Here is a 72,089-nt window from a genome sequence, read left to right on the forward strand (position 1 = left end):
CGGAGGAGGGAACTTCAAACTAGAAGAAGAAAGCAGAACCCTGGGAGAGTTTGGATTTAGTTTTGGGAATGAAGGTCCTAAGACATGTTGGAATGGGACTAGAGGCACCATCTATGGAAAGGCTTACTCAGAGGTTTGTCAAAACAAAGAAAAAAATTAAAAAACAGAGAGATGGGGAGAACAGAGGAGTTCAGATATTTTTCATTTGGGCAGAACCTGCCTTAAATTAGAAGCAGAATTGAAGAGATCCATTTCATTGGCTTCCTCACACCAGAATAGGTGCTGATCCTTCTCCATCCCTCTGTTCCCTGCTACCTAAGTTTTGGGTATGGTGTCACCAGCCTGTCAAGCTGTCTGGCTTTGGGCCCAGGCTGAGCAAACCCAGTGAAGCCACGTCCAGATTCTCACAGCACCTCAAACACATGCTCTTCTCTCCTTAGCCTCGCCCAGTGTGCTCTCACATGGCCACAAAGGAACACACTAATGACAAAGGCTCTGCTCACTGTCACTGTGGAAACATGAGTGATCTCAAATCCAATGGCAGATAAGAAAACAGGCTTAGATAGGACAAGTTGCCTCAAGTCACAGACTGCGACAGACCTAACATTTGAACTCACTTTTGAAAAACTCTAACTTCTGTGTTTGTCCTTGTTACTTTCATCTTCCTACCACTTTGCCAGAGGCATCTTCTTTAATTAAGCCCAATAGCAATACTCTTTTTGTACCGTGCCATTTTTGTTAACACATCCCTATGAAGTCAAGCTGAAAAATAAAGTTGATTTTGACACCCCTAAAAAAAGAGAGATAAATGATTAACTCAAGGCCACATAGTAAAAAAGCAAGTGCAGTGCTTCAACCCACAGCTCTCTGACACGCAATTCCATGCTCCCCACCACTAATGTATGCCACCTTCTTCCAGACTTTCAAAAATGTTCATCCAACTATAATACTATGCAGTGCCCAGCAAAAAAAAAAAAAAAAAAAAAAAAAAAAAAAAAAAAAAAAAGTCTTTCATATAGATTTTATTAATCTCTCATGAATTCAAATGTGTTATGAACCTCTATATATTATTTGGATTATTTTCCTGGATTTATTGTCTTTCAGGAAGACAGTCTCTGTGAAGTCTGAGTTTAATTTAAATTCAACCCAAGTTGGAAAAAAAATGGCAGCAGAATAGACAGACATGTCCCAAGTCTTGTCCCGAAGCAGATAGAAAGAGCAGCTGAGGGTTGCATGGGGAGTGTTTGTTGGTGAGGTAAGGGACAGCTATACTCCAGGAGAAGGTGGGGGACTGCTGGACAGGGATCCCCTAACTGGGCAGCCCCCACTGCTGCTGGGTCCCCTCCCAGAACCACCGGCTCAGACATGGACACCGCACCATCTTGAAGGGGAAAGTGGATGTTATCAGAAGCCTGAAAATCTGCAACTATGGCACCCACTGAAGAGCTGCAAACCCCAGAACACCAGTCCCCAATTGGCGCAAACACGAGGATTCAGAAGAGCTCTACACTCCACCACAGAGGGGTCAGATTTTGCCTGGGATAAAGAGAGAGAGAACTACATAACCAGACACCCTGAGAAGAGAGACCATGGGTAGACAAAGAAACAGCCCGAATATGAAAGAAAAGTAGGCATCACCAGAAAAGGAAGTAAATGAAATGGAGGCAAGCAACCTTCCAGAGAACAAATTCAGAGAAATGGTCCTAAGGTGGCTGAAAAGAATGGAAGACAATTTCGACAATATGAGTAAGAACCAAGAGGAAATGAAGAAGAACCAAGAAGAAATGAAAAATGACATCGCTACTGTAAAAAACTCAATAGAAAGCATTAAGAGTAGACTGGAAGAAGCAGAGGACCGCATCAGTGAGCTAGAAGACAAGGTAGGAAAAAATACCCAAGTAGAGCAGCTTCTAGAAAAAAAATTAAAAAGCAGGAAGAGAGCCTAAGGGAACTTTGGGACAACACAAAACAAAACAACATCCGCATAATAGTGGTTCCAGAAGGAGAGGAAACGGAGCAAGGAATAGAAAACCTGGTTGAAGAAATGACAGAAAACTTGCCTGATATAGGGAAGAAAAAACCCACACAAATCCAAGAAGCTCACAGAGTCCCAAGCAAAATGAACCCCAAAAGACTGGCGCCAAGGCACACAATAATTAAATTGGCAAACACCAACGACAAAGTAAGAATCTTAAAAGCAGCCAGAGAGAGACAAAAAGTTACCTACAAAAGAACCCCCATCAGACTAGCAACTGATTTCTCAACAGAAACTCATCAGGCCAGAAGGGAATGGAATGAAATATATAAAGTCATGCAAAGGAAGGGTCTGAATCCAAGAATACTGTACCTAGCAAGGCTATCAATCAAAATTGAAGGTGAAATCAGGAGCTTCACAGACAAAAAAGGAATAAGGGAATTTATTACCACCAAACCAGCAATGAAAGAAATGCTAAAGGGTCTGCTGTAAAAAAAAAAAAAAAAAAAAAAAAAAAAAAAAAAAAAAGAAACAGGAAGCGAAGAAGGAACACAGGGGTAAAGAATAAAAATGGCGACAAATAAGCACCTATCAATAATAACTTTAAATGTAAATGGATTGAATGCCCCAATCAAAAGACATAGGGTAATGGATTGGATAAGAAAACACGACCCATATATCTGCTATCTACAAGAAACCCACCTCAGAAAAAAAGACACACACAGACTGAGGGTGAAGGGATGGAAAAAGGTTTTTCAGGCGAATGGAAGTGAAAAAAAAAAGCTGGGGTAGCAATACTTATATCTGACAAATTAGTTCTCAAAGTGAAGGACATAGCAAGAGATAAGGAAGGCCACTTCATAATACTAAAGGGAGCAATCCAACAGAAAGAAATAACTCTGGTAAACAAATACGCACCCAATACAGAAGCACACAAATACATAAAAAAACTCCTGGTGGATATCAAGGGAGAGATTGACAGCAATACAATCATAGTAGGAGACTTTAATACCCCACTATCAACATTGGACAAATCCTCTAAACAAAAAATCAGCAAAGAAACATCAATCTTAAATGACTCACTAGGCCAGAAGGAATTAATTGACATCTTCAGAACATTTCACCCCAAAGCCACAGAATATACATTCTTCTCAAGTGCACATGGGTCATTTTCAAAGATAGACCATATGTTGGGACATAGGCAAAGTCTCTTCAAATTCAAGAAGATAGAAATCATATCAAGCATCTTCTCAGATCACAGTGGCATAAAACTGGAAATGAACTATAATAAAAACAATCCAAAAAAATCAAACACATGGAGACTAAACAGCATGGTATTAAACAATGACTGGGTTACCAGAGAGATCAAGGAAGAAATAAAAAAACATCATGGCAACAAATGACAATGGAAACACAACAATCCAAAATCTATGAGACACAGCGAAAGCAGTCTTGAGAGGGAAGTTTATAGCTCTACAAGCCTACTGCAAAAAAACAAGAAACAATGGTAATAAATTACCTAACCCTACAACTCAAAGAGTTAGAAAGAGAGAAACAGGAAAATCCCAGTGTAAGCAGAAGGAAGGGAATAATAAAGATCAGAGTGGAGATAAACGACATTGAGACCAAAAGAACAATACAAAAGATCAACAAAACCAAGAGCTGGTTCTTTAAAAGGATAAACAAGATTGATGAACCTCTAGCCAGGCTCACCAAGAGGCAAAGAGAGAGGACTCAAATAAACAAAATCAGAAATGAAAGAGGTGAAATAACAACAGACCCCACCGAAATACAAAGGATTGTTAAAAAAATACTATGAACAACTCTATTCCAACAAATTGGACCACCTGGAGGAAATGCACATATTCCTAGAAAAATATAACCTTCCAAAACTCAATCAGGAAGAATCTAAACAGCTCAATAGGCCAATAACTATAGAAGAAATTGAAGCAGTCATGAAAAAGCTTCCAGCAAACAAAAGCCCAGAACCAGACGGCTTCACAGGGGAGTTTTACCAAACATTCAAGGAAGAACTAAAACCTATCCTCCTCAGACTATTCCAAAAAAATTCAAGAGGAAGGAACACTTCCAAGCTCCTTCTATGAAGCCAGCATCACCCTAATACCAAAACCAGATAAAGACAACACAATGAAAGAGAATTACAGGCCAATATCCCTCATGAACATAGATGCCAAAATCCTCAACAAAATTCTAACAAATCGGATCCAGCAGTACATCAGAAAGATCATACACTATGAGCAAGTAGGATTTATCCCAGGAATGCAAGGATGGTACAATATCCACAAATCAATAAATGTGATACATCACATAAACAAATTGAGAGATAAAAATCACATAGTCATATCAATTGATGCAGAAAAAGCATTTGACAAAATCCAACATTCTTTCTTGATAAAAACTCTCAATAAGGTAGTAATGAAGGATCATACCTCAACATAATAAAAGCCATATATGATAAACCCACAGTTAACATCATACTCAATGGGCAAAAACTAAAACCAATTTCCCTAAGAACAGAAACAAGACAGGGATGCCCACTCTCACCACTCCTGTTCGACATAGTACTGGAAGTATTAGCCATTACAGTTAGACAAGAAGACGAAATAAAAGGCATCCAAATTGGAAAAGAAGAAGTAAAGCTGTCCTTATTTGCAGATGACATGATATTGTACATAAAAAACCTGAAAGACTCCATCAAAAAACTAATAGACTTAATAAATGAATTTGGCAATGTAGCAGGATACAAAATTAACGCCAAGAAATCTATGGCATTTCTATACACCAATAGTGAACTTACAGAAAGAGAGACTAAAAAAGCAATCCCATTTACCATCACACCAAAATATTAAGATACCTAGGAATAAACTTAACTAAGGAGGTAAAAGACCTATACGCGGAAAACTACACGACACTGAAAAAAGAGATAGAGGACGATGTAAACAGATGGAAGAACATACCATGTTTATGGATTGGGAGAATCAACATCATTAAAATGTCCATACTACCCAAAGCAATCTATAGATTCAATGCACTCCCCATTAAAATACCAATGGCATATTTCACAGACCTAGAAAGAACTCTCCAAAAATTCATCTGGAATAAAAAAAGACCCCGAATAGCCACAACAATCCTGAGAAAGAAGAACAAAGTAGGTGGGATCTCAATACCAGATTTCAAGCTGTATTACAAAGCCACTGTTCTCAAAACAGCCTGGTACTGGCACAAGAACAGACATATAGACCAATGGAATAGAATAGAAAACCCAGATATCGACCCAAACCACTATGTTCAATTAATATTTGACAAAGGAGGCATGAACATACAATGGAGTCAAAACAGTATCATTAAATAAATGGTGTTGGGAAAATTGGACAGATACATGCAAAAAAATGAAACTAGACCACCAACTTACACCATGCACAAAAATAAACTCAAAATGGATACAGGACTTAAACATAAGACAGGAAACCATAAAAATACTAGAGGAATCCACAGGCAGCAAAATCTCAGACATATGCCGAAGCAATTTCTTCACCGATACTGCTCCTAGGGTAATGGAAGCTAAAGAGAAAATAAACAAATGGGACTACATCAAAATAAAAAGCTTTTCATGTAAAAGAAACTATCAACAAAACAACAAGAAAGCCCACTGTATGGGAGAACATATTTGCAAATGTTATCACTGATAAAGTTTTAATCTCCAACATCTACTGGCAACTTATACAACTTAATAAAAGGAAGATAAATGATCCAATAAAAAAAAATGGGCAACGGACCTAAATAGAATCTTTTCGAAAGAAGACAGAAGGAAGGCCAAGAGACACATGAAAACATGCTCAAAGTCACTAATTATCCGAGAGATGCAAATCAAAACGACAATGCGGTACCATCTCACTCCTGTCAGAATGGCTATCATCAACAAATCAACAAACGACAAGTGCTGGCGAGGATGTGGAAAAAAAGGAACCCTCGTGCACTGCTGGTGGGAATGCAGACTGGTGCATCCACTGTGGAGAACAGTATGGAGTTTCCTCAAAAAACTAAACTGGAGCTCCCATTTGACCCAGTAATCCCACTTCTAGGAATATATCCCAATAAACTAGAAACACCAATCAGAAAGGATATATGCACCCCTATGTTCATAGCAGCACAATTCACCATAGCTAAGATTTAGAAACAGCCTAAATGCCCATGAGCACATGAGTGGATTAGAAAACTGTGGTACATCTACACAATGGAATACTACGCTGCTATAAAAAAGAAGGAATTCCTACCATTTGCAGCAGCATGGATCGACCTGGAGAGCATTATGTTAAGTGAAATAAGCCAGGCAATGAAAGAAAAATACCACATGATCTCACTCATTTATGGAAAATAAAGAACATTATAACCTGATGAATAAAAAGATAGATACAGAGGCAGGAAAGCACCAAACAGACTGTCAAATTACAGCAGGAAGGCTGGGGAGTGTTGGGGAGGGAGGGAAATAGATCAACCAAAGGACTTGTATGCATGCATGTAAGCACACCAATGGACACAAGACACTGGGGGGTGGGGTGGGATGAGGGCATGTGACAGGGGGGGAGGAGGCTGGGGGAAGGTCAATGGGGGAAAAAGGAGATATATGTACTAATATAAGTAATACTTTAGACAATAAAAAAAATCTCAAAATAAAATAAAATAAAAAATAAATAAATAAATTCAACCCAAGTTGAAAAGGTTTACCACTCTCCTGAGTACTACCAATTTCTGGTATAGAATTGTTGACCTAGTTCTAAGTAAGGCATAAATTCACATAGCTTAAGTGTAATCTTTAGGCTAAGAGTTGAGATAGTGTTTATTCCCACTTATATAGAATGCTGCCCTTTCAAATAATCCATTTCTTATTGTAAATGTTTAAGGGATAAAAATAATTGTGCTTATAATTTAGCAAAAATAAATGATGCTACTTTGACCTTGATTTTTAGATCTTATAGTCTGAATATCCCACTTAGGTTCAGTCTTAGGAAATATAGCACTATTTTATGTTACGTAAGACAAAAATCACATACTAAACTCTATATATCTTTAAGCTGGAAGGTAAAATAGGTGGGTACAAAACAGCTGTCTGTACTTACACTAAGTCTGATAAAGAAGAGGGGAAAGTTCATAATTATCTAACTATAGGAGGTTAAACAGACAGTTTTTACTAACTATTGCACTGGTGGCATATGGATTGATTTTGGCTCATATAATAAAATGTAAGCAACACTAAAAAGTCTACTGATTAGAGATATCAAAATTATAACCTGTGACACAAGCTTCAGAATCAGCAAACACCTCCAAGCTTCTCATTGTTTTATAGTATTTATAAAGACAAATTATTTAAAGGAATATTATAAAATTTGGAAATTGTTACAAACTACAGCATAAAACTCCAAATGATAAACACTAAATGGTAAAGAGAACAATCAGAGCTGTAGTTGTAGTCATCTTAATTAGGTATAAATTAAAGAAAAAATAACTACATCCAATGTGATTAAGAGCTATAGGTTAAATAAAAGAAACAGATATGGATACATCAGGAAAAATATTCAGGAAGAATGTACAAACCTATGATTTAGTAAGGACATATTCAATTGCAAGACATAGAAATCTTCTTAATGCAGTGTAATGAAAATAGGGCCCAACATAAAGGTAAATATGCAGGTTTCATGGGCATTCTGAGAGAGGAAGTCAAGACTGTAAGGATCTCATAACAAACTGAAGGTAGGAACTGAGGCATGCCTCACAGACTGTCTCCCAGAGCTCACCCGTCTCTACTCCCCTCTCACCAGCTTCCTAGGCTTGCACATGACCCAATGTGGCTACATCATCATGTCAGCTCTCACCTCAGGCTGTTATTTCGGGCACAGCTGTGGATGCCTGAAATTGTGAATTGTACCGAACCTATCTATACTACAACTTTTACTATATAGTCCTATGATAAAGTTTGATTTATGAATTAGGCACAGTAAGAGATTAACAACAATACCTAATGATAAAATAGAGCAATTATAACAATATACTGTGATAAATGTGGTCCCTCTCAAAACAGCTTATTGTACTGTACTCACCCTTCTTCTTGTGATGATGTGATATGATAAAATGTCTACGTGATAGATGAAGTGAAGTGAATAATGTTGGTTACTATTGACCTTCTCAGATACCCCAGAAGGTAGATCAAAACTAGCACAAATTTCTTTTTCCTTCACAATTTCATGGATAGATTTGTTCTTACTGTAGATCTTAGCAACCTCAGCATACATTTTTTTTTCTTTCCTTGTTAAGTCAAGAACTTTCACTTTTTCACTTATAAGAAGCATTTCACGCCTTCTCTTTGGCATATAGGAATTGCCAGCATCCTTACTCGTGTGCTTTGGGGCCATTATTAAGTAAAACAGGGTGACTTGAACAGACGTGCTGTGTGCGATACAGAGACAGTGGATCTGAGGCCAAGATGGCCACTAAGGGATTCACAGGCAGGGCGTGTGCAGCGTGGAGACACTGATGCTGACCAAGGGATGAGTCCTGTTTATGGTGGGATCCAGGCAGCAAGACCTCACATGATATTTCCTTACACTACTCAGAACAACTACAATTTAAAACTTATGAATTGTTTATTTCTGGAATTTTCTATTCACTATTTTCAGACTTCAGTTGACAACAGGTAACTGAAACCACAGAAAGGGAAACTGCAGATAAGACGGGATACTGTACTCACTATCATGGATGAGCTTGCTTCACAGCCTCCTCAGACATGGGCTATTGGTCTCTGGGTCAGGTGTTCATTAACTGCAGCAGGGGCCAAATTGAAAGACAGTTTTAAAGAAGGAAAACTTGATAGGAAAAAAAATACAAAAAACACCAAAGTGTACATCTACCTCCACCTACAAAAAGAACAACAGAAACAATAAAAATGCAGTCATTTGCTGGAAGCTACCCATGGTCTACACTATCATGAAAGTGCAGCAGGGAACACAGAAGGCTGATGGACCTTGGGCTTTAGCAAGGGCTAAAAGCTATGCACCCATTGTTCTGTCGAGACAATGGTGGCTCAAGGCAATCCCCTAACCCAGTGGTCAGCAAACTGCAGCTCGCAAACCACATGCAGCTCGTGAGCCACAGTTTGCCGCTCTGTTGACTAATGAGTTTGCTGACCACTGGGATAGGGGTTTAATCACAAGGAACAACAACAGCCTGTAATTATTGGAATCGAGAGTCTAGATCAGTAGTCGGCAAACTCATTAGTCAACAGAGCGGCAAACCACAGCTCGTGAGCCGCATGTGGCTCACGAGCCGCAGTTTGCTGACCACTGCCCTAACCTGATAATCTTTTACTGTTTACCAAACCTTACTATTGATATGCATGTTTGCTTTGCTAAAGGGCAAATGCATATTCTAGTAAATAAGAAAGCTCATGGGTCTGGTAATTAGAGGAACCTCTCTGCTAGAGAGTAAGGTCTCCCACTTGGCTCCCCCCAATGCCTTCTAAATTTATATTTCTTGTCTAGTGTATTCATTTAAGCACAGCCCCTTCTCCAGATCCTGAATCCTCACTGCAAAAGGTTGGAGCAGTCATTAGCCTATATATATTTTAAGTACAAATGGGGCCTGCCTAAATTTAAAAAAAAATAGGGATTCCTAAAACAATTTACTTGGTCAATTTTTCTACCATATTTAATGCAAATAAAACAATTTCATTTTTAGATTATTGTAAATTGAAAAACAAATGTTTAACAATGCTTTTAATTTTGGTTTTTGAGCTTGACAGAGGTTGTTTGAATACCATAACTAAGTTTAACAGCTCCAACATACACATTTCAAATGGACAGGTCTCTGAATAACAGGTAAAAATCATGAACACATAATTCGGGTTACTGTTTTCAAAAGTACTTAAATGATATTCCAACAGTAGGATTTCTATTGTGGTTCAAGCAAAATAACAACAAAAACCTTAGAATTTAATTTAAATTGGGTTTTATTAGATAAACTCATGAAATAAGAGTTATTAATTAAAAATCAAAATTTTCTAATATACTGTATGCCTTCTATGTTTAATTTTAATATTCAACTATCAAACCATGTATATATAATATTTTACAGACTAACTCACAAAACCATCTGAAACTGTCACAAGTACTTTTGCTTTTCATTATAGAAATGTTTCTTAATTCATCTATTTTTTAATTTTTTTCTTAGAATCTTTAAGTTATATTCTATTTTCTGTAGAATTCTTAGTAGCATGCTTTTCACAAAGGAGGCATTTTAAATTCACTGACTGATTTTCATTTGTGGTAGCCAATCTCTCCTCAACCTACAATTCCTTAAGTTTTATTAAGTGCCCACTTTGTGAAAAGCACCATACTTAGTGAGGCAATTAGGTTTTAAAATGGCTTTTAATCAGTGATTAAACTTCCATTTTACTCTTTCTACAGTTCCCTAACAGATGAATAAATACATACACGAACTAGTAATTCCTTAGATAATTAAGGATTGATTACATTTCCTAATAATGTACCTACTTTAATTGGTTCTCCTTTGCTTCTATATTCTCTTTACTGCAGGATTCCTCCCTTAGCAATTTTTCTCTGTGCACATTGAAATGACAAGCTAATGTCAAGGGGGAAAAAAAACTAACATTTTTATATATAATTAATCACTAGGGTCATCTTGAATTGATCCTCTTTCTTTAAAGGGATTAACTGTAGAAATTTGGGTTATTTTATTTTTAAATGTTGTGAAGCTAAATTTACTGCTTTTTTAATTAAGAATTTTTTTGTGGATGGAAACACTACCAACTAATATTTGCCAGTAGCACAAAGTATTCGGTGGTTTACAAATTGTGTATATCATTGCTGTGTATAGTATGAAAGTTTTACAAATTTTATCATCTACCTGGAATTTATGTCCCAGCTTTTTTCCAAGTACCTATTAATATAAGCTCCCCACTTCCATTTCCCCTCTTACAGTATTTTAAAAATATTGTCCATTTTGTATTAACTACATTTTTAAATACTGTTTCAGAATAATAACTCTATATATGAAGCCCAATTATAGCAGATTAATAAAACAATACTGACTGAATTTTCAGATCCTAAGAGGTAGGAGCAATTCCATAAGGATTGTTGATTTAAAGACGGAGTATATATATCCAGAACAGAAAAGCTCTGGGTGAAAATTCTAGAGTAGCCTGACTCTGAGAGAGTTAAAAGTAAACAAACCAGTTGTTAAGGCCAAATCAGGAGCTGAGTGTCCTAGCTCAGGGTGAGTAGATTGAGGCCATTATGTACTAAGTAACAAATGCAAAACCAAAACCAAAAGGAGAGGTCAGAGGTCAGTTCTTTGGTGACGGTTCACAACAATTCTTCAAAACTAAGGTTGGTGGCAGAACCAGAGGCAGGAATGAAGGGAGAATGGGACAGATCTTCAGGACCTGTCCCAAGTAGATCCCGGAAAAGGATCTGGGTGTTTATCTAAGGCATCCCTTGAGATAAACTTTAACCGTGCAGGTGTTGGGACATTCAAGTAGTTGCTAGTAAAGAGGCTACTCTACGCAAGCAGGACCAAGGGCAGGCCTAGGACAAAAAGACCAGAAGCTTTAATTTCAATTTTAAGCATACACAAAATGATTCAATTAACTGCTGGAGGAATTTCACCACATGAAACATATGCAACTGCAAATCACACAGCACTTTATTACTCACAAAAGTTCCTGATGCTGCAGATAGAGGCTTGATGGGATCCTGGTGGTGCTGTCTCTGGGGTCCGGCAGCTGGGCTGGTCCTGTCCAGATGCAGGGGGCCGGCATTCCTCACCCAAGAGCTCAGTCGCGTCTCAATCGGGAGGTACTAGCCATTCTTCTGTCATCAGGCAGGGAGAGGAGCATGGAGCAGGGTCGCTTGCCGGACTGACAAAAGGACGTGCCTTTGTGGTGGTCTCGACAGGCGAGCACTGTTGGCTGGTCAGGACCCATTTTTAAAGCTTGTTTCATACCTGCAGCAGTTCAGGTGGCTATCAATGAATTATATCAATGCACACATGTTAATCTCAAACAGGGCGAGGGGCTACATGTGGTTATCTAGGGAGAGTACATCACTCACACATATGGTTATCTTAGCAAGTCACTCTAAGTCAGTAATCAAAGTTCAAATCCTTATCTATGGGATACACACACTTCAGGGCAGTAGGGAATGTGTCCTTAATATCACACTTTAGGTTTCAGGAAAGTTAAATCAAACATTTTAAAACCTTTTTAACATTTTTAGACATTTTTTAAGCTTTTTAAAACATTTCTATATTTTACTACAACAGGACCAAATAAGAAAACAGTAAAATAAACAATACTAGATCCAAAAAACCAAAGACCAAGAGGATAGCAAGGAACAAGAAGTAACAATAATATAGCAGCGATGTCCAAAATAATTTTCTGCAATAATGGAGAGTTCTACCCTTCATCATTCTAATCGTGGCCCATCCACATGTGACTTTTGAGCACTTGAAATGTGCTCAATAGATTTTGTACAAATAAGAAACTGAATTTTAAAATTTTATTTAAATTTAATTAACATAATTTAAACATTTATAACTACTGTATTCAACATATCAAAATGACTAATTGAAAATACCAAATACTAATCAGGATATGGAAAACCTGATCACTCATAGATTGCTGGGGGTAATATAAAATGATAAGTCACTCTGGTAAAATTTTCTAGTTTCTTAAAAGAATAAATATTTTAGTGCCACAATAGCCAGAAATTGTACTCCTGGGCATTAATCCCAGAGAAATGAAGAGTTATGTTTACAGACAAACATGTATATGAATGTTTATAACTTTATTCATAATAGTAAAAAACTGTAAACAACCCAGATGTCTTTCAATGGGTAAATGCTGAAAAATACTGTTATATCCATACTATGAAATACTATTCAACAATTACAAAGAAGGAAATATTAACATGATACCATTGTAATAACCTGGTTATTATTTAACAGAAAATGAATAAAGGGAAGACTAGATAATACAGGTATGCCATTTATACAGCTTTAATAATTTAACAATTTCCAAGTCTGTTCCCCACTGATTGATGGGGGAAGGGGCTGGACAAAGGTACTTTGGACACACGTCCAGTAAGGTCTGGGTAACATGGAAGAAGATGCTTATCTGTCAGTCACATCTGGGAACAAGTAATTGGCCAGAATAGGCATGACCACTGCAAGGGTGTGACACCTTGGTTTTGATATTGTACTATAGTTTTATGAAATATTATTATTGGAGGAAACTGGATAATGAGTATGTGGGGTCATTCTGTGTTATTTCTTATAACTCCATCTGAATCTATAATAACTCAAAATAAAACATTTAATTGAAAATATCCACAGAACCAAAAAAGTAGTGTGGAATACAAGGAATGTTCAAGGTCAGGGTGGAACAAAAGGATTTTTCTGGAGATGAAGTTTCTTGGCATTGTTTGATAGAGATATATATTTGAAGGTGTTCCATATAAAGGAGGAAAAAAAAAATTAAAGGATAAAATTAGAAAAAAATTATAGGAATTAGAAGAAAACAGATTAAGGCTCAATGGCAGAGAAAGACCTTTTTAGTAATAAACTAAGGGGTGTCCAACACTGGAATGGGCTGCCTAGAGGAGCAAGATTTATGTGAAGCATTCAAGTAGGAAGGATGTTGCAAAAGGCAGATCAAATTTGGTGGAGGTTAGACTTCATTGGGGAATCACAAATTCAAATGCCAATAGGGAACTAGGTAATAAACATGAACTACTAAAGCATTCTGGGAGAAAAATAAAGAACAATGTGGACCAATGGGCTTGCGGAACCTGGAGGACCATCTGCCACTCAGCTCAGTGAGATCTCTGCCTGTGAGAATACTGACTTAGAGGAGCTAGATCTTCAAAGGTTTTGAGAAAAGCCAGAAATATGGCTTTTTAGGTGAAATCTCCCAATAATTAAAACATCTTTACTAATTTGCTCATTATATTCAAATACTATGAGGTCTAAAACTGTGTAGTCCAAACAAAATTATTATCTGGAATCCATCCTATTGTTTTAACTTTAGCACTTTACATGAGTTACAAAAAATGGTGTCTAGCATTGCACCCCTACATTTCAATTTCCAAAACATCTTCTACTGATATCTCAGCTATTTCCATGAAAACATCTTGAATAAATATTTCATTTGTTGCAATTTGTATTTGATATTAAAGTAGCAATTAGACCAACGTCTTTCTGTTACTCCCTGCATATGATGGCTCATCTATACTATTTATAAGAGGCTACTATGCAAAGTGTCCCCTCAGGAGTTCGACCAGGAGATCGGGAGTTCAATCATTTGCTATGACATGTGCTGACCACCAGGGGGAAGCACAGAATGAAGGAAGGCCCCAGCCAACAGCTGGCAGCCGAGGAAGGGAGGGCCCGATTGGCCTTGATCACCAGCCAGGTCTAGGACCCTACCTGTACACGAATTTCACGCACTGGGCCTCTAGTTGATTATATTATTGGAGGCCATTCATGAAAGTTCCAATTTTATTGCAGAATATATTATCTTTGGCACATATTCAGACATATAATAATATGTTTCATTATTCAAATTTACTTCATGAAGATGTGTGTTTTCTTCTGACATGACTAAAACTTTCTAGAAAATATCAAGTCTTCCACTGCCTTTTTCTGTCCTCATATTGCTTACCACACTTCAGATTACACTTAACAAAGTGATCAAAAGTAGTTAATTTACAACAAGCATGTCAACAAGGCATGTGGCCCACCAGCCGTGAGTTTGACATGCTTGGTTTACAAGGTCCTGCATCAAATAATATAATTGAAAGTATTCCTGACCAAAAAGGGAGAAGTTGAGATAAGTGGGCCAAAGATTCCCTCAGTCCTACCCTCTGCAGACTTAGCAGGGCTGTCAGAACTCCCCATCCTGGCAGTGGGCTTTCCCCTCTTAATTTTCAGCACCATCAGTGTTTCCACAGGCCTTACAGGAAGCTCTCCAACAGGTGAGGATTGAAGATATCCATTCATTGCTTTGAATTTCAAAGAGAAAGAGAGAAAACAAACTCTGTGTGTTTCATGCATTTTATGTAATGGTGGCCTTGGGAGGAATCTGCATTGTAGAGCAACTTAAATGGGATTTATAAATGAATGGAGGAGACAAATGGCTCATGCTCATTCCCTCCCTTTCTTTCAACTTCAACTAGATGGTATGGTATTAGTGCCTACAACGCCCACAGTAAGGTCCTATGACAGAGGCAGAGAGCCTGCACATTAAGTGCAGGAACCACAAACATAGCAGGTGGCATCTGACAGCAGAGAAAAGTGATGAATCCCCATGCTTATGGTCTTCCACTTTCCCTTTACCCATCAAATACTGAGATTTGGAGCTGTGAAAATAATGTTGTGTTTAAAGAACATAAGATCGACAGATTCATATAACTGTTTGCTAAGGAGGAACACACACACACACACACACACACACACACACACACACACGGCACTCCTTTGTCCATCAAATCCAATAAAACATTGTAAAGAGCCACCCACAAGGCCTTTGACAATCAAATATTGTGTTTTTTAAACAAGTGGCAAAAGATAAAGTGTCTAGGGAAGCTTAATCAAAAACTAATTTTCATAAGTTTTACTTCCACAAAAAAAGAAAGTAAGAGAATCAAAACCCAGTTTCAGAAATGCCCATGTACTGCCGTTTTGGCAGCACAGTTTTCACCTCCTGGTTTCCTGACCTGGTGGAGATGTGTTCTGTCTCCGCTCCCAGGAAGCTTCACTTCTTTAACTTATTTCTTCACCTCATCAAACTTCTCCACACTTAGTGCATTCCTTTACCCCATGCGGCTCCAAATAGAATACCTCCTTCCCTTCCTCTCCACTAATGTGGTCACTCCTATTTGGCTTTCATGAATGCATGTTTTTATAGAAAGAAAAAGAAAAGACAAAAAAGGTCCATGTCCTACTGGGTATTTCAGCTTCAAAATTCAGTTCTGAGGACACAAGCTGCACTGAGAATGGCTGACTGGAATTCTGGGAATGACAGTATGGTAACCTCAATACCAGAACAGTCTTCTCAGACCTCGCAATGCTGCAGAGTAGTACAAAGGAGAGAGGCATGCCCTCTGCTCTTTCATGTATCCTTCCGTCCTGAAAGAACAAAGGTTACCAAACACTAGACAGTTTCCCTTAAAGTGCAATTGCTCTGCTGACTCTGAGTGTCAGATCTAAGTCCAATGAAAGCATTAGCAACAGTGTTACTAGGGCTTTTCTTTCTTTTCTTTTCTTTTTTCTTCAATCTACAGAGAAAAGGAAGGCAACATCTTGTTTACCTGGATCACTGGATCAGCCTCTGAACCGACTCTGCCCTTGCTTCCGCCACCCTCTGCAGTTTATTTTCCAAGAGCAGCCAGAGTGAGACTTTAAGACACATCAGTGCTACACCTCTTCCACTCAAAAATGCAACTGCTCTGCCTGTCCATTGGGATTAAAGCCCAAGTTTTACAGCATCTGCTCCCACATTCATCTCCCCTTACTATGCTGACCTCATCTACCACTCCTCACCCCTCTCTCTGCTCCAGCCACAGTCTCTTTGCCGTCCTTGGAATATACCTGGAAGGTGCTAGTCCTGGGGCATCTGCACCAGATGATCCCTCTGCTGGGACCACTTTTCCATGGACATCACTGGCTTGGCTCAGATATCAGCATCTCAAAAACACCTGCCTCCATCACCCTATAAAAGATCAAAATCCTTTTTTCCCCTCCTATTTCTCCTATACTTCCAACTCCTTTAATCCTGGTTTACTTTTCATTTGTCCATATTATTTATTATCAATTGTATATAATGGAGGTCTACTGTGGGAACCCCTTTCACGTCCCACGTGGTTCAGGGTTCCTGTTCAGGGTTCGGGTTCTGGAGAAGGCCGCACCCAAATGAAAAGAGACTTGGAAAAGTATTAATTTGGAAATATTGGGGGCGAGGCGGGAGCCCAACTCTAGTGGAAGGACTACCCTTTGCTCTGGCCTTGCAATCCCTTTTATTGAGACTATGGGATACGCCCATAACCTTTAGGCAGGAAATTCCAATAACAGAAATTTACATAGGAGAAACAGAGTTGGAGGCTGCTTCAGCTAACAATGTTTCAACTAAACAGTGAGTGATTAAAACATTTAAGGTTGTTGACCAGCCTTCCCAGTTTCCTGGCCACATCTTTCTATTAGTGGTAGAATGATTGGTTTCCGGCAGTCTACAAATGCAGGGATCTTTGTTTTGTTTACCCAATTACTTCAGCTACCTAGAACAATGCCTGGCATGGGCTTGGTAGACACTTATTAAGTTACATTTGTTGAACAAATAAATTAATGGTGAATTGTTGTGTGTTTTTTTATTTGATGATAATAAAGGTACTATCCTGGCAAGAAGAAAAACTATATTGTTAACAGAGTAATTATAATTCACAATCATTGAATAATCAAAAACTGTTTATTTTTTTAATTCAAAATCATGGACATTTTTCCCCCAAAGATTCACGGAAGACCCTCAAAATCCATAGTATGAGGTAAGCTGCAAAGTCCTATTTGATTTTGAGTTAGCAAGTAAATTGGAAATTTGGAGAGCATTTTTTTAATTGCCTTTGTCTAGGAAACCAGGCCTACCTTTGCTCTTAGACTAGTTGCCTGTCCTCAGCTGCAGAGATAGGGGAACTAGCATTTTGGTGCAGAATCAAAATTCTCTCTTGTTGTTTGGTGCCTATGTCAGTTGGTCAAACCCCTTGCTGCACCTAGAACTTTTCCTGGCAACATGCTCTGTCGGGGACCTGGGCCTGTGTCCCTGACTTGTATTTTCTGGTCCCCTGGTTATGATTTTTAGCCCTTCTTTCTAATCTCCTTGCATTGTGCACACTCGTGCCTTCCGCTTGCTCCTTGAGCCTTGGCTGATTCTCCAAATCCTGGCCCATGTAATAGATACAGAGATGCATCACTCAGATCCCCCTTTTCAGAAATGCTTGTTGACCTGCACGATCAGCAGGCACTCTCCAACTGCCAGCCCCACTGGGGCCTGCCTCAGCTTCCAAGGCCTGTCTGCCCCACGGTCACACCTTTCCTAGGCAGCCTTCACCTAGCGATGGGCTCTCTAAGGAGCAGTGCTTGCTCCAGGGCCCTCTTCAGATTGGCCAAGGTGTTGCCAGGGATGATCATAACCCAACTTCTCCCTCTGCCCAATCCTGCTTCCACCTCTTCCATTTACAGGTATTGATCTCTAATAAACACCTTGTATCCCCAAACACCATCTCACTCTCTGCTCTGCAGAACCCAACTGGCAACAACCTCCAACTCGCCTAAATGTCAAAACTGAGAAATCTGAAGAGGCAGACAGTGAAGCAGACTATATGTGAGCAATGCTGGGCAGGAGGGTAACATATGATAAATAAGAGACAGAAGCAATGTTATAACTATAATGAGTCCTCATTGTGCTATGTGTACTTAACATCAGCTAATAACATAAGAAAGCTATTTGCTTTTCTTAATGCTTTGCTTTCAAAGTAGCTTCATTAAGGCTTGAGCAAAACTCCCTTCTAACTCAACCCTCTGGAAAATTCTCATTTTAAATTGATAATTCTTATATAAGAAAATAAAACATCAATTCTGGAGATAATCAGAACATAATTTAGATTCTGAATGAGGACCTAGGAAAACTGAGCATGCTATATTATATAATTCATAAGAATTTCATCATGAAATTTATATATTGACAACATCTATTTGTAACAATACACTTTCAACCACCTAACTTTGTTTCAAAACACTTTTCAGATAGAGTGGGTCTAAGATATAGTGAATTTGTTGTTAATACTAGAGGCCTGGTGCACAAAATTTGTGCACTCAGGGGTGGGGTCCCTCAGCCCGGCCTGTGCCCTCTCCCAATCTGGGAGCCCTTGGGAGATGTCCAACTGACAGCTTAGGCCCACTCCCCGTGGACATCCTTAGCACTGCCGCAGAGACGGGAGAGGCTCCCCTCACCACCGCTGCACTCGCCGGCACGAGCCCAGCTTCTGGCGCACTGACCACCAGGAGGCAGCTCCTGTGTTGGCGACTGCCCCCTGGTGGTCAGTGCCTGTTATAGTGACCGGTCATTCTGTGGTTCAGTCAATTTGCATATTAGCCTTTTATTATATAGGATTGTGAATACTTCTGGTTGCTATCACCTTATGTTGGCTGAAATCATTCACCCCTACTTTATTGTGATATTTCCCTATATTATTGTAGGTAAAACTGCCTTTGCTCCAATGCACCTAATATCTGGGAGACATTTTAGCTAGATCCCCATGTGTGCACAGGCACTGCCTTCCCCTTTCCTGAGGGTGATTACAGTTAGAATTTTCCAAACCTCTCCAGTCACCATGCAGTCCTTTGAGTGGCTGATTTCTGTGCCAAGTCCATTGGGCTTGGCCCCTTATGAGCGGTTCTGAATTCCAAAAGGCTGCTTGTTTGAAAATTCATGAGCTTCTCAATGATGCGGTTCCTTTTCTGGCTGCCCCATTGCTCAGTTAGTTCAGACAACAAGCTGTTTAGGGATGGAAAATTTTACATTTTAGCTGCCAAAACCTACAGGGAGGTGGGTATTTTACTGCTATTGTGGAATTTTCAGAAGTTTGGAAAACAGAGGATTTATTTTTTTTGTTTTGTTTTGATACAGGACATTTTGACAATGACTCTGGCAATAATACAAAAATCTCCATGCTTGTAAACCAGAATACCATTTGCAGCCATCTGGCCTGCATGCAGCACCCTCTGAGTGGGGCAGATATAAAAACAGTTAACAATTAAGAGGTTTAAAATGGCTTTCCCGTTAATTTCTGAGCTGAACTATCCCATGATAAAGGTATAATGGGCAATGAAGGGGTTGCTGATTCTTTGTCAGCACACTTCCCTTCATGATAAAAATTCTCTGACAACTGCATTATTTCTTAATTTCTCAACCCCTCTCCACTATCACCATCACCATTCACCCATATTTCTGGATTCAAAATTTCTTTTGTCCTAAATATCACATTCCCAATCATGATAAACTAAAATCCATTAAAAGTTCCACAGTATGCCCAGTTGTGTTTATTATTCTCCTTTTTTAATATGACCAAGGCTTGGTTCCAAAGAACAGATGCAATCCCTTTAAACAGCCTAATGTGAATCACCGGCTTTTAAGTTTCATCTTTAAATGATAAACACTAAATATTTTGTTAGGATAGTTTTGAACAATAAAACACAGAAGGAAGTTTTAATTCTTGAGACCTAAAGAAATCATTCCTTTAGATCAGGAAATATGACTTGCGACCTCTTTAAAATTCTTTAAAGGTTTTCATAATAATAATTGGCATTATATATCAAGATATATAGATAGCACTACAAATTGTAGTCTTGTTACTTTCCAGGATAATAATAAGAGACCAGTTATCCAATGATCTAGAAACAAATTCTAAGGAGTTATACTGAAATTAAAGAGTAGAGTGAGACACAGTATAGGAAGAGGCTGTCCATTTCCTCCCACGCAGCCTGGTCCTCAGATTTCTGTCCTGCCTGTCCAGAACGTGATCTGCTGGTAGTAACCTGCAAAACAGGCTTTGCGCTGTCACTTATTTCTTACTTTTTACATACAGTCACATGTTTTTATCTGAGGCTTGAAAGATGTCTCACTAAGTTGTCAAGTTCAGAAAACCCACAACTGGAAAGAGATCAGACAAGAATTTTCCCAGACAAATTCGCATGTTGGAGGAAGACGCTGTAAATGGCAGCGGGAACGTCCCGTGCTTGAGCACACTTAGCCGTGCAGGGGAGACACTGAGAAGTTTTGGTTTCGTGCACCTGGCTAGTGATTTACAAAGTTGCCTCCTGATTTAATAGAGTGCTAGAAAGGCCTGTTGTTACACCAACTAAAAGAATCATAAAATGGTAATGAATGTTATGAAACTTCATGAATATTTCATCTGAAGGCAGGCTGTTAGATTTATCTTGAGGTTAAAGAGCACATAGGCCATAAATCAGGCCTAAGATGGAGTTGCTTGAGGTTCATACTTAGTGAGAATGTTTACATGTTAGGCAAGGCTACCTGCGGGTGTTTATTACTTTAGTCACATGTGAGAACCTAGTGACTTAATGTAAAGAAAAAAATTCAGTTTTAAAATATATAATATTAAAAAGGATCACCGAAGGTTTCTAGGAAGCATTTGGTGTTATTTTTTTAAAAACAATATCGGCTTTATGGTAATTTTTTCATTCATTTATTAAGTATTCAAAACTATAATCAATATTCAATAAAAAGGTATCACAAAGCTGTTGAATAGGTATGATAAAATGAAACAATGAGTATAAAGCCTGTTCCTTAACTATGCACTACACATATAACCATTTACATTAAATCTTTACTATATCATCAGTATCAAGGCAATTTATCATTTGGAATATTTATAGTTAGTTTTAAATTCAGTAGTTATTTTGTTAGATAGGTATATTTTATTTCTTTCAATAGGACAAAAAAAATTATGCTTCCCCAGGCTATACTAACGGGACAGAAGTGAAATTTACTTCCGTGATTGTGGGATTTCCCTTCTAGCTTTGTAGCTAGGTGACAGCCAACCCCTTAACTCTTTTAAATTAAGGTTTTCCCTTTTCCTATGTTTTTCAAAGTATGAGAAATGTTATTTACATATGGATATAATCTTTCTGAAAAGTTTTTATTTTTACCTGGTAGTGGAAATGAAAACATAAGAGCTCATTCATTCATTTGATCGGTCACTCAGAATATTTATGAATGCTTAGTATGTGACATGTACTGCTAGGTGATGGTGATGAAATGGAGGATGGGTAAAACATGGTCCCTACCTGCAGGATGTTTGGCTTCAAGAGGGGTACATGTAATTAAATGAGGAATTATGAAAAGTGTGATAACTGACATAATAGAAGCTGTGATGAGGGTACATGGGAGGAATACATCCCCTAGAATTTAGGGGTCAAAGATAGCACCTTAGAGAAAAGAATGTCTAGAATCAGACCCACCTGAACTATGAGTAAAGTCATAATGAAGTAGGATGTAGACTAGGAAGAAAGAAAAACCATGATCTAGCAGAGGAGCTGAGGAAAGCTCGTAATGGTTAAAGTAAATTGATGTGCCCTTTTGTGGAAGTGAATGGGAATTCAGGGAGGGAAAGGACGGAGGGCATAGAGCACGCCTGTAAACGCTGCCAGGAGCTTGAACTCCTCCTCGGGACAAAGGCCCTCACTGAGGGGGTTCAGCGGGGTAGTGATATCACTAAACTTCCATTTCATCTTGTTTAAAGTTACATGCCTTGTTTGGTAGAGAAAACGCTTTATACGTCTACTCTTCATACTAGAATGAACACCAAGAATTTGATCAATGTCTAAGGCAGTGACTGATGGTTTTGAAAGCTGTTTTGTTTTTTTCTTTTCCTCAGTGTCTCCCCATTCATAAAACAGACCAGGCCAAGGGCCTGAACTGAGGTGTATATGGAGTGGGTTTACTCTGCCTCCTATTTCTGTACAGTCAGTGTAAGAACACAGCCTGTGGTAAGCACCAGGAGGCCTGAAAGCAGTTTTATAAAGAGAGTTGCGGGTGGGAAATCAAATTATTTATGTAGAAAATGTTGAACACCACTAATGCTCTTAAATGGTGGAAAAGAGAATGATCAAGATACATATCTAAGAATAAAGTCAGATAAATAAACGAAAAAAGATTTCCTCATAAGAATGGAGTAGTTGCAAAGTTAGATCATGAGATTTTTTTATGAAGGTCTTAAAAATATAAATTATCTTTCATTTTAAAAAGGAAAAAAGTGGCCTACACTTTTTAAAAATCATTCCCTCAAGGAGGTGTATTTCTGAATTTCTGCACCCTCATGCTGCTCAATACCAAGAATATGGAGCATTAACATAATAACTAGTATTGATTAAGGGAATACGTCAGTCCCTAGTGCTTTACATACATTAGTTTATTTAATTCTCACTTTTAAATCTACCTAGTAAATACTATGATTATCCCTGTTGTAAAGATGAGGGAACGAGGCACTAAGAGTTAAGCAATGTGCCTACATCATCCTGTCAGCGAGCTGCCCAGCTGGGGCAGGAGCCCTGCAGGCAGGCTCCTAACCACTGTTCTCCGTCGGGGCATACTACACAGTGACAGAGTTTACACGGTTTTTATTGTAATAATCAGTAAAAATGTTAAAAAAATTTTTACCACAAAAAAGAAATCTGTTCCTGTTTACCCTTTAATATTGTCTTATGATTGATTATGAGGGAGTTCATACGGTATCTAGAGAAAGAAGGAAATCCAATTTGACTTTCCGGGAGGCAGACATACTTTTGCAGATTTGCCACCTGCAGCAGTGCATTTGCACACTGACGGCAGTCGTGGGCTGCTGTGGGAACCATGCCAGAGATGCCTGATAGTCAAGGCCAATTAGAGCACAGAGGCCTTGTTGTCAACACACCGAATGTCCAAGGCTGCTCTGCACCTGGCTAAGATACCATAAGCAGGTGCAAGGATGCAAGCACAACAATCCCACGGTATCCTGTGCGTGTGTGTCCTTCTGTAGCCAAAATGCGATTGGTGTAACTATTGGCACGAAGCCTTCTTTGTCTCTGGAATAATATACAAGTTAGTGACCAGCTAGTGTGCTGGAGTGTGAAGAAGTGTGCTGGAGAGACAGAGCTGAGAGCTGGTACTGCTTTGATGTATGGCTAAGAGCTCACAGAGAGCTCAGATAGAGCTACCGTGTTAACCAGCCAGTGTGCTGAGAGAGAAGTTCGGAGGTATTTACTATGTGAGGCTACAGAGACCAGCCAGTGTGCTGGGCGGGAGAGACAGGGGAAGCTGCTAAGGCAGAGAGCTCAGATACTGCTACGTTGCAAGGTGGTGAGTTTAGAGGCAGCATGCGACTGTTCAGATAATAGTTGTGGGTCCAGAGACTGCTACTACTGTGTAGAAAAGATATATATTTGCCAGCTGGTGTGTGGTTGGCTCTATGGACTTTGTTATGAAAGACTGAGTTGTCTGATAGCTACCTGGCCACCGGCTTCTGCAATAAAGACTCATTCTTACTGTATATACCCACAACTTCTCATGGCTTCTACATCTAAGACCCAGCATCCTAGGAGGTCCAGCCCCAGGCAGAGGGACTCTGACCCAACACCTGTAATTAGTGAGCAGAAGATAAAGGAGGAACTTGGACTAAGTTCCCAACAGTTAGTGTTGTGAGTAGGGTTTGAGAAGGAACCTACTCTGGCATAGTCGGGAAGAATTTAGAAGAATACATAGACTCGGCACAACTCAGAGCAGCAGTGCTATGCAGTGCTCTTGCTGCACGTGACAGCTGCTTAGACGGGGATATGTTGTGAGAGTTGATCATCAGGAGATTTCGTGGTTGTGTGAACATCATAGAGTGCGCTTACACCAGCTTCTATGGTATAGCCTACTACACACCTGGGCTACATGGTATATAGCCTATTGCTCCCAGGCTACAAACCTGTACGGCATGTTACTGTACTTCATACTATAGGCAGTTGTAACACACTGGTAAGTATTTGTAAATATAAACAAATCTCAACATAAAAAGATAAAGATATAAAAATAAAACTTATAAATCTGTATAGGGCACGAGTGGAGCTTGCAGGACTGGAAGTTGCTGTGGGTGAGTCAGTGAGTAAATGTGAAGGCCTAGGACATTATTATACACTACTATAGATCCTCTAAACATGATACACTTAGACTACACTAAATTTATAAAACAAGATTAAATCAAGCACGAGAGAAAATGAAGTCAATTTGTATGAGGCTGTTGCTGAAACAACATAAAATACTGTTTTACAGCAAACTTTTTTTAAAATAGAAAGTATACTATAAAGTAACAATAAAAAGTACAGTGTAGTAAACACATAAAGTAACACAGTATTTGTTCTCACTATCAAGTATTATGCAGTGTTCATAACTGTATGGGCTATACTTTCACATGACTAGCAGCACAGCAGATTTAATTTCACCAACGTCACCACAAACACATGAGTAATGTGTTGTACTATGATGTTACCATGACTACAACATCACTAGGAGGTAAAAAATTTTCAGAATTATAATCTTCTGAGACTACCATTGAATATGTGGTCTGACATTGACCAGAACATCATTATGGGGCACACGGCTATGTCAATGAATGCACTTTGTGTTCTTACTTTGGTACTAGTGTACAGTAAATGCATTAAGCACATGACATCATTTGCAAGGCAATAAATAATTTTAAAAACTTTCCTTCAAATAATATGTCATACTGAACTGTCACTCTCATTACCCTAAACTGAGTTATAATGTTATTACCCAGTAGATGTCATATCCTTCATTCCAAATGGGAATCATGGTTTAGTTTCTAGAGGAAAACAACTTAAATGCTTAAGCCAGTGTATAGAGCATAATACCAAAGTGTCCCTGATACAAAGAGTCATTTGTTCAATTTCTGACCTGCTCCAGCCTAAAGAAAAGAAGAACATAAGATGACAAAATGTTTCAAGCAGCAACCGATTAATAGTCAGAATCTGTTTTCTATGTTTTCATTCATTTTGAATGAATACAAAGTCTAATCTTAATGCTAATATAAATGCAGCAAACTGAACCATTAAATTGACCGTGTGATCTATCACACTTCACACTGCTTTATAAGCAAAATGTATCATTCTCATGGGGTTACTCCTAGTTAAATAATGGTAAGAAATATATCTTTTGCCACTAGTTTTATTGATAAAATACAACATGTCACTTAATTCATCCTTCCACTGTTCTATCATCTTCTACCAAGTGATTGGGATTCTGATCACCCTGTGTTCTGCTCTCAGATTGAAAGCCTCTATTTAATCATCTGTTATTCTTCATGAAACAAAGCTCTAGTGTGACATCTATTTTCTTACTGAATCTTCACCAGAGACTCAGTTGCCAGCAAGCAAAAACCTTGGGTTTCCCTCAGAAATCCTTGGGGGTCCCTGCTATGTCAGGGCTTGAATCTAAGAGAATTCATGGACAGAGTGCCATTATTCGATTTTCATTTCTGAATTTGACTTGGGGTACATGAGCTTGATGGAATAATGATGTTTTACTGATCTTTGAAGCTAGACATCACTTGATGAAAAGGTTTAGAAGCTGGAAGCTTTAGCTCCATATCTTTTCCTCCACTGATGTTGAGCTAAGTTCACATCATATTTTAATCTTAGGACAGAGAACATTTGTTTTGTCTTCATCAGGTACTTTAATGAAATTCCCTGCTTCAAATGCCAAATGATAATTTTTAATTTCTAGTCTGAAAGTGGCATCAAGTTTGAATATTTTTTTTGCATTTATTAATGGAATTTGCTGAAAATTTATTTATCCACTTAATTCAAATTACTGAGAAAAATGTTACAAATAAATTTAAATCAGAAGCAGATTTTGGTTGTAACACAAGTTTGAAGAAATATGTGTCCTAGAAAATTTGTAGATATTGATCATTTTAAAAATTAGTCATAACATATGCTAAATAGCCAAACTGTATGGTTTACACTAATGTGTATGTGTGTGAATTAAGACATAAACACATTCACACAAATGCTTAGACATATATTCCACATTAATAGAATTGTTTTCAGTTTTCTTTTTTTTAGCTGTATTAAGGTAAAATCCTATATAATAAAAGTCTAATATGCTAAGTGTCTGTTTGTCTGGTCATCCATTCAACCAATCAAAGTGTAATATGCTAATGATATGCTAAGGCCACTCAACTGCTCACTATGATGTGAACTGACCACCAGGGGGCAGAAGCTCCAACCAGTGGGTTAGCTTGCTGCTGGGGTTCAGCTGATTGGGACTGAGCGAGAAAGGCCAGACACGCCCTGGAGCTCTCCCACGGCTGACCAACCTCCCGTGTCCCTCCCTGGCCCCAATAGTGCACTGGTGGGGTCCCTTAGCCTGGCCTGCACCCTTTTGCAATCTGGGACCCCTCGGGGGATATCAGAGAGCTGGTTTTAGCCCGATTCCACAGGCCAGGCCGAGGGACCCCACTAGTGCATGAATTCGTGCACCAGGCCTCTAGTAGACAAAATTGTAAGATATTTAAATTGTACATTGTCATGATGTGATAGACATATATATTGTAAATGGAGAGCTCCCATCTAGTTAATGAACCCATCTATCACCTTAGTTATTTACTAGAGGCCTGGTGCACAGATCTGTGCACCGGTGGGGCCCCTCAGCCTGGCCTGTGCCCTCTCGCAATCCAGGACCCCTTGGGGGATGTTGAACTTCCAGTTTCAGCCCAATCCCCACAGGCCAGGCTGAGGGACCTGCGGGGATCAGGCTGAAACTGGCAGTCCAACATCCCCCAAGGGATGTAGTAGTGTACAAAGCAGCAGGCAATCGGGAAGCGGCCTGCCGCCGCTGCCGCTCACTAAGCTCGCTGAACGGCATTCCCATTGTGGGAGCACACTGACCACCAGGCGGCAGCTCCTGTGTTGAGCATCTGCCCACTGGTGGTCAGTGCGCATCATAGCAACCAGGCAACCGGTCATTCAGTCACTTAGGCTTTTATACATATGGATTTAGTGAGAACATTTAAGTTCTACTCTCTTAGCAAATTACAACTATACCAAATAAAATGTTAAAGCCAATATTAGAAGCAATGAGTCACCTTCTGTTTCTTTAGCCATTACTACAAAATAATCCACCCCAAAATTAGCAGTTTAAACAGTAATTTATTATTGTTCACAAGTCTCTCAGTTGACCCGATTCAGCTGGGAAGTTCCTCTGCTTCATGTGGCACTGGCTGGGGTCACTCACTCAATTTCTTTCAGCTCAAGACTGAGCTTGACTAGAAGGTCTGGGAAAGCTTTACTCATACGTCTGGCACTTTGCTGTTCTTCCAAGAGGCCAGTCCACAAGGTTGGCTTGGACTTCCTCACAGCATAACAGTCTCATTAGACTTTTGCTTAGCAGCTGGATTCAAGAGGAACAAAGGGGAAGCTGCCAGTCCCCTCAAGGTCTAGGCTAGGAACTGGATAGCATCCTTTGGGCTGCATTCAATTGGGCAAAGCAAGTCACAGGGCCAGGTAAAATTCAACAGGAAAGAAGGACTCTGCCACTTTGATTGGTAAAGCAACATAAATGTAGAAGAAAGGAAGATTGGTGACCATCTTTGGAAACTATCTAACACACCTTCCTAAGTTAGCATTTCGAAGGTCTCTGTTTTTTAATTAGAAAAGAAGTCTCAGTCTTCTTCATTATACTAGACAATAATTGGTTTTTCCAAAATATTTGTCTGTCTAAATCCCATGTAACCCCATATGTTTAAAAACCCATGGACTAATTTGCTTGTGATGCTACCCTCGACATTTAAAATATTTTAAAAAATATGCTTTTATTGATTTTTAGAGAGAGAGGAAGGGAGAGGCACAGAGAGATAGAAACATCTATGAGAGAGGATCATTGATCAGCTGCCTCCTGCACGTCTCCCACTGGGGATTGTGCCTGCAACCTGGGCATGTGCCCTGACCAGGTATTGAACCCACGACCTCCTGGTTCCTGGGTCAGTGCTCAACCGCTGAGCCACACTGGTTGGGTAGACATTTAGTAACTTTAAATATGAAATCAAATCTCATATTTAAAATGTACTGTCTTTCCCTCAAAGTTCTTCCAATCTTCCCTTGTCTTTTCTTCATCAGTTTATATTTTCCCTTAGGAGATGAATTGAAACCCCGAAGAAAGTAAAAACTGAAGTCAAACTTATAATGTGTTTCTATATATGAGCCATTCAATCCAGTCAAACCCAACCACCCATCCAGAAGGTCAGGCTCCAAGGAGCCGGAGAGAGGTTGACAATCAGTGTTTGTCCCCATCCATCTCATCAAACACAACGGCTCCAGTTTTTAATTATCCACACCAATGGTTTCCTCCATTGACAAAAGTCACTGAGAACTGACTTTACATTTAACGGCCATCCTATATAATAAAAGGCTAATATGCAAATAGACCGAAAGGCGGAACAACTGAACAATCGAAAACTGGTCGCTATGACATGCACTGACCACCAGAGGGCATACGCAAAACATGGCAGGCATTGGCCGTGGCAGGATGGTGGAGCAGGTGGGGGGGTGCCAGACCAAGGCGGGGCGCTGGTCGCTGTCATCAGGGCGAGCCTCTGGTGGTTACTGAAAATTCTTTGCTCCCGCACACCATGGTCCAGCCCGGCACTTGCACCTGCTGCTGGCACCAGCCCTGCTTACACCCGCTACCAGCACCAGAGCTACTGCTCGCACCCACTGCTGGTGCCCAGCGCCAACCCCGATCGCTCAGTGCCATAAGCGGGTGCGCGTGGCGACTGCTGGCGATGACCCCACTCGCACCCGCTGCCAGCACCGGCCCTGTTTGCACCCGCTGCCAGTGCCCGGTGCTGGTCCCAATTGCTTGGCACTGTCAGCGGGTGCGAGCAGCAGCTGCCAGCTCTCACTGCCCCTGAGGGCTTCTCCACCTCCCCTGCTCCTGAGGGGCAATCCGGGCAGGAGCTGCTGTACCTTCAGCAGGTGCAAGCAGGGCCGGCACCGTCAGCATGTGGGAGCGTCAGCGGCAGGAGCAGGGCGCCGGCAGACAGGGGACTGGGGGCCCCAGCAGGAGGAGCCGGACAGGGGTGCGGAGGATGGGCTGAGGCCCACCCCTGTGCCTACTGCAGCCTCACAGCCCACAGTTCCTTTCAAGGTGCATGGATTAGTGCACTGGGCCCCTGGTTTAATATATGTTAGTCACAAAATATTCTTTACAAATATATCAGAGTCATCCTGATTCTTTTGTGTGAAAACATTGATCAAGGCCTCAGTATATGCTAGACATCTATATATATAAAAGGCTAAGCGACCAGCCAACCAGCTGACCAGCTAGTAGCTATGACATGCACTGACCACCAGGGGGCAGATGCTCAATGCAGCAGTTGCTGAGCGACAGCAACTTTGCAGAGTGCCCGCTCGCACTCCAGGACCCCTCAGGAGATGTTGGACTGCTGGTTTCTGCCCGATCCCCGTAGGCCAGGCCAAGGGACCCCACCTGTGGGAGGGACCCCACTCACTCCGCAGATGCCCTTAGAGCCCTGGCACCACCCCAAGTACAGCCGGCCGGGGAGGGACCATGGGAGGTTGGCTCCAGCGTGTGTCTGGCCCGTCTAGCCCAGTCCCACCCCACCAGCCACCTTCTGATTAATTTCTTTTCAATGTTCACGAATCTGTGCACCAGGCCTCTAGTTGGGACTATAAATGTAAATTATCTCTCTTGTAAAGTTTCAGAAAGCTAAGAAAACATAAAATACATCCTGAGGTTTCTAGCTTTGTTTTTTAATCTTTAATTTAAAATATGAAACAAAATGACCTCTCATCAAAGTTTTATTCACAGTGTTTCAGAATCCTCAAGTGAGATTAAGCCAAATGAAATTGCTGCATTGACATAAAGATATTTAATAATAACGGGTTTCTAAAATAAAGACAGAATGATTTCAGTGACAGATTTCCCATCTGCAGATCAGAGTTTTAAGGGACATAAACCTCATACAGGGAAGTGGTCTGTAGATCATTGCACAGTGGGAAAGTCAGCTCCCAAGCAAGATATGAGTGATACAAGGAGGGTTTGCTTTATTGATTCAATACATATTTATTGAGCACTTACTATGTGCCTGTTTGATGCTGAGTGTGCAATAGAAAACGAAAAGATGCAATCTCCGCTTTCACAGAGCCTCTTGTCTAATGCAAGTGTGATATATATTAAGAGTGACTAATCTGAAGTCCTGTGGGAGCAACAACAGGGTCCTCTAATCTAGGGCAGAGGGTTAGGAACAGCCTTGATAGAAAAGGATGAGGAGAAATGGGTTAAATGAAAGTTTGGGGGGTAAGGAAGAAGAGAGTTCAGGCAGAGGCACTAGATTGTGCAGAGATCCAGAGTTAAGAGAGGATGTTTTCTGGGAACTAAATATCCTTTAGTCTGGCAAGAGCACTGTTGTGAGAGGAAATTGTGGGATAAGAGTGCAGGAGTGATTCCTGGGGAGTGGGAAAGGAGGATTTTATTTATTGAAGGACATCCATGTCCCTGTTCTGTAGATTTTCATTTACAGACTATACCAGGTACATTTTTAGCTTTGAACAAAATATGTATATGTAGCCCGGCCTGTGTGGCTCAGTGGTTGAGCGTTGACTTATGAACCAGGAGGTCACGGTTCAATTCCTGGTCAGGACACATTCCCAGTTACAGGCTTGATCCCCCAGTGTGGATGTGCAGGAGGGAGCCAATCAATGATTCTGTCTTATCATTGATGTTTCTATCTTTCTCCCTCTTTAAAATCAATAAAAATATACTTTAAAAATATATTTTTAAATATATGTATTTGAGCATCACACACACATACACACACACAATGAGGAAGAAAATGCATCAATATGTTAACCATGCTGGATGGTTAACAGATGATATTTTTCTAAATTTGCTACTTTATACATTATTTTGTATATTCAAAATATTATACAATACTACAAGTATATTTAAGCATCCTTATTTAAGTGTAATGTAACTTCTGAATATAACTACAAATGATGTTTTTGAACTTTTAAAATAAATGAGTTACTTCTAATGGACACTTCTACACAGGTGTCCTTTCTGTTTATTAATAATAATGTTTTATATTTGGAGGATAAATCACGTGAAATAAGTAAGTAACAAAATTTAGAAGTGGATTCTTTATAGAACCAAAGCAATATTAAGAAATACATGCCCTAACCAGTTTGGCTCAGTGGATAGAGCGTCGGCCTGCGGACTCAAGGGTCCCAGGTTCGATTCCGGTCAAGGGCATGTACCTTGGTTGCGGGCACATCCCCAGTGGGGGGTGTGCAGGAGGCAGCTGATCGATGTTTCTCTCTTATCGATGTTTCTAACTCTCTATCCCTCTCCCTTCCTCTCTGTAAAAGATCAATAAAATATAAAAAAAAAGAAATACAAAAAACATACATTTTAACAATGTTCTATACTCACAGAGCATAATCTTTAAATTTGGTAAATATAAGCATACTAGTATATATACACATATATATATAAAATATACGCACACACATGCTTTGAATCCAACATAGCACAAATGCATTTGAATGTGCTATGAATGTCCTGAATATTGCTGAAATTAATCTCTTTCACAAATCACTTCTAAACTTCAGTATGACATAAATGAAAGTTAACATTTTTCTTATTCCAGCAAGTTTTTACCAGTTTTCCCTTAATTAGTTCACCACACACAATGTTTCCTCCACTATTTGTTTAGAAATTCTGCTTATCACACCCAAATCCACAAGAGCATCACCTGGTTCCTCCACGTGGACAGAACACAAGCCTGTGTTTAACCTTATGGTGAGTCCACATAAGATTCACACAGAATAAATGCACCTGGGACAGCCACAGTAAAGAGGGCAAGAGGGATGCCCGTTCTTGAAAAGCAATAAAAAGAAAAAGGGCTTTGTCCTATAGCCCCATTTCTCAGAGCTGAGTTTATGCTGTTCTCCATAATTCCAGGGATGACTCTCAACGTGGAAAGGGAATAATCTCACCCTAGCTCACACACAGACCTTCAGAGGCCCCTGGCATTTTTACATCATCAACATTTATAGCTTAATTTGTTTATTTTAAGGAAACTCTCACTTGGTTATCAAATGTGAAGTATCTTAGAAGTAAGATTTTTAAAAACAGAACAAAACAAAATCCTAACATGCCTGAATTATTAACTATCAGTTTATGTCTTTACTTGGCACAACAATTCTCTTTTCAAAGATTGTTATAACAAGTCGTGGGCACAGCTAGAGCAAACATTTGTGTTTACATTTAATCTGGCTATTTCCACACACGCTCACTGAGCCTTTAGGGACAGAGCAACAGGGAGGAAGTAAGGCCACCGTCATTCTCGATGTGCTGTTAACAGCAATTTAGGTTGGTTGGCTAGCTGTGTCAAAAAGAATACTAATGTTAATATATATAACTTGCATTTCTCCTGTCTTAAATCTACTATAGACATTCTAATGTTTATCTTTAGGTTGTTCTTGTGAGGAACATAGGTACCAATTTAAAAATAAAAAAGTAAAAACATTTCTCTAAGCCTGTTCATGGAGTCTAGTTCCAAGTAAGGAAAATATTATAGATATTGGAAATTCCCCAAACTGATATTCTTTGATTGGATAAGAAAAGGTCTTCAGTTATGTATTATCTGTATAGCTGCCCATTAAATCAAAAGTGTGACTCTCAGTCTGCCCTTTGCCTTGTAAGTAGTTCTTCCAAATCTACCAATTATCAGTTTACTTTATTTATGACTTTTTAACCATACATTTCTCTGGTCAAATAATTCTCTCTTTCTTTTTATAATAGCTTTGTTTCCATTTTGATCGAGAAAACTTCCTCTGCCTATTCAATCCAGGGATCTCAGAGTTGGAAATTTTGTCAAAGAAACAGTAACAACAGCACATAAGAATTCCTGTACAGTATATTTAATACCTCATTATAGGAGCAAAAAGTCTGCAAAGCAAGAGCATGTCTACCAACAGGAAAGTAGCTGGAAAGATTGCAATTGTTCAGATAAAATGAAGAAGGCCTGAAGTCATGGTTTTCCCCAGATCATGTCCAATAAGTAAAGAGCCAACAGTCAAACCCACGACTTAGGATTCTAAAGCTATTCCTCTTCTCAATATTAACAGCTACTGTCAGATTGATTTTTTCAAATACAAAAAGAATGGCAAAGACCTAGAGCAGCGGTCACCAAGTGGTGGTCTGCAGACCATTGGTGGTCCGTGAGGTCCGAAAGGTTGGCGACCGCTGACCTAGAGTATTTTTTCAAGGCAATCCTTCTAGTTGTGATTATGATATACTCTGTGTAATTCTAGCATTGGATTTGTAATTCTCATCATTTTTCTGACATTATGTAATTCCCAAGAATATAAGCTTGGGATCATGAAGAAAAAAACTATTATGATGACAGGCAAACTTATGTCAAATTGTCCTACATGTCTATTTGGCTAATACAATATTTATTCTCTTATATATGGCACAGAGCTGGGAAGAAAATTTATCTGTTCAAGGTGAGCTAATAAAGTTTTCCATATATATTAGAGAGTGAATTTGTCCCTACAAGTACATCTGCTTATAGATGAGGGAGTTTGAAAAGCCAGTGAGTACATCCAACCATTTCTGACAGAGAAATTACGTAACTATGACATCTTGCATACAAATTCAAATGTTTAATGCCAAGGCACTTGTATTTGAATTTCATGTGTTTGAAGAGATGAACACTGTGTGTTCACGGATTCCTTTTTATGTTTTTAGAGAATAAAATGGCTCACAAATCTATCCACATTCCTTAATTCTTACTAAAGGGATTCCTGGTAAAGATAAAAGCCTTTATTTTGTCTCAGATGTTACCCAGCAAAGACTTTCATTTGATTGTAAACCATTACCAAATGTTTCAGAGCACTTTATAAAAATATGACTCTAAAAGATAAGGGATAAGAGGAGATAAGGAGAGAAATGGGAATAGTTATACATGGACCTATCCTAAAAGTATTTATGGCCTTCATAGTGGAATAAGATACACACACACACACACACACACACACATACACACACACACACACACACTTTACAAGGTAAAGTGCTGAATATAAAAAGGATGAAGCAGGATGGGCTTTAAAATCAACCAACACTGGATTTAATTTTCAGCTCAACCAATGTGACTTTCGACAAACTACTTAAACAATTTTGTTTCATTTCCTTTTTTTGCTATAGAATAGGGCATACCTTACATAATTGTTATGGCAACTAAATAAAGCAATATGTGTAAATCACGTAACTCGGTGCCTATGCCAAAGGACCTGCTCTATAATGGTGACTATGATCATTCTATATATAAAGAACTAATGTGGTACCATCAAATTTCACAAGAGGAATATATAATTTTAAGAAACATTATGGAGATAAAATTTATAAAATGTGTTAGGAGTTAAAACATATTAGAGGTAAGGGGAAGGGAAGGGAGGTTGATGAAAGTTTTGAAGACAGATGACTTAAAGGGGGGGTGGTACCATCAACAAAGATAAATATAAAGATAAAGACACCAGAGGACGAGGAGATTAACCAATGGCAGGAACTGCTGTTTACAGAAAAGGCATCATTACTTTTTAAGCATCTTGCATTTAACCAGGTATTTTCTTGAAGTTTAGAAATGGAAAGAACATGGGCCTATTTTAAGCAATGTAAATTACACGTTCAGCCAAAGTGCTCAGTACTATCCGAGAGGTACTTTTATGAAACTTCACCTGCACAGGCCTCCCCGGACCACACAGCTGTTTCACAATTACCTGACTGTGTAAGAAAATGACTTTGACAGATTTGAAAACTCTGGCTGTTGAGACACGAATGTTATGTACCCACCTCAGAGATGGACAAAATCCAAACAAAAAATGAATCCAAAATTTCAAAATCCTCTAATTAAAAAAAGAAAGAAAGACTTTGAATACAGGATGATGTAAGCTTAGGTTGGAAGATGCTTTGAATGATGAAATTCTCTATGACATGAAGAGGCCCACAATAAGTGAAAGAACCCTCCGGTGGTTTTGCAAAGCATAAGTGACTTTCAACTTGGTGACCTACAGGAATGCTGATCAAGGTAGATTGGTAAAAGGATTTTTCTATTCCCTCTGAGTAGACTCTTGGTATATATCCAAACACTTTATATATTTTGCATTCTTCCATTTTTCTTCAGAGGCGATTAGCACAATATCTTAAATTATTCAATGTGTAAAGCTACTTTAAAATAATTCTTCCACTGTGTTAATAGATAAACAAATCACTGTGTTGGAATTAACCTTTCTAACACATCCAGGAAACAAAGGGACCGTGATTATATGTATGAACAGTTTTCCCACAGAAAGTGGGCTACCTAGGTTGGCTGCCTGGTCACAGCAAATAAAGGCAGATTCTGTAGCAAACTAGTTAGCCTCCAGGAAAAGAAAGCACGTTTTATAAAAACAAAACAAAGCAAAAAACTGTTTGTTTAGTCTTTGGATTTTGTCCTAAAATAAATACTGTGGTTTTCTTGTTTTTCAACATTCATTAAAGTAATATGCATAGCATAGCCTTTCTAACTGTAGTTTTTCCGGTTAGAGTTCTAAAGCTGTATAGAACCTACTTCTACTCAATGCTCTTCCATACTTAAAAATGAAGTAATACCATAGTCATCAAACATACATCCATAAAGCTATGGGATATAACCCTCCAGCAATCATTAAACATTCTTTGGTAATATGGCTCACTGGGAAAGCTCTAACAAAAATATCTTACCTCATGCAATATGTGAGGGGAGTCCTTCTATATTTGTACTAGAGGCCCGCAATTACCAGAGGCTCAGAGGGTCAAAGAATAATTATGGAAGTGACACAAGTTGGATTTCAATAGCTGTTAGCATTTGGTGCATGGATTCATGCACTGGTGGGGTGCCTCAGCCTGGCCTGCACCCTCTCGCAATCCGGGACCCCTTGCGGGGATATCAGATAGCCGGTTTTGGCCTGATCCCTGCAGGCCTGATCCAGACAAGAGGGAGCCCGATCCTGTGTGTTGAGCGTCTGTCCCCTAGTGGTCAGAACGTGTCATAGCGACTGGTCAATGGGTCATTCAGTCGTTCAGCCGTTCAGTCGTTTGGTTGCTTAGGCTTTTATATAGAGAGATATTAACATTCATTAGCTCCCTTTTAATAATGAGAAAATAAAAACACCCCATAATCCCACAGCACATATAAGCTCTGGTGACATAAAAACAATATGGCCCTGACTGGTTTGGTTCAGTGAATAGAGCGTCTGGGGCCGTGGACTGAAAGGTCTTGGGTTCGATTCTGGAAGAGGGCATATACTTTGGTTGTGGGCTCACCCCCCGTAGGAGACATGCAGGAGGCAGCTGATAGATGTTTCTCTCTCACCAATGTTTCTAACTCTCTATTCCTCTCCCCCACAAAAAATCAATAAAAAAATATTTTTTAAAAAACAATATAAATAATATATATGAATGGGAAGACATTTCAAGTACTACTGAAAGGTATAAAAATAAAAGTTTCTTTCTCCATCCCCAGACCCAAGCTCTTTCCACATAGATGAGCCCTCAAGAAAATAATTGGCATATCCTGGATATTAATCTTTAAAAATTTTTAGACCAAAGAATGATATAAAACAATTATTATGTGCTTTGTATTTTTATTTAATACATCTTGGAGATCTTTCCCAATGAGTAAACAGATCTGTTCTATTTCTTAAAAGGAGACAGGTAGTGCTTCAGTGTGGATGAGCCATAATTAGCTAACAACGTCCTCAATTTGTGATCATTTAGGGGGCCAGTTCACTGTCCCTCAGACCGTTGGAGGGCCGGACCATAGTTTAAAAAAAAACTATGAACAAATTCCTATGTGCACTGCGGGCCCGGGACGAGTCGGCTGCTAAGCAGGACAGGCAGCGGCACCCGGCGGGCCAGATAAATGTCCTCGGCGGGCCGCATGTGGCCCGCGGGCCGTAGTTTGAGGACCCCTGATTTAGGGTATGTCCTATTTTATTTTGTTTTTCAATTACAAATAATGCTGCAGTAGACACACTACACATAATTTGGAGACTGCCCATGAGCATAGCCATAGAAAAAATGTCCTAAGTGTGAACTGCGTGGACAAACATATGTGCATTTGAAGTTTTCATAGATATTATTAATTTCCCTTCCAAAAGATAAGACCAATATACATTCCTAACATCTATTTGAGAATGCCTGCTTCCTCCAGCCTCACCAAACTTCACCAAAAAGTGTTGAAGTTCTAACTCCTACTACTGGTGAATGTGCCTTATTTGGAAATAGGATCTTTGCAGATGATAAAATTAAGATGAAATTATTAGGGTGAGCTTCATGCATTATGACCCTGTCCTTAAAAAGGGGGGAAATTTGAACTGAGACATACATGCTCACAGGGAGAATGCCACGTGAAGATGAAGGTGGAGATCAGGGTGATGCACCTACAAGCCAAGGAGCACCCAAACCTGCCTAAAAACCACCGGGAGCCAGGGGAGGAGCATGAGAGATTCTCCCTCGCAGCCTCAGGAGGAATCTCCAGAACTGTGAGACAGGTTTGTTATTTTAAGCCACCTAGTTTATGAGAGGCGAAAATACCTCATTTTTTGATTTGCCCTTAATTCATCCCTTCTCTTATCTTCATGTATCCTTGAACTTTTTCATTTTATGTTGCTCAGTGCCCTAATGCATGTCTTGCATGCAACAAAAATTGATAAACACATCCTGAGTGAATATTGCTATCATAAATAATCTAGTAAAATGAGCAAAAAAAGTTCATAGGTGAAAATGGTAGGTTATTATTGTTTTGACTAGAGGCCTGATGCATGAAATTCGTGCACGGGGGGCAGGGTGTCCCTCAGCCCAGCCTGCACCCTTTCCAATCTGGGACCCCTCGAGGGATGTCTGACTGCCCGTTTAGGCCTGATCCTAAACGGGCAGTTGGACATCCCTCTCACAATCCAGGACTGCTGGCTCCCAACTGCTCACCTGCCTCTGCCTGAATGCCCCTAACCGCTTCTGCCTGCCAGCCTGATCACCCCCTAATCACTCCCCTGCCAGCCTGATCGACGCCTAACTGCTCCCCAGCCAGTCCAATTGCCCCTAACTGTCCTCCCCTGCCAGCCTGGTCACTCCTAACTGCCCTCCCCTGCCAGTCTAGTCACCCCCACTGCCCTCCCCTGCTGGCTTGGTCCCCCCCAACTGCCCTCCCCTGTGGCCTGGTCTCCCCCAACTGCCATCCACTGCAGGCCTGTTCCACCCCCCAACTTCTCTCCCCTGCAGGCCCGGGCCCCCCCAACTGCCCTCCCCTGCAGGCCTGGTCGCCCCCAACTGCCTTTCCCTGCTGGCCCAGTCACCCCTAACTGCCCTCCCTTGTCAGTCTGGTCGCCCCTAACTGCCCTCCCCTGCAGGCCCGGGCCCCCCCAACTGCCCTCCCCTGCAGGCCTGGTCGCCCCAACTGCCTTTACTTGCTGGCCCAGTCACCCCTAACTGCCCTCTCTTGTCAGCCTGGTTGCCCCTAACTGCCCTCCCCTGCAGGCCTGGTTGCTCCCAACTGCCCACCCCTGCAGTCCTGGTCTCCCAACTGCCCTCCCCTGCTGACCTAGTATCCCCCAACTGCCCTCCTCTGCCAGCCTGGTCACCCCTAACTGCCCTCCCTTCTTGCCTGATTGCCCACAACTGCCCTCCCATGCAGGCCTGGTCCCCCCCAACCACCCTCCCCTGCAGGCCTGGGTCCCCCCCAACAGCCCTCCTCTGCCAGCCTGGTCACCCCCAACTGCCCTCCTCTGCTGGCCTGGTCACCTCTAACTGCCCAGAACTGCCCACCCCTGCTGGCTACCTTATGGCTGCTATCTTGTGTCCACATGGGGGCAGCCATCTTTGACCAAATGGGGGCGGCCATCTTGTGTCTTGGAGTGATGGTCAATTTGCATATTACTCTTTTATTACATAGTATTGGCATTTATTTGTGAGTGGAATTGAGCATTTGATTTATATTATTATTGTCCCTTTGTATTTTTTGCTCCTAAAAACACTTCTTCATATTGTATGCTTATTTTTTTATTGAAATTACATTTTTATTATTGACTTGTACAAGTCCCTTGTAAACCAAAGAAATTACTAGTTTGTCACATGTTGCAAGTACATTCCAGCTTCCAATTTTTTAAAATTTAATAAAAGGACATTATACTAATTCTTTTATACTTTTATAATATTTTTATGCAGTTATATAGCCAAATTAGTCAAATTGGTCAAAAGTTCTATAAGGCTTTTGAAGTCTGTGTCTTATTTGGAAACATCTTTATACTTTTAAATTTTAAATAAATACAATGCATTTTTTATTCTACTTTTTTCATTTAAATTTTGACTCATATATTAGCTAGATTCAAATAGTGGGTCAAAATGCCAAATATTAGCAGTTTTCATATGGTTCAACTTAAAGAATTATTTCTCAGTATAAATAAGGTAGTTGATCTAGTTTACTTTTTTCTTAATGGCTATCCAGGTTCTAATATTATTTGATATATAAACTATTTTTTCTCTAATGACATTTAAACAAAACCTACTATGATAAATATTTAGGTCAATTTCTGTTTTTTTCTGGCCAGTATAGTTTTATTTTAACACATTCTATTTTTATAACTATGAGAATTCATTACCCCTCATTATAACTATAATAGAGAATATCCCTGCATATTCATGAATATGTATTTTGCAAATGAATTTAATCAACTGATCAATTTCTCCTCCTTTCTCTGTTAAAAAACAACAACACACAAAACCATTTGGATTTTGATTGAGTTTGCACTAAATTTGTACAGACTATTGTTGGAAAACTAATATTTTTACAAAACTAAGTCTTATTATTCAAGAAAAAATTATTCCTTTCTATAACTCAGCTGTAAAAAAGAAGGAAATCTTACCTTTTGCGACAGCATGGATTGGACCTGGAGAGTATTATGCTAAGTGAAATAAGCTGTCAGAGAAAGATAAGTACCATGTAATTTCATGTATATGTGGAATCTAATGAACAAAATAAACTAACAAAATAGAAACAGACTCTTAGATACAGAGAACAGACTAACAGATGTGAGAGGACAGTGGGTTTGGGGAACTGGATGAAAAAGGTAAAGGGATTAAGCAGCAAAAAACAAGCAAACAACAACAACAAAAAGCCTCATAGACACAAACAACAGTAAGGTGATTACCAAAGGGAAGGGGGAATGGGGGAAGGCAGAAGAGGGAAAAGGGGAATAAAAGGTAATGGGAGGAGATTTGACTTGGGGTGGTGAACACAAAATACACTATACAGATAATGTATTATAGAATTGTACACTGAGACCTATATAACTTCTCCTGGAAACATTTTGAGACTTTTCATAATTAGAGGTATCTATTACAGAACAATATTGTTTTTATTTAAGTAAAAATTATTTGGGCCAAAAACAGTCTGGGGTAGTTAAATCCTCACATCTTTATCATGTCGATTTTACGAACATGTCACCATGAAAGCTAGGGCACTGCCACTTCCACGAAGACTTCCTTACCCATCCTCTTGGCTGTACTACAGCTGCCCTAGGTCAGGTTCTCAGTACCCAAACTGCTAAGTAACTCTTATAACAATAACTAGGGGCCCGGTGCATGAAATTCGTGCATAGGGGTGGGGGTCCCTCAGCCCAACCTGCCCCCTCTCACATACTGGGAGCCCTCAGGGGATGTCCTACTAACGGCTTAGGCACACTCCCCATGGGGAGCAGGCCTAAGCCACAGTCTGGCCTCCCTTTGTGGGAGGCGACCAGGCTGATCAGGGGAAGGCACCAGCCCCATCACCCCGCTGCTGCAGCCACTGCCAGTCACCACAGCCACCAAGGTGTTTTCATCAACATGGACTCCAGTCCCTTCACCATGAAAAAATGACAACTTTCTTTAGGCATTTTCAAGATGTGTCTTTCATAGGATATGACATTTCTTTCTTTTTTTTTTTTTTATCCCCACCTGAGGTTATGTTTCCATTGACTTTTAGAGAATGTGGAAGAAAAAGGGAAAGACAGAGAGAAACATCAAAGTGAAAGGAACACTTTGATTGGTTGCCTCCTGCATGAGCCCTGACCTGGGCCCCAGCCAGGAAGGAGCCTGCAACCTAGGTACATGCCCTTGATCAGAATCGAACCCAGACCCTGCGGTCAGCAGGCCGAGGCATTATCACTGAGCCAAACCGGCTAGGGCAGGATATGACATTTCTTAGCCCTCCAGCAGTGGACCTTCGTTTTTTTCTCCAGAAGTGTGGTAGAAAAACCCTAGATCACCTTTTTGGATTTTTATTACCCAAGTTACTAAGAATATTACCAGTGGCATACAGGAAGCTTAGCCAATGAGCAGTCAGAAAAGGTGTTTCCTCTGTAGTTCACACCAATTGCTGCCTGGGCCCTGCCCAGGCCTAAAGCCTCTGGCCGAAGCTTTAGGCCTAGGCAGGGGACCCCCAGCTCCCTCGGATTGCCAGCTTCGCCCCTGCCCAGGCCTGCCCAGGCTGAAAGTCTCTGGCGGAGGCTTTCGGCCTGGGCAGGGGACCCCAAGCTCCCTCCGATCACCAGCTCCACCCCTGCCCAGGCCTAAAGCCTAGGGCCGAAGCTTCAGGCCTGGGCAGGGGACCCCCAGCTCCCTCCGATGCTGGCTCGACCCCTGCCCCCTCGGCTCTGATCACAGGCTTGGCCCTGCTCAGAAGCACCCTGGCTCAGGCCCTTCCCAGGCTGCTCTGGGCCCACACGGGGCCTACTTCAGAATGAGTTGGGTGCCAGGATGTTCCAGGGACCCAGGCGCTGGGTGCCTGTGTATGCAAATTAACTTCCATCTTTGTTGGGTTAATTTGCATACTCATTCTGATTGGCTATGGGCATAGCAGAGGTACGGTCAATTTACATGTTTGTCTATCATTAGGTAAGATAATAGCATAACAATGATAGCAATAATTGCACATAACAATAATAGCAAGTACATTTAGAACACTTAGCATGTGCCAGACATTGTTCTGAGTGTTTTAAGGATATTAACCTTTAATTTTGGTACTTTTCTCATACAGATGAGAAAAACTGAAAGACAGAGTTTAAAAAACTTTCCGAGGTATTTCAGCCTGGAAGTGGTCACGGTGCCAACCCCAACCTGAGCAGTCTGATTTAAGGCCCACAGTCATAGCAAACATTTAATATCCCTCTAAGTGGAGAGTCCACATTCTATTCAAACATCTGTGGACAGAAAATGGGCCAAATACTAAACCTAACAAGCTCGGGGAAGCACTGCATGGCAGGTTTTACAGACTCAGAGACCTAAAGTAACCACACAGGATGGTCTGAAATTAAAGCTTTCTAACTGAAGGGGAGTCATGGCAGGTTGGCATGCCCTAGGCCCATGGTCGGCAAACTCATTAGTCAACAGAGCCAAATACCAACAGTACAACGACTGAAATTTCTTTTGAGAGCCAAATTTTTTAAACTTAAACTTCTTCTAACGCCACTTCTTCAAAATAGACTCACCCAGGCCATGGTATTTTGTGGAAGAGCCACACTCAAGGGGCCAAAGAGCTGCATGTGGCTCCCGAGCCGCAGTTTGCCGACCATGGCCCTAGGTCTTCCCTTTATCTTCCCTGATAAAGGTCAATCTTCATCTTAACTGAGCCTGTCTATTGTCTTTTTGCATCTACATAACATTTGGAATGTCAGGGTAATTTCCTTTATCTTGACCTCTCAGGGCACAATCTGCCACCAGAGCAGGAGGCCACAGAACCCCTCATGGTTGCTGTTACCAAGCTGTGTTGTTAACTGTTAACTATCCTGTACCCACCAATGTAAATGAAGTGTCTGTCTATTCCTTTTACTTGTTACCCAATCCCAGAGATTTCCCTGCTTTCCCTTCTCTCTCCTCCCTAATCTATCACCAACAGATTTCATGTAACCTTTGATGCCCCCTCCTTTGATAGTAATGTATAAAATAAGATGGAAAACTGCCATTCTCTGGAGCATTTTCTCAATCTGTGGAGATTTTGCTTCTAGTCAAGTTTTGTCAATTTGGCTCAAATAAACTCATAAAAATTCTTACAGGTTTGGATGTTTCTATGTTCACACATTCATTCAATATTTGATGTTGATTCTTCCTCTTTTACATCTGTTCCCTCACTTTACATCTGTACTTTCCTTTATATTTCTTTATCAAGCACCCTAAAATAACCCCTACTAAATTCTCCTAATTGATTGCAGTTGTCTCCTAATTAATCTTCCCAACTCCTCTTGGCTGGGCACCCTCCTTTGACACTCCTCTGCCAGGTTAATGTTTTAGAAATAGAGTTCAAGTGCAAATACCTTAATTTGGCATTTATAATGGCCTGTAAATCAGATTCCAATCTATCAAAATATTTCTGTGTCTAAGTATTTTGTTTTGTCTAAACTGGATTTTTGTTGTTGTTAATCCTCACCTGAGGATATTTTTCCATTGATTTTTAGGGAGAGTGGAAGAGAGAGGAAAAGACAGAGAGATATTTCGATGTGAGAGAAACACATCGATTGGTTGCCTCCTGCATGTTGGGACACAGGTGAGGAGGAGCCTGCAACCAAGGAACGGGCCCTTCACCAGAATTGAACCCAGGACCCTTAGGTCTGCAGGCCCATGTTCTATCCACTGAGCCAAACTGGCTAGAGCTAAACTGGATTTTCCATCATTATTTGAGAATACCAAACATTTTCCAAACTTTCATTTCATTGTATATACTATTTCCTCTATGAAGGCTGGCCTCCTCTAATCTTTAGAAATTTAAGCCATTTTTCAAGGACCTTTTCAAATGTTAACTACTCCAAGGAATCCTTTGTCAAGTCCCAGGCTAAAAGTGGTATCTCTCTCTTCTCCCTAACCTAGCAATTTGAACTATGCTTGTAGCATGAATCCTATTCTATTTTACACATATTTATGTATATATGGAGAGGATATTGTATTAAAGAATATTTAAGAAGGGTTTTTAAGATTGGGTTGAGTTTTGATAGGCAAAGAAAATAAGAAGAGCCTTACAGAATGAGATTAAAAAAGGGAGAAATATCGGAGGTGAGACCATGAGAAGGGGAAAATGTTCAAGAGAGAAGTTGGAAATTAGGCTGAAAAGATAAAATAGGGCCAGACTATTGAGGATGCTTAATTACTCATTAAATAATTTAGATTTGATCTTGATCTTGATGTCTAAATGTTTTACATTTGGGAATGGAGTGCCTGGAAGCAGTGTCCTGGGAAGGTTAATCTGGTGCTGACTATAGGATAGATTTACAGATGGGAAGACTGGCATAAAGGAATAACCAATAGTGGAGCCAGGACAAAAATTCAATTATCATCCTGGTTAAACTTGAATCAATTCTGACAGGTGATTGTACAGAGTATATTACTGTGTTGAAAAAACTGTACCAAAGAAGCTGTTTAACAGCAAAATCTTAGAAGGCCAAAGGATAATATATCCCTTGGCAAACTAAGAATTTTGTAATCAAATTTTCTCTAACAGCAAGGAGAGAGGCTCTAGGCTGTTCACAAAGGCCTACACTTCCACAGTTCTCTAACTCTTTTTATTCTAATCCCTGAAAAACACATTTCTGCATATTCTTAATGAGGAAGTGAAACCAATACTTGTAGAGAGATTACTAGATTTTACATTTAATCTTTACAACAAGACTGCAATTTAGATATTGTTTTTCCCTATTTTACAGTTGTGGTCCAGGAGTCTCAAAGAGATTAAACAATTAACCCAAGATTACATAGATAGCTGGTTTGTACTGAGAACAAGAATTTGATTGCAGGTCTGAATACTAAAAATCTCATCCTCTTTCAAGTCTGTTAATCTTCTCTCCTCTAAAATATGGGCTTCTCTTAGACACCATGGATAGTATGCTTGATGGAACTTTCATAAGAAGTTCTCTATGATACTGACTGTAGGAAAATGAGCCCATTAACAGTGTAATAAGAGCCCTTACTCATTACTTGTAGAATTAAAGAATGAGTAAAATAATTGGTTCTGTGTTGGTTCACTTCCTTATGAATAGAGAAAAGAAAAAAAAATGGCACTTTATTCATTTTTTTAAAAAATTCTCTTGAATAATTCACCTCCAAAAATCTGAATAATTTATTTTCAGTTAATTTATACATCCCAACTTTTAAAGATGAAGTTTGGCACAATGGGTAGCACAATGTTTTGTGAAGCCTCAGTGATATCTGGAAAAATTATCATCATAATTAGCTATTTAATATTAATAATATGAAGAGAGCAAAGGGGAGGCCAGACATTATAAGCATAGTCATCTGGGCAGCTTCACCAGGAAGATACAGCATCACGCTCCCCGGGGATCCACCAGTCCATTCCCTGCAGGTCACTAAGGGAAGGGATCAAACAAAGGGGCAGAAGGGCACATGTGCAGTGAAATTGGGGTGATGTAGGGAAGGTGCTTGCCTGTCAGTCTAGCCTGGAAGAAAGATCATTTGCTAAAAGTGTGGTGCCACAGCAAGCCCTTGAAATTTTGAAAAGTTAATTGTTTAAGCTCCTGGTTACAAACCCCAGACAAAGGTACTTTCTCCCCCTTGTTGCCTCTTGCTCCATGACCCACACTCACCCATGCACTCACCTGTTCTCTCTCCATAGCCATGTGGCTTAAGCCCAACTGGAGTGCAATGGGAACACAGCTAAGCTAGCCAGATGCTGGACTATACTGTACTTTAATATGGAACAGAAATTCTGGGCAGCGGCCTTAATTCTGGCCCTGCTGAAGACAAGATTGGACATCTTCCATTGCAAGTCAGAAATGTGACCTTGGGGAGGGAGGGGGACCTCCTTAATTTGACATCATCAATAAAACTTTCCACAAAACCCCCTCCTCCTGTGGGGGCCTCAGGAAATTCATTTTCTTGAGGCACTCTAAGAACTCCACTTCCACTAAAAACAATTACTAACAATATTATTTTATAGTATGACTTCTATAGCAGCCTTTAAGATGGCCCCAAGTGGTCCTTGCCTCCTGGCATTCATGCCCTAGTGGAGTCCCCTCTCATACCACATGAAAATTGGTCTGTGTGACCAATAGAACAGGCAGGTTTATACTTCCAAGACTAGGACATAGGAACTCTGTGGACTCTGCCCCCCTCTCTCTCTGGGATCACTTGCTCTGGAGAAAGCCAACTGCCATGTAATGAGAAATCCAGGTGGTGGGGAGCTGTGGTTTCCTATTAACAACTACATGAATGAGCTTGCAAGTAGACCCTTCGGCCCAGGCCAGCGTTCAAATAACTGACATCCCTGCTGACATTTGGACTGCACTCTCACGAGAGAGGCTGAGCCAACCTACACAGATAAGCCATTTCAGAATTCCTGACCTACAAAAACTGAGAGAATTCCCCCATTGGTTTCCTGGATCTGCTTTAATTTCTGAAAACACATAATTGTAGGATGGTGGTCAGAAATATTATAAGACTTAAGAATACTGTTTAATACTTCATAGTTTTGTTGTTTTGTGTGTGTGTGTGTGTGTGTGTGTGTGAGAGAGAGAGCATGGGCTTGCCAAATTGGCAACATAATTTGCAGGGCCTGGTGCAAAATGAAAGTATAAGTCCCCTTCTTCAAAAGTGCTAATAGCAGAGCACTGATTTCTGAACATGGAAGCCCATGTTATTACACAGGTCCCATGGCCATGAGCAGGCTGTGTGTGTGTGTGTGTGTGTGTGTGTGTGTGTGTGTGTGTGTAACAGCAATAGCTAATATTCCTTTACCGTATATCAGGCATATTCTACTTTAATCCTGACAACTTTATGAGATAGACCCTATAATCATCCTTGTGTCAAATGAAGAAAATAAAGCTTAGAGGTATTAGTTAGCTCGTCAAAGTCAAAGCTCAAACATCTATTAAATGGCAGGACCAAGATTCAAACTAAATATGGAAATCCTTGAGTCCACACTTTTAATTGCTACCTTAAATTATAAGTTTACTATTGTAGCATAAAAATTGTCCTTAAATTTAGCAGCTAAAGCAATCATTTCATTTTGCTGACAGTTTATAGGGCTCAGCTAGGCAGTTCTCACTTGTAATCTCTCATGCAGTTGTAGTCAGGTTTTGGCTGGGGCTGTAGTCATCTGAAGGCTCAGCTGGGTTGGGGATAGGTCAACTCATATGGCTGTCAGCTGATGTTGGCTGTTTGCTAGGAATGGGTTGTCAACCAGAACATCCACACATGGACCCTCTGGCATGGCAGTCTCAGAGTAATTAGACTTCTCTTTAGCAGCCATTCAGGCTGGACTACAGCATGTATGGTGGCCCAGTGCCATTGAGCCATGGTGCAGTGTGCAGAGAGGAAATGAGGTACAGGAAAGTTAAGTAACTTGCCCAAGGTTAGCCTTAGATGGTGGGGTGATGCAGCTCTGGGTCCTGTTGGCCCTCCTGGGCCTGGTGGGCCCAAGTGCGGGCTTACTGCCCCAGAAACTGGATTTCTCCCACAGCAAGACAGAGCTGAACCATCTGGTGGTGGATGAGACATCAGGCGTAGTGTGTCTAAGGGCTGATTGAGAACATCAACCAGCTTCTGCTTCTGGACCTGTCAGGAAAGTGACTCGTCGTGTGTGGCAGCCTTTTCAAGGGAACTCTAATAAATATTGCCACTATCGCTCAAACCCTCCTACACTGTGTCCCTGAAATTCCTTCCCTGCAACACTGTGGAAAAACCTAAAATATTTACTATCAGGCTCTTTACAGAAAAAAAGTTACCAAGTTTGATTTAGACAAAATGAGAATTAGAGAAGAGAACTAGTATAATAGATGAAGTTATTCTTATTAGCATAAAACACAGAGGGTCACACTGAGCCAATTAATAATGCTGATAGGAATAAGTTGGTGAATATTTTCATAAATTATTGAGAGTATAAAATGTTTTCTTTCCTGATTTTACACCCACGATAATTGGGATATTTGTCCTGCACATCTATGTCATCACCAATGTAAAGCTGCAAACACAAATATACATCTTCAATAACTATAATTTCATTTTCCCTACTTACAAATCAGAGGTTCTAACAAGCAGATTTGTCATGAATATGTGCGTCACAAATGTGAAAGTTCAGAGAAAATAAAGCTGGGGATTATTTTTTCATTTTACTCTTTCATTTATTTAGTACCATACTGTAAATTATTAAAGAGACAGGTGCTCCTTGTGACATAGTTTTTATTATTCTTTTAGCTGTCACTAGCAGAGGATCAATGAGCTGACAGGTATCTCAACCACAAACTACAGTTTCAACCTGGGACTCATAAAGCTGGAACATTAGACAGTTGGATTGCATATACATTTTTCTTTAGTCTAGCCACAGAAATAGATGCAATAAAATAATAAAACAGCACTAAAGACTTATTAAGTGCATTCCCCACTTAATAGCCATATCTCATCAGAAGTTAAACTACACAAGAATAGCAGTTTAGATAAAATAAATGCAGAATTTTGCCTCTAGGCTAGATTTAATTTAAACTACCCTGAATGACATTCCATTATTATCTCCTGTAGAAAAACAATCATTTAATGTCATTTCAGGGGTGCCTGTAATCCCAAGAGTGAATGGGATTACCCCAGGGGAATGACAGACTAGAGACAGAGTCTAGATGTCTCATAGATCACACCTGGGCTAGAACCTCAAGAGCTAAGGCATCGACAGGGATGAGCATAAGTGACCCTGAAGCTGCAGAGCATGGAGCCAAGAGATTTCCCAAAAATAATGCCCAGGTGGGATAACTAGACACCAAGTGCCTCCTGATATGATGTACCTACAGCAGCCAAAATGTTCCAACTAACTCTAAATAAAATTTTTAACATTTAACTTTCAGTTATGAAGAAATAGAGAATAAGAGATATCATGAAGGAAAGTTTGAAAAAAATCAGAAAATGACATTTTCTATAATAAAATTGGCCGGCAGTCTTGGATAAGTCAATATTGGGGCAGGGTGGAGAGAAGAAGAGGTAGAACTATTCTAGAGTAAAAGGAATTTAAAAGATACAATTTAAGAGATTTACCTTTAATGTATAGTTCTTGATCATATCTTGATTTTAAAAATACAGTTAGAAGTTCTGGGAGAAAAAAATATGGACGGAGTATTAAATGATACTCTGGGATATTTTATGAGATTATGATGTTGCAGTTATGTAGGAGAAAGTCCTTTTAAAAAATAGAAATGTTTATTGCAATGTAAATTTTCCAGATCTATAATTTACTTTAAACCACTGTAGCTCTTGCTGTATATAAAAATGAAGCAATATCAACATGTAAGTGGTAGTTATATGTGTGTTAATTCTACTTTTTTGTATGATTGCAAAAATTATAACAAAATGTTTGTTTTTAAAGACTTTCTGGGCAAAGAGGAGGACAAACTATAGAGAACCTTTATCAAAGCATTGATCTAAGCCTACAGTAGAATGATAGAATCTAGCTGTGCCACCACAAAAAATAAGGCAAAGCAAGCAGATTTTTTAAAAAATGAAGAAAGGACCTAGAGCAATGCCCTGAGATCTTGCACTTAACCAAGTGGACTTCACAGTCTTTGGCAGAGCAGTTGATAATATAACCCATGTTCACACAGGAAACTGAACCTCTGTGCCTTGTACCCCTCACCCTCTTTTTCCTATTTGCTAATTTCAACTTATTCCACTATTGACCTTCTTGATAATATAGGAACATATTGATTTTTCACATAAGTCTATAGTGATGCATCTCCTTTGTCTTTTATAAATATCTTAAATCTCCTAAGAAGGCTCTGTGAACAGCAGCACCATTTTCTTCACCTGTTCAAATCTTTTTTTTTTTTAATATATTTTATTGATTTTTTACAGAGTGGAAGGGAGAGGAGGGATAGAGAGTTAGAAACATCGATGAGAGAGAAACATCGATCAGCTGCCTCTCGCACGCCCCCTACTGGGGATGTGCCCGCAACCAAGGTACATGCCCTTGACCGGAATCGAACCTGGGACCCTTGAGTCCGCAGGCCGACGCTCTATCCACTGAGCCAAACCGGTTTTGGCTGTTCAAATCTTTTGATCCACATGGACTTTTTTCTTTCGTATTGGGCATTTTGTCTTTGGTAGCTCTCAAACTTTGGAGACTTTTCTTCCTATAATTTCAGACTACAAGAGTATGCCCATCTTCTCTCTTATTTGGAATATGCCATCCTAAAACCAAGACACCTGCATCCGCCTACTGATACCATTCCAGGACTGCGTGGGGACTTAGAGGGCAGTCCCTCTACCCCAAGTTCTAGAACTTCCAATTCACTGACAAATTCTTTCTTATGTTCCAGAATTAGGTTTAGAGTAGCAGTTCCAAGTTCCTAGCCCTAATTTCTGACCTGGGACCAGTACTGGTCCTACTGTTAACTTATTTGTCAGTTGTACCTAGAATATGCAAAAACCTATTTTTAAAAGCTTGAGTGTTAGGGCCCTGGTCAGCGTGGCTCAGAGGTTGAGCATCAACCTATGAACCAGGAGGTTGGGGTTTGATTCCAGGTCAGGGCACATGCCTGGTTTGTGGACTTGATCCCTAGTAGGGAGCCTGCAGGAGGCAGCTGATCAATGATTCTTTCTCACCATTGATGTTTCTATCTCTCTCTCCTCTCCCTATTTGAAATCAATAAAAATATATTTAAAAAAAATAGCCCTAGCCAGTTTGGCTTTGTGGATAGAGCATTGGCCTGCGGACCAAAGGATCCCGGGTTCGATTTCAATCAAAGGCATGTACCTTGGTTGCAGGCTCCTCCCAGGCCTGGGCCCTGGTAGGGGCATGTGCAGGAGGCAAGCAATCAATGTGTTTCTCTCACATCACTGTTTCTCTCTGTCTTTCCCACTCTTTCTGAAAATTGATGGAAAAAAATATCCTCGGGTGAGGATTAAAAAAATAATAAACAAATAAATAAATAATCTATAGATATAAAAGCCTAAGCACTGTTACAACCAAACGACCTGAATGACTGATCAACCTGTCACTGTAATGTGCACTGACCACCATGGGGCAGACGCTCAACACAGGAGCTGCCCCCTGGTGGTCAATGTGCTCCCACAGGGGGAGCTCTGCTCAGCCAGAAGCCAGGCTCTTGGCTGGAGAGCACAGCTGTGGTGGTGGGAGCCTCTCCTGACTCCACGGCAGTGCTACCAAGTGGCAGCAGCAGGCAAGCAGTGGTGGTAGGCACAGTGGGCCAGGATGAGCATAAGCAGTGCAGCGCCTGGCCCCAGCTCAGGTTCCTCCCTGGCCACCTGCCACTTGGCACACTGCTACACGCCTCAGGGGATGTCCTAATGCTAGTTTAGGCCCAATCCTAAACCAAGAGTGAGACATTCCCCCAAGGGGTCCTGGATTATGAGAGGGTGCAGCAAGGCTGAGGGACCACGCCCCCAAATGCCTGAATCTGTGCACTGAGCTTCTAGTAAATAAAAAGCTTCTGTATTTGGACTGTTTATCAGGTGTACCGGTTAATAATGTGGATTTTGTAATCAAAGAAAACATGATAATTTAAAGAGAAACATCAAAAGTGTTTTATTCAAAGTAACGTCCATCGCTAGCTACACATTTCCCCACTTTCAGGTAATTTGTGGATAACCTCCCAATAGAACTTCTCTTGCTTTGAGGCAAACCCTTACAGACCCAATTTTCCACTTCTTCGTACATTTTGAAGTGCTGCTCAGAAAGTGCATGTGCCATCGATTGGAATAAGTGGTAATCTGAAGGAGCAAGGTCTGGTGAATTTAGTGGGTGGGTTAATACTTCCCAGGCAAGATCTTTTAACGTGCCTTTAACTGGTTTTGAAGTGTGTGATGGTGTGTCATCATGAAGCAAAATTACTTGGCCATGTCTCTGGCACATTCTGGTCGTTTTAGGATCAAAGCATGGTTCAAATTGATTATTTGTTGTCGGTAGCAATCAGTATTAACTGTTTCACCTGGTTTTAGAAGCTCATAATGCACCACACCTTCCTGATCCCACCAAACACAGAGCAAGGTCTTCTTTCCGAAGCAATCTGGCCTTGCAGTCGATGTTGATAGTTGACCTGGATCAACCCATGATTTTGTGCATTTGGGATTCTCAAAATAAATCCACTTTTCATTGCCAGTCACAATTCGATGCAAAAAAGACTTTCTTTCGTGCCGTTGAAGCAACATTTTACTGATACACTTTTTGGTTTTTCATTTGTCTTTTGTTCAGTTGATGTGGCACCCATTTCCTTCCTTTAAAATCTTTCCCATTGCTTGTAAATGATCAGAAATTGTTTGCTGAGCAACGTTAAATCTTTCTGCAAGTTGTTTTTGAGTTTGACACGCATCTTCATCCAATAATGCTTGTAATTGTTGGTTTTCAAACTTTTTTCGGTTGACCTGGATGTTCTTTGTCTTTCACACCAAAATCATCACTTTTAAAGTGTTTAAACCAGTGTTCACAAGTATCTTTAGATGGAGCATGTTCACCATAAGCTTCTTGAAGTATAGGATAACTTTAAGCAGCACTTTTCTTCAAAATAAAGTAATGAATTAAAACTTCCTGCAAATGCTCTTTTTTTGGCATGAAATTTGACACTTTTAAGCATAAAAATATCTACGATGTTAACACCTTCAGAAAATTTGACATATAAAGTTCTGAAGCTTGTTGTCAACACAACAAAATAGCATACATATCAAATCGCATATATATTAACATATGTGGAGTGGTGGCCTCTGGAGAGAAACCAAGATGGCGGCATAGGTGAACACCTAAACTGCTGCCTCGCACAACAATTTCAAAACTACAGTTGAAAAAAAGAATGGACATCATCCAGAACCACAGGAAAGCTGGCTGAGTGGAAATTCTACAACTAGAAGGAAAGAGAGGGGCACACAGAGACTCAGAGGAGCTGCAAAAGGCTGAGGTAAGGAGACACATGCATGGAAATGATGGGCGGCTGAGTGCCTGGCTAGCTTTCTCTAGCAGGAGAGAGACGGGAGCTCCCGACTGCACTGAACCTCAGTTCCAACTGCACTGAACCCCAGTTCCGACTGCACTGAACCCCAGTTCTGGGCGAGACCTGGGGGTCCCAGACTCATATGGGGGGAGTCTGGACTGTCAGGAAAAGAGGAGTGCATGGAAACTCAGGGGAGCCGCGAAATGCAGAAGTCTGGAGGCCCGCGCGCAACTGTGCGCAGAGAGAACTGACTGCTGAGTGTGCCGCTAGCTTTCTCTAGCGGGAGGAAGGCAGAAGCTCCCGACTGCGCTGAACTCCAGTTCTGGGTGAGAATCTGGTAATCCAGATTCATTGGGGGAGAAACTGGACTGTCTGGCAACCGGTGAAACTCGAGGGCGGCTTTCTCTCAGAGCTGCTTGTAGTGATTACTGAGGGACACTGAGACCCAGGGGCCTCATAGGGCAGGGCTGACTGGAATCCAAGGCTGTCTGCTCAGCCCTGAGACTCTGCCCCATCCAAGCTGAGCAGAGAGGCTTTTGCAATTTTGCAAGTCTTGTCTCATAAGGGTGTCTCCAGCACAGAAGTTCTCCCGGCATAGACACAGCTAATCCTCACAGCCAATTGGCCTGGAGGTCAATTCCTCCCAGTGATATCAACAATAATCAAGACTTAACTACAACAAGGCTGTACACACAGTCCACAAAGGGGTGCACCAAGAGTGTCCACCTCAGGTAACTAGGGAGGCTGAGCCACTGGGCCATATAGGACACCTAGCAAACAAAGCTACTCTACCAACTCAGGGAAGCAGTAAAAATGCGAAGACAAAGAACCAGATCACAAATGAAAAAAATGGAGGAAAGCAAACGACTGGATATAGAGTTCATAACCACGGTTATAAGGTTACTCAAGAATTTCCTAGAAAAGGCCGATAAATTTAGCGAGACCCTTGAGGATATGAAAAAGGACCAACTGGAAATTAAACATACACTGACTGAAATAAAAAAATATTATACAGAGACCTAACAGCAGACTAGAGGAATGCAAGAATCAAGTCAAAGATTTGAAATACAAAGAAGCAAAAATCACTCAACCTGAAAAGCAAAAAGAAAAAAGAATCCAAAAATTTGAAGATAGTGTAAGGAGCCTCTGGGACAACTTCAAGCGTACCAACATCAGAATTATGGGGGTGCCAGAAGATGAGAGAGAGCAAGATACTGAAAACCTATTTGAAGAAATAATGACTGAAAACTTCCCCTACCTGGTGAAAGAAATAGACTTACAAGTCCAGGAAGCACACAGAACCCCAAACAAAAAGAATCCAAAGAGGACCACACCAAGACACATCATCATTAAAATGCCAAGAGCAAAAGACAAAGAGATAATATTAAAAGCAGCAAGAGAAAAACAGTTAATTACCTACAAGGGAGCACCCATACCATTGTCAGCTGATTTCTCAACAGAAACTATTCAGGCCAGAAGGGAGTGCCAAGAAATATTCAAAGTGATGAATAGCTAGAACCTACAACCAAGATTACTCTACCCAGCAAAGCTATCATTCAGAATTGAAGGGCAGATAAAGAGCTTCACAGATAAGAAAAAGCTAAAGGAGTTCATCACCACCAAACCAGTATTATATGAAATGCTGAAAGGTACTCTTTAAGAAGAGGAAGAAGAAGAAAAAGGTAAAGATAAAAATTATGAACAACAAATACATATCTATCAACAAGTGAATCTAAAAATCAAGTGAATAAAAAATCTGATGAACAGAATAAACTAGTGAATATAATAGAATCAGGGGCATAGAAAGGGAGTGGACTGACAATTCTCAGGGGTAAAGGGGTGTGGGGAGTGCAGGAAGAGACAGGAAAAAAATCGTACACCTGTGGATGAGGACAGTTGTGGGGAGTTAAGGGCAGAGGGTGGGGTGGAAACCAGTTGGAGGGGAGCTATGGGGGGAAAAAAGAGGAACAATTGTAATAATCTGAACAATAAAGATTTATTAAGTTAAAAAAAAAAGAAAAAAAAAAAAAAACAGCCGAAACCGGTTTGGCTCAGTGGATAGAGCGTCAGCCTGCGGACTTGAAGGGTCCCGGGTTCGATTCTGGTAAAGGGCACGAACCTTGGTTGCAGGCACATCCCCAGTGGGAGGTGTGCAGGAGGCAGCTGATCGATGTTTCTCTCTCATCGATGTTTCTAACTCTCTATCCCTCTCCCTTCCTCTCTGTAAAATATCAATAAAATATATAAAAACAAAACAAAAAACAAAACAAAACAAAACAAAAAACAGTGGTGGCCTCTGCACACACATGGTCCCTGTGCCAATTTTCTGGTCTTGTGCTACAGTTATGTGAGATGCCACCACAGGGGAAAGCTGAAGAAAGGGTGCTCAGGACCCCCTGAAAAATTTTTGTAATTTTCTTTGCAATTATTTTAAAATAAAGGGTTTTTTTTAAAAAAATATCAACAGATGTGTAACTCCATCTATTGAAAAAAATCCGCATTATTAACCGGTACACCTGATATATTAGATTAATGTGTATGTGTAGGTTAAGAGGGATTATCCATAGATGCCCTTTTTCATCTAAGGACAATTTCATATGCTTCAACCTATACAACAGAAGGTTGGGGCAAGCAGTTTAGGGAGAGTACTGAAGCATGCCATAGGTGAGGCTATCATAGAAGAGAGCAGGTAGTCACTCTACATGAGTTTAAAACCCTAGGTTCAGATTAACTCTAACTTGAGATATTAAGAAATTTAGAAACATGATCTCAGAGCCAGTATAGTGATTTGGGGAAATCCTAATAAAGAAAGGATCCAGATGGCTAGGAATGTTAAAGCTCAGGAACAAGGAAAAGAATATGGAAGGTATAGATGTGGACACTTAGCAAAATCTAAATGTTCAATAACTGATCATTATGCAGTTATCTTGTGAACTTTTTATTTATTTATTTTTACTAATAAATCTTTATTGTTCAGATTATTACAGTTGTTCCTCTTTTTTCCCCTCATAGCTCCCCTCCACCTGGTTCCCACCCCACTCTCTGCCCTTACCCCCCCCCCACTGTCCTCATCCATAGGTGTACGATTTTTGTCCAGTCTCTTCCCACACCCCCACACCCTTTTCCCCCGAGAATTGTCAGTCCACTCCTTTTCTATGCCCCTGATCCTATTATATTCACTAGTTTATTCTGTTCATCAGACTTTTTATTCACTTGATTTTTAGATTCACTTGTTGATAGATATGTATTTGTTGTCACTTTGCTGTCCATAGTTTTTGTCTTTATCTTTTTCTTCTTCTTCCTCTTCTTAAAGAATACCTTTCAGCATTTCATATAATACTGGTTTGGCGGTGATGAATTCCTTTACCTTTTTCTTATCTGTGAAGCTATTTATCTGACCTTCAATTCTGAATGATAGTTTTGCTGGGTAAAGTAATCTTGGTTGTTGGTTCTTGCTATTCATCACTTTGAATATTTCTTGCCACTCCCTTCTGGCCTGCATAGTTTCTGTTCAGAAATCAGTATGGGTGCTCCCTTGTATGTAACTGTTTTTCTCTTGCTGCTTTTAATATTATCTCTTTGTCTTTTGCCCTTGGCATTTTAATTATGATGTGTCTTGGTGTGGTCCTCTTTTGATTCCTCTTGTTTGGGGTTCTGTGTGCTTCCTGGACTTGTAAGTCTATTTCTTTCACCAGGTAGGGGAAGTTTTCTGTCATTATTTCTTCAAATAGGTTTTCAATATCTTGCTCTCTCTCTTCTTCTGGCACCCCCATAATTTGGATGTTGGTATGCTTGAAGTTGTCCCAGAGGCTCCTTACACTATCTTCATATTTTTGGATTCTTTTTGCTTTTTGCTTTTCCGGTTGGGTGTTTTTTGCTCCTTCATATTTCAAATTTTTTACTTGATTCTTGGGATCCTCTAGTCTCCTGTTGGATCTCTGTATATTATTCTTTATTTCAGTCAGTGTATGCTTAATTTCTAGTTGGTCCTTTTTCATATTCTCGAGGGTCTCACTAAATTTATTGGTGGTTTCTATAAGATTCTTGAGTAACCTTATAACTGTGGTTATGAACTCTATATCTAGTCGTTTGCTTTCCTCCATATCTTTCATTTGTGACCTGTTTCTTTGTCTCTGCATTTTGGCTGCTTCCATGTGTTGAGTGGCTTTGTTTGCTAGGTGTCCTATATGGCCCAGTGGCTCAGCCTCCCCAGTTACCTGAGGTGGACATTCTTGGTGCACCCCTTTGTGGACTGTGTGTACAGCCTTGTTGTAGTTAAGTCTTGATTATTGTTGATATCACTGGGAGGAATTGACCTCCAGGCCAATTGGCTGTGAGGATTAGCTGTGTCTATGCCGGGAGAACTTCTGTGCTGGAGACACCCTTATGGGGCAAGACTTGCTTCAGTGGGGCTTTGGCACTCACTGAGTCTGCCCCCTGAGTGTGTCTCTTATGGATCTGAAGAGTTGTAGTCTGGATGGTCTCTCTCTGACCACTGGGTACATTGGCTCTTAGATCTTCAAGGAGAGAGGCCACCCAGCAGGAGCTACAGAGAGATCTGCAGATTCCTTCTCTTTGTTTGGGGTTTGGAGGTGCCCAGATGAGGCCCAGCTGTGAAGCAATGCAAGCTTCTGTTGAGCCTTGGGTCTTCTTTTGGAGGCTCTGGGGCTCTTTGACCCAGCTGCAGTACCTTAGGTTTCAGATTGCAAAGGGCCAGGCCATTCAAATGCAAAAGCCGCTGTGCACAAATTGGGTGGGGCAGGGTCTCAGGGAATCACCAGGGTGGAGCAAACAGCAATAGCTGACCGTCAGCCCTGCCTGGAAGAGGTCCTGTGTCTCTGTGTCCTGCGGCACCATGCAGGAATAATGATTACTGCAAGCACCTCTGGGAGAAAGACACCCTCCAGTTCCGCCCAAGGCCAGACAGTCCAGTTTCTCCCCATATGATTCTGGGTCCCCAAAGTCCTGCCTGAACTGGAATTCAGAGCAGTTGGGATCTTGTGTCTCCCTCCCGATTAAAAATGACAGCAGCGTACTCAGTCACCAGCCTTTTCTGCGCGCGTGCCTCTGTATCTCTGCACTTCACTTCTGCACCTCCGCTCCTCCTGCGAGTCTCAGTGTGCTTTTCTCTTTCCTTCTAGTTGTAGAATTTCCACTCAGCCAGCCTCCCCATAGTTCTGGATGCTACCCATTTGTCTTTTAGTTGTAATTTTAAAGTGGTTGTGCGAGGCAGCAAGTTCAGGTGTTTACCTATGCCGCCATCTTGGTTTCTCCTATCTTGTGAACTTTTATAAAACAGTGCAGTGACTGCTAAAGCAGTTGTATATTTTGAACCAATAGCCAAATCATACCTAATTTAGAAACAATAAATCTGGAAAACTGAATACCAAGTTTTCATTATTTCCAGAGGACATAATTGTATAATCAGATAATTACAGAGAATCAATTGAAAACTCATTTAAATTAGTAAGACAGTTCAGTAAATAAAATCTAAATTTAAAGAGCCAATCGCTTCCCTATATTTTGCCAACCATCATTAGAAATTTTAATGGAAGCAAATGCAGAAAGATGGCACCTGGCTGGAAATGCATGAATCAGCCTCATTTGGCTTCCAAAGAAAATAGCTAGAAAAATTAAGGAAAGGATGAACACTCTTAACAATGCTGAAAATTAAGACTATAGGAAACCTACTGTGGGATTTGGGGAAAACTGACACTAATAACAGGAAAGATGGAAGTCAAATAGCTGTTAAATTGTGGCCAAGTCACATACATATCTTTCATATTCATCTTTTATAGTTGAGCATTCAATAAATAGTGTTTCATTTATTTACCCAAGCAATTATAAAACTATAGAGTCCCAGTTAGGTCATAAAGAGAACTCCAGGACTCCCCCAATGCAGCAATTGTTTTTTTCTATGCTTTCTGATCACAATGTAACAAAACTGGAATTAAACACACGCATGCGCACACACACACACACACGCCAGGCACACAGACACACATGCACGCACGCACGCACGCACGCACTCACGCACACCATGTTCTAAGTACTCTTAGGGAGAACTGATATTAAAACTGCAATTAACAAGATTTAGAAGTTAATGGCAATAAAACATTACATATAAAAACTTATGGGGTAGAGGCAAAATTTAACTCACATGCCAATCCATGGCTTTAAATGATTTCATTATTTAATAGGAAGTAAAACTTAATAACCAAAGTATTCAACTCCAGAAAAAAAGGTAAAACAAAGCATAAGTAAAATAAGTCTGGTTAGAACGTAGAAAGTTGAAAGAGTCCATCCTCTTACCCTAACAACCATAACAAACCAAATAAGCTACAAAACCATAATTTTTAAGCCAATCAGAAATCTGAGGATACAAAGAAACCTAAATGGATTAATTCAAGAAATGAAAAGCCCTTAATAGGATAAAAGAGCCACAGCTGCTTATATTCTAGGCATAGTGACAAGAATGAGGACAAATGTACCACAGATGGGTTTAAGGAGGAATGAATGGAACTTTCAACATTCTTTTAACCACCATATGGAATTACACCCTAAAATTCAAAGGAACCACAGACACAGAGTGTATCTGCACCCACATGACAACTCTTTCTCATAGTTCTTCACCTGGCAATTCCCCAGCAACTCATAAAGCTGGCAGTAAGAAAATAAATAAGAGAAAGATGACCCATAGTTAGAAAAGCGGGTGGCTCACCATAAAATACTAAAAATTTTCTAGGTTCTTGCTAGTGGCTTAGTCTCCGAACATGATTGAAGGGAAAGTCCTGATCCCACCTAAGCTGTTGAAGCTAGTGATGAGCTGAATCAAATGAAAGCTAAATAAAAAAATAAAATAACAGATGCACATTAACAAAGGACCACATTAGTTTAGAGGCCGCTGTGGGAATGTGACAAAAAAAGGCTTCCTGTTTTATGAAGCAAATATTAACTTCAGTGTGTAGCATAACTCTGTGCAATGTGCCATCCATGCCATGATACACACAGAGAAGGCGGAAAATGTGGTCTGTGGTCAAGACAGAAAGTATCAATAGATGAAGACCAAGAGATGGCTCAGAGGTTGGAATTATTAGATAGGGACATTGAAATATCTAATAAAAATGCTAACAGATCCATGGGAAAATGTGGACAACATACATGAAGAATTTCAGCAAGGAGTTAGAAGCTGTAAAAAAAAAAAAAAAAAGAAAAGAACCAAAGGAATTTTAGAAATGAAAAATATGATATCAGAAATCTGAAATAGAAGTATCAGAGTAAACATTCTCACTTTATTCTTGATCTTATGGGAAAAGCATTCAGTGTTTGACCATTAAGTATTAGGTTAATTATAAGGGCTAAGGAACAGCAGAGCAGGTTTTTAATTAATTTACTTATTTTTAATCCTCACTGGAGGATATGGTCTTTTTTTTTGTTTGTTTTTGTTTTTATTGCTTTGAGAGAGAGAGGAACATCGATGTGAGAGAAAAACATTGATTGGCTGCCTCCTATATGCACCCCAACTGGGTATTGAACCTGCAACCTAGATATGCACCCTGATCGGGAATGGAACCCACAACCTCTTGGTGTATAGGATGATGCTCCAACCAACTGAGCCACCTGGCCAGGGCAGGTTTGGTTTTTTTATAGACTGAAGAAATTCCCTTTTTGATTTGCTGGGAGTTTATTTTAATATGAATATTATTTTAATAATATGACCCTGACTCACTAAAGCCTGGTGAAAGCATTATTTCAGACAAGGATGACGGGGCAATGAATGATACACATACCCAGACAGCTACCAAGTCACCTGTGATATGAGACAGCAGTTGCTCTGCCATTAGTTACTGGAAGCAGAAGTTACCTATGGAATTTAGAAACGTCAGACCCAAGCACACAGGGGAAAAAAAAATGCAAAGTCATGGCAAACAAGCCAAATATACAAACCTTGGCTATTTTTACCTGTAATGGCTAAAATCAAAGTAAAGAAGCTCAGACTTTGCCCCATCTAAGCGATAGCCTCTAGCTTAAGAGCCATTACCAAAGTGAAAAATTATGCTGGAAAAATAAATAGCACTTCAATTACTTCTAGTTACCAAAAAGGTAGTCAAGGCTGTGGGGGACAAAAAAAACAAAAACAAAAACCATACACTATACACTAAAACCAGGGAGTAAAATGGGGAGGAGTTGTCTTATTTTGTGATCAGTATCACTGGCTTCCTGAAGAACCTTTATTAAATGGACTGGGAGAGTGACTAACCTAGGATCATTTTTGTTGTTGTTGTTTTGTATGTTGCAGAATAGAGGAGCATGTTTGGGGTGATGCAAGACCCATAGCTCACTATTGAGTAATCACACATGACTGTACAGTTTCCCCGGGGGTGTGAGGGTGGCCCTGAACACATCCAACAAGCAGCCCACATGGGGCCACTACAGGTAACCCTGGGAGGCTCTAAATGGGTCCTGGCAGGAATAAGCAATCATTCTGGACAGAGATCTGCATACCTGGTGGGCATGCAAATACTCCAAACACTATAAAAGGACTGGAACAGACTTACTGTCCCAGTTTGGACCACCAAATTAGAATCCGTTAGGCCAAGGACCACAGTTTACAGCCACTAGGATGAGACAATTTAATGGTGATTCTTAAAATGTAGAAATGGCTTCTAGATCTGCATTGTCAGTGTTTGAAATTTGTTTGTAATGAACTCTTTCATGACTATTATAAAGGGATGTGCTATTTTATTAACTGAAACAGCCACTTCATTTTTATATAATCCTTCATTTATTTGCTGTATTTTCTTCTTCAGGTTCTCATAAATTGCATCTTCTCTATAAACTACTTGGTGTCTACAAAGGTAGCACACAGCAAATCCATACACATCTGTAAAGATAATGAGCATGATAGTGTTGGTGACAATGACCAATATGTAGATTAAAAGTATACATAACTAATTAAAACTTAATTTCCATTGCATTATAAAAGAATATCCAGAAACAATGAGAACAAAATAAGAATAGTTAACAAAGCGAAATTAATTATAGAAATTTTAAAAGCAAGATTCAAAAGGAAAGTGGGAAATGAAGCAAAAAAAAAAAATCGCTTAACAAAACTGATCAGTAAAACATGTAACAGAAAACAAGAAATGCTTTAGGCACTGATACAGCAGCAATTATATCCACATCTTTTTCTCTTTGATGCCACAAGGAGTCTCATCTCCCATTCCTGAGAGACCTCCTTCATGAAGGTTGGCTTACTGATTGTCTTGTCTTTTTTTCTTATAAAATTATTACACACTTCATCAATGGTATTAAAACAAAATATCTAACATGGACAAGAAATTACTTGCAGTAAGAACTTGTTTTGTGAATGGATTACCTGATTATTTTGATTTTGATTGAGTATGAGGTAAGATGAATGGGGCTTGCTATCTTATGTTCATTCATTAATGACAGACACTCATTCCTTTATATTCAACAAATATCCCCCATGTGTACATTTTCCCATAACCCTCAATACCATAGTAGTGATGAAAGAAGTACCAGAGAAACTATAGACCTCTCTCAGGCCAAGGGATGTAGTCATCTAAATTCAAACTGGAAAGAATATGAGTTTATATGATTAAATCCCCTCATTTTAATACAGGAGAAGCTTCTAGTTCACTGAGATGCCCCAAAATCACACAGGTGGTTAGCTGCAAATCTAGTGTGAAGCCACAATCTTCTCACCACAATTTTGATACTCCCCACTCTGTCTCCATTTCTTAATCCATATAGACTCTATAAAACTGAGAATTAATTTGTATTAGTCAGGGTTCTCCAGAGAAATAGAATCAATAAGATGTGTATATATACAGAAAGATCATTATTATAAGGTATTGGCTCACATGATTATGGAGGTTGGCAAATCCATAATTTGCAGTGTGGACTGCTAGCCTGGAGACCCAGGCAAGCCAATGAAGTCCAGAGTTAAGAGTAATTCACTCAAGGATCCTAAAGACACACCTACCTTAAGAAGTCATTGCAGGAAACTCCTGTATAAGTCTTAGTGTGTGGCTAGGGGGTGAACTTAAAGATAGCAAAATTTCACCACTGTAATTCTGACCAGGTTTAATATTTAAGACAACAATGAAAATATTTAAATGTAAAAAGTATTTATTATCTTCCATTCTTATCTTCTGGTTCATCTGGCTTTCTGATCTGTACTCACCAGCACTTAATTTACTTTGAATATAATTCAAGGGTATTGCTTTATTGCTAAATGACTCGAATATAAAACTAGTCTTTTTAGTGACACCATCTGTTGTTCATGACACTTTAAATGATGGAGATTTCAGTTGCTAAATATTCCACAGAAAACATATGAAGAGAATTCAAAGGGTTTGGGTTTTTAAGAAAATATAGTATCCCTGAAGCATGAAATGAAACCCTTTCTTTAAAGTGTTCACAATAACAAAGAAGTGTTTAATTATATTTGATATACATGGATCTTTTCTGAATAAGCAAAATGATGCAGGTATTAGATCAAGCCTTCTGTAAAGTGGAATAAATATCAGTGATAATCTTAATAATTATGTAAGCACAGAAACACATGAAGGTAAAGCAACTTGCCAAAATCAAATGGTTCTGAAAAGGCTAACTGCTGTGTTCCCCCTTACTTAAGACATAAATATGAATCAATTGCGCAAAGACAAAGTTGAGTTTTGGAGGGCAGGTGGGCTAATGGCATTTCTCTGGTAGGGTTAATCAGACTTCCCAGGCCTTGGCAACTCATTTTTAAACAACTTGAACATGCTAGAATGTCTCATAGGAATAACTGGTGAATACGAATTAAGATTCCAAACCCCGTGAAAATAAAAAGTTATCAGACATTTAGGCATAAGAGTACCTATTAGTAATGTTCTGAGCTATGTGGATGAAAGGTTGTCAAGAACAGCTCAGTCGGACTATTACAAAAGAACAGGAGCTGCCATCTTTTGTGGACCACTCTAATCTATAATAATCTACCCTGTCAATAAACCAGTTAAACTGTGGCTTTGTCAGAGAGCTGGGTCAGAAAGTATTACCGTAGAATGTCATTTTGCTCTCTACATGGTGCACTACACATCATTTTAAAATGATATGCTGTGTTCAATATTTTACGTGACTGAAGGATAACTCCAGACTTGAATTTATGGCTACAAATACTTGCAGCTAAATCATATAATATTACTTCAAACACTCTGTTTAAGACATCTGCTAGCATAACTGATGATAAGCTATTTTACATATCAATTCATTTTGTCTTATTTTTCATTTACTACTTTATTGCTTTACAGTTACCTAAAATATTTTATACCTGGAAAAATCTTTGAAATCTTTACATAAAAATCTAATTCTGTTGGAGTATAATAACTAAGAAAGAAAACTGTTCTCCGAAAATTAAGATTTTGTTTTGTTTTTATCTTGAAGTTGCTATGATTTGGGGAAAGAGCTATTTGTTTTGGGACAAAAACCAATGCTATCCTATTGTAAACATTTATTTTCAGTATGGCTGAGGAAAAAAATCAGGACAGAAATGGTTTGTTATATTTATCCCAGAATTACTGATATCTTGTGCAACTACCAATTCATACTGAATTTCCCTTAAAATTTTAGTTAGTTGTCTTCAACTTTCCTCACAGTGACTATTTCAACACTTAAACTTCAACAATAATTTTATATTTCTAAGTTTAAACAAGCAACCTCACTCAACAAAAATCAATGAGGTGCTTTCCAAGACATTGTATCACTTAGTATACAGAGAACTCGATAAGCCAATAGTTTTCTTATTCAAAAGACAGAATAAAGTTATCTAATATGAGCAAAGATTGCAATGATTACAGAAAGCATTTATTCCTTTGAAATGAAAGTATTGACTGACAAGAATGTGAGGACAGATGTGTTCACAAAAGATTTTTTTTCTTTTCTGAGAATGTTTTGACAGTCTAGCAATGTAATTTTGTGAAGAGAGACCTGGGTTTGTAAGTATAGAGACTGTCATTCTATTTATTTTCTCACAATTTTAATAGAGCCTCTTAATGGGGCCCACCAACTAATTACTAAATGTAACTTCTAGGTCACTCAGGCACAGTGATTGCTGTGTTAAAATACAAATCAAATTAGCCAATGTAATTCATTACAATTATTTCGTGCAATATAGGCTCTCAATTTATAAGGCATGATATTTTGGCATTTTGGATCACATGCCAGTATATTGTGATTAATAAAATACCATAAGGTCCTATAAGAATAATCTACATAGATCAAATACATGATTGTCTACTGGGCATTTACCTATGAATAACCTCTGAAGGCACTGTGTGGAATATTATATCGCAAGTAGACATAAATCAAGAAGAAAGATGATCCTTGGAGCAGAAGAGTCAGGTATATTTGTCTCTCTCACTCAAATGAGGACAAAGTCCATGTAACTTAAGGTAAATTAATGGGTGTCTAATTCTCATCCCCCTTTCCCACCTCCATAAAATAAAAATGATGACACATGCCAAGGATCACAGGAATGCCAGTATATTAAAAGATTATCTTGTTCATCTACACCCTAAATCTCAAAGAAAGACTCCATGTAAACTGCATTAAAATAACTTTACTTCCAATATAAAATTTATGTTTATTTAGAGTTAATTCTGTGGGGATAAGAAGTACCTAGTAAATTGGCTGAAATGAAATCTGGAAACTTAACTGAAAACTAGACTGCAGTGGGGAAGTGGTCTTCAGAGTGTAGAAGGATCATGTTGTATAAATTTACACAATTTATTTGTCAATTATATCTCAACAAAGCTGAGGGATCAAAGGGAAAAAATGCAGAAGGAAGAGCTAAAGGCAAATAAAACTCCAAGCCTACTATGTTTGTATAATTTTAATGGTTTGCATGTAAAGAATGATGTGATGGGAAATGGTGTAAAAAAATAGAACAAGGACAGATTATCAGAAAGAGGAATTAAAAGTTTCCAGGAACATAACACATTAAATTGTGGTAACAATGACAGTAATGATTAAAATGAGAACAAATCAAGTGCTTAAAATATAAAGAAACATTAAATCTTCACATAAAAGCATAACTTCTTTGCAATTGCAAAATCTATGACCAAGATTTTCAAGACCATTTCTGTTCTCATGAATGGGTTTATAGACTGCTTTTATAGCCATTGCTAACTTCCACATATAGTAAATCATCCACCAGGTTACCTATCAGCCCTTCATGAATTTATCTATGTTTTTTACCTAATAGCATCTACTACATTTCTGGCTCTGAATGAAATTCTAATTAAGAATATTAGGAAAGCTCTTAACATAATTTATCATTTGAAAATTTTAAAGAAAAACTCTGTGATCTCTCAAAAGGATTCTACAAAATCAACACCTATTTTGAGTTTAACTAATTTTTTTTAAATTTCTAAAATAATGTATAAATATTAAAAAGAAGAAAAAAATTATCTTCGTGTGTAGATGACATGACTTGCAATTCCAACTACTTGAAGCATACATTCGCCCTTTGGACAAATCACTAAGCCTTGGAGGGGAGGGAAGAACTAACAGTGGCCCAGTTTGAACCACGTGTCTACTCCAGTGAGTACCTATTTGGAAGCTCTACTGGAACAGTATGAACTAGATAACATCAATCCTCCTAAGCAAGGAAAGGATTATTAGCAGAGGATAGGGAAAAGGAATACTTGACAATTAAAACAAAAAGTTAGCATCTTATTGGATTACTACGAGCTTTAAATAAGACTACAGATATAAAGATCTTAGCACAGTGCCTGGTATATAATTAATGCTCATCAAATGTTAGTTATTAAAGTGGGGACCATCTCTTCCTCTTCAGATGGTCCTATTTTTGATTGTGAAGAAAGAATGACTGCCTTTGCAGTTCAGAAATGTTGAGAAAGAAGTTTCCTCTCCCAATCTCTCAACCTTTCCCTCTCCCTGTCACTCTATCCCTCTAACCCTTTGTCCTGCTATCCCTCTATCCCTCTCTTTCAGTCTATCTCCCACTAGACAGGAAGAATTAGTTATCTGATTGGTAAACTTTGGAAAGACACTAGGCAAGAGTGACTCTCCTCTCCCAGGACTCCCATTTTGCAATAGTCTGCCCCCAAGGAGAGAAATACATTCTGGACCTGCAGCTACACAGGAAGCACAGCTAGATACCTTCTAGAAGCTACTAGAAGCATACCTCTTCCTTTAGATATAAGGCATTTTGATTCCCCATGCATCCATGCAAATGTCTTCATTAAGTCTCCTTGTAAATGGCCACCCCAAACACTAGCTGTGAGGACACACCTCAGGAACTCTGTGGTGGCAGATCTATGGTCCAGATTCACCAGGGAAAAAAAATCAAAATATTATCATGCTGTATAAAAACTGAGCATAAATTTTTTAATTGAAGCCAAACTCAGAGGGATTAATCACCATGTATTTGGTTGGAAACATCTCAAGATCACTGGTACTACCTGTTATTACTGTCATTGATATATGGCACAGAATTAACGAGGAAGAGGTTTACAGTAATTGCTCAGTGCAATTTTAAGTTTAGGCATAGCCTTCAGATCATCCATAACCCGTTACTAGAAGTCTGATAGAAAAAAACATATACACAACAGAGTGTAGCCAAGGGGGCAGCACTAGGATCTATTAAACATAATAGCTAAGATTTGGTAAATTATACCCTACTAAAAAAAATCTGTGATACAAGGAAGTTATTAACTAAGTAATCTATAATAAGGAAAGCATAGTATGCAAATCAACCGAACAACTGAACAGCAGAACGACCGTCTGGACGACCTTCCGGATGACCACACTATAACACGCACTGGTGCCAGGCCAGCCAAGGTGGGTGCAATACGATTGGTCGGGGGGGCCCTGCCATCATCCCACAATTGCCCCTCAGAGAGAGGCCCTGGCCACTGGACAGTGGGACTATTGATCGGGGGTTGGGGGACCTCCATGATCACTCCAAAGAGGGAGGCCCAGGCCAGCTAAGCAATCACACTCCACACCTGTCACCCGCAGAGGAAGGCAGCCGGTTGCGGGGGAGGGAGGCAGTGCTGCACAGATGGCAAGCAGTGGCAGCGGCAGGAGCAGGGCCAGCTGTCGGCAGCCAGGGGAAGGAAAGCCCCGATAGGCCCTGATCGCCAGCCAGGCCTAGGGACCTTACCCGAGGGATCCTGGATTGTGAGAGGGCGCAGGCCGGGCTGAGGGACAACCTTCCCCTCCGGTTCATGAATTTCATGCACCAGGCCTCTAGTACCTATATAAACACATAAGCAAAGCAAACTTTAGGCTTTTGGGTTTCCCTATTTGGAAAAAAAGTTTAGGCATAACTTATGTATGGGAATAAAGTATCTTAATAGAGGGTTAAATATGTATTTTAAAAAAGAATTAATTGAGGCCCCTTGAACATATACTTATAGACATTTACTTCTTCAGAGAAGAAAACAAAGCAGAAAGTTCAGGATTAAAAGTCAGAATGAGAGTTAGAAGGCAATACAGCATGGAAGAAAGAAATTTTGCCTTCAAAGGGAAAGCAATGTTATAAAGAGACAGAATTTTAAGTATATGAGAAAGGGTTGTATAGGAAGACATATTTTAAAAGGATTAAGATATACAAAGAAGTACAAACGGATAATATGTTTTCCACATTGTGAGTTAACAGACCAGATGACCACTGGGATCTCTCCCAGCTCCATGAAACCATGAAACTCTTTAAATCAAAGTCTCTTAGTAACTCTTTAAGAAAATAGAAGAGGTTTAAATTAATGCTCTTAGTCTTTTTTTAATACTCTTAAATTTAAACTATAATTTTCTCATATTTTATTAAGTCTTAAAGAATTTCTAAAATTTATACAACAAAAAAATTGCATTATGAAGGTTGCCTTCCCTAGAAAAGTGTATCACACTATAGCAAAAGATCTCAATCTGTAAGAAATAAACAAAACAATTCTTCACTACCACCAGGACAAAAAGTATCCTATTTTTACTGCTCCATTTAGACTATCCAAAATTTAGATTTTCTAGAGTGTAAAAATCATTAAGAGAATATTACTTATTGACTATGGAATTCTACATCCTATCTAATAAAAGAGTAATATGCAAATTAACCATCACTCTGCTACACCCACAAGCCACGCCCACAAGCCATGCCCACCAGCCAATCAGGAGCGAATATGCAAATAAACCCAACCAAGATGGCTACGGCCACAGAGAGCAAGAGGGAGGCTTGGGTTTCCCCGGCAATGGAGGAAGCCAAGCTTTCCGCCTGCCCTTGCCGGCCTAGGCCTCCACTCAAGGCTACAAAGTTTCAATGATAGAAGATACATAAATCCAAACAGAAATGGTGGCAGCCATGGAGCTGGAAAGAGCAGGAGGCTAGGGTTGCCCCTGGTGATGGAGGAAGCAAAGCTTTCCACACACCCTGGCTGGCCCAGGCCTCCACTTAAGGCTACAAAGTTTCAATTATAGAAGATACATAGCCCTGACCTATTTGGCTCAGTGGATAGAGCGTCGGCCTGCGGACTGAAAGGTCCCAGGTTCGATTCCAGTCAAGGGCATGTACCTTGGTTGCGGGCATATCCCCAGTAGGAGGTGTGCAGGAGGCAGCTGATCGATGTTTCTCTCTCATCGATGTTTCTAACTCTCTATCCCTCTCTCTTCCTCTCTGTAAAAAATCAATAAAATATATTTAAAAAAAAAAAAAAGAAGATACATAAACCCCAACAGAAATGGCTGCCACCATAGCGCAAGCAGAAGGCTTGGCTCCGCTCCAGGCTACAAAGTTTCAATTGTAGAAGATAAATAAACCCCAGATACCAGGGCCTCCGCTTGGGTTGCCAGGGGGTGTGGCAGGCCTGCAAACCACCACAGGCCCCTCGCCCAGGCCATCCCATGCCCTAAGGGAACCCCCACCCTGATCCGGGACATCCTTCAGGGCAAACCAGCTGGCCCCCACCTGTGCACCAGGCCTCTATCCTATCTAATAAAAGAGTAATATGCAGATTGACCATCACTTCAACACACAAGATGGCTGCCCCCATGTGGTCAAAGATCCTGCCCCAGGTGGACACAAGATGGCCACCACAAGATGGCCAACAAGGGAGGGCAGTTGGGAGGAACCAGGCCTGCAAGGGAGGGCAGTTATGGGCAATCAGGCCAGCAGGAGAGGGCAGTTGGGAGGGACCAGGCCTGCAAGGGAGGGCAGTTGTGGGCAATCAAGCCTGCAGGGGAGGGCAGTTAGGGGTGACCAAGCCGGCAGAGGAGGGAAGTTGGGGGCAACCAGGCCTGCAGGGAAAGGCAGTTTGGGGGGGGGGGACCCAGGCCTGCAGGGAAGAGCAGTTGAGGGGGGACCAGGTCTGCAGGGGAGGGCAGTTAGGGGCAAACAGGCTGGCAGGGGAGCTGTTAGGCATCAATCAGGCTGGCAGGGGAGTGGTTAAGGGGTGATCAAGCTGGCAGGCAGAAGCAGTTAGGGGCAATCAGGAAGGCAGACAGGCGAGCAGTTGGGAGCCAGCAGTCCTGGATTGTGAGAGGGATGTCCGACTGCCTGTTTAGACCCGATCCCACCGGGCTTAAACAGGCAGTCGGACATCCCTCAAAGGGTCCCAGATTGGAGAGGGTGCAGGCTGGGCTGAGGGACAACCCCCGCCCCCGTGCACGAATTTTGTGCATCGGGCCTCTAGTTCAAATATAATTTAGAACAATTTTAATGTGTCAATCCAATGACACCGAAGTGATATTCATACACAGACAGAATAGTTTGAATTTGTACAGGTAGTATGACTGCTCTTTAATAATGTATGATTAACAGATATAAGAATAATTATTAACAAGGAATAGTCAGGAGCACATGCAAAATTCTTTTGATGAGCTGCTAAGAATGCACTGAAAATGCAAGTTCTTTCTTCTGATGTCATGGGTGAATACCACGTAATTCCATAACTTATTTTTACATATGTATATTAGAGAAAGGAAAAAAATGCTTAGATTTTTCTTTGCTTAGTTGGAGAACAGGACTGCCTAAAATTTTGAACTAGAATACATTAACAAAATATACTTTTAAATTATCTCAAGACCTTTGCAAAATTAAAAGTGTGATTAGGAGGGATGTTGTGGACAGTAAGAGAAATCCTATCTATTGACATACAAAGTCAAAGAAAGCTATACCCAATCATCTATGATAATAAAAGAGTAATATACTAATTAGACCAGACGTCCTTCCAGGCATCATTCTGGACGTCCTTCCAGATGAAGCCGGGCCAGAGGGAAGCAGCCCAGGTCCCGGGTGCCTGCCGGTAGCCAGAGGGAAGCTGGTGCCGGCAGCTGGGGCAGGATGGCCTACTGTTGTATGAACTTTCCTGCATCAGGCCTCTAGTAAGATATA

Source organism: Plecotus auritus, assembly GCF_963455305.1.
Source record: "Plecotus auritus genome assembly, chromosome: 5".
Taxonomy (NCBI): Eukaryota; Metazoa; Chordata; class Mammalia; order Chiroptera; family Vespertilionidae; genus Plecotus; species Plecotus auritus.